This window comes from Diabrotica virgifera, chromosome 6 (assembly GCF_917563875.1).
Source record: "Diabrotica virgifera virgifera chromosome 6, PGI_DIABVI_V3a".
Lineage (NCBI taxonomy): Eukaryota > Metazoa > Arthropoda > Insecta > Coleoptera > Chrysomelidae > Diabrotica > Diabrotica virgifera.
Genome location: NC_065448.1, coordinates 45,520,512 through 45,592,600, shown reverse-complemented (window position 1 = coordinate 45,592,600; position 72,089 = coordinate 45,520,512). Strand labels below are relative to the sequence as shown.

Sequence of the window (72,089 nt, the reverse complement as noted above, 5' to 3'; positions counted from 1 at the left end):
TATCTGTGCTTACTTCTATTCAAACACCTCAACTACTTTGTAGTACTTCTAATCCATACATTTTTTTAATAAAAAAAATCTTATTTGAAATTAATAAACACACCCCAAAAATAAAACTTATGTGGATCAAAGCACATTCAGGACTTACACATAATGAACATGTAGACCAATAAGCTAAAAATTCCCTCATCCATGGAACAGTAACCAAATATCAGCCCTGAATTCTAGATGCTTTTGCTTGTTTAAGAACTGAACAGATGAAGAGCTGGAAAACACACTGGGAAAGGTACTGTAACATATCAACAACACAATACAGTTTGATACAACCGATTATTCCAGAAAAACCTTGGTATAAGAATTTCACCCTCCCTCGCAAATACATATCCACCATCAGTAGAATTAGATTTGGACATGCATGTTATCCTGCACATTTATTTAAAATAAACATATTAGATTCGAATATTTGTCAACAATGTGAGGTTAAAAGACCACATATTTTTTGAATGCAAAAAGCATAAACACCTAACCAATCGCCTAATTAAAAGAATTATAGACCAGAACATCCCACTCCCTGTAAATATTCTCTTTATTCTGTTACTGAATAAAAAGAAAATGTTTGACTGTTTGTTATCTTTCTTGTCGGATAGTAAAATATTATTGTAATTAGTTATAGGTATTTATAAAATATGTTTAAAAAAATATTTAAAAAATAAAAAAACATAAATAAAAACATGAAACAAAAAAATAAGAAAAAAAAATTAATAATAAAAAAAAAATTAAAGAAAAAAATCACTAAGAGGATTTAAACCTCCGCGGGGTTGAACCGGGTTGACATCCCATCGTAGTGACAAAAAAAACAAAAAACAAAAAAAAAACTAAAATAAAATCCAAAAAAGAATGCATTTATTTTAATATTAACATTAATATTTTTATTTGTAAAATGTATACACTATGTGTTCTTGATAAACATTAAGTAGTATAATATATTTATATTTATTAACATAGTACGTACATTAGCTGTAATGAGTAGGTAAATAAGAAGTAAAAAATTGTAATAATATTATAATAACCAAGTTTCACTAATTGGCAATATCTTTATTACATTTACTTTTGATTGAGACTGGCTGAATGACCATAGTCCAAGCCAAAAAAGGAAAAAAAATCCATTTTCAGTCCTATTTTAGAAGATTCGGTGTGTAGTTCTGAAAGCATGGTTTGCAGTTCTTGTAGGTCAGCAGCTATCAGGATTGTGTCATCCGCAAATCGTAGATTACTGAGGTAGCGGCGATTGATATTCATTCCCTTATATTTCCAATTTAGGTTCTTAAAAACGTCCTCTAAAACTAAGGGAACAGTTTAGGTGATAGAGTGTCTTCCTGTTTGACTCCCCTATTTAATGGTACAGGGTTCGTGTATTCATTTTCATTTAGGTAGTATATAGCTGTAGCTTATTTCATAGTTTTTTTATTAAGTTAATATATCTGCTGTCAATTCTACAATTTTGCATTGCGTTTATTACGGCCGTGTGTTCTATGGTGTCGAAACCTTTTTCGTAGTCTACAAATGCTATAAATATTGGAAACTTGTATTGATTATACTTTTCTATTAATATTTTTGTGGTTAACAGGTGATCGGAAGTTGAATAGCCTTTTCTAAAACCTGCCTGTTCATATGGTTGGTATTCATCTAATTTCCTTGTTAGTCGGGTAGTTATGACTTTGGTGAGTATTTTAAACAGGTGTGACAGCAGAGTAGACTGATGGGCCTGTGGTTTTCTAACTTTCGATTATCACCTTTCTTGTGTAATAAGATTACTTTAGAGTTGTTCCAGTTCTTAGGGACTTTGCCCTGGTGTAAACAACTATCTATAAGCTTAGTAGTTACAATTGCAATTAGTTCCTAATTTAAGGGGGCTAAAAATGTACAATTATTGGTATTTTAAAAGTATTTGTATTTATTTCATTTTCTATCTCCCCTTAGCTTAATTTTTGTTATTTAACAAATCCCCTCGTACGTGTTTCACACCAACATAAATCCGCTTCATACAGTCCAGCAAAACGACCTGCCTTACTCCATTCTTGTAAGGCTCTTCACAAAATTGCACCCGCCAGAAATGATTAATTATCACTCCGTGATTCAGCTCAAAACAGGATGAGAATGGATGTGGATATGATTTCTAAATTTAAGTGGAAGAAAGAAAAGTGAAAGGATACTCCTCTTAATGCAGTTAAGCTCGACGTAGATTGATAGTCGACGTGATGAAATGTCCGGAAATTACGACTGCCAGTTTGTTATACTGGCAGACAATTTGTGATGAATGTTTTGTTATGATTTACCTGTATATAATAAAAGAAGAATAGAATCATCAATATTTGCAGAAGTACGGGACGATTTAGCGACTCGAAGTAATAATAATGGTTATTTGCTTAACAATGATGAAAAAGTGCCTATTGTATAGAGTTTGCTGTTTGATCGTGTAGTTCTCAATATCTAACAATAAAGCGAGATTCCAATACGAATATGGATATTTAAAGTGCGACATTCCATTCGATTATATCTAATAGCGGCATCCAACGGAAGGTGGCCTGGCACGCCTTGCGAAATGGAATATAGGTATGTAACAGAAAAAGATAAAAACTGAAGATCGGAATAAACTCACCGTGAAATTGCGTAACTTCGCTCAGAATTTGTGATTTACGATCCTTGGACCAAGAGCGAACCCTCTATTTATGGCGAATTGTGACAAGAGCGGAGTGGTTTGGACTGTCCGATCGTTTGTCTGTAAATGAGCACAGTTCACAGAAAATCAAAAGCTGAAGCAGGTCCCTTCTAACTCGGCTACACCTGGTGCGATTAGTGCCTTGGTAATTTTGTGGTCTAATGACGTTACGTCATTTATGTTGTAATTTTTATCTTTGTGTGAATAAATTAAACTACAAAAAAATAATTAAAAAATTAATAACTATTTTCAATTTCACATTTGCATCACATTCTAGTTCAATCACAGAGTGCAGCAAGGACATCTACCGGTTTCGAAACTTATTAGTCTCTCATCAGGAGGCACATTTGCTGCTCTATCTGGCCCAACTAGGGCAAACCCCCGGCGTGTAGTTACGGATTGCAACGAACAAAATGGCAGGGATGTCCTAGCGGCAACTGCTAGCAAAATACTAAGTTTTCAATCTAATAGCACATAAAATAATACCAAAAATATTACTCTACATCCCACCAGACTGAAAACAACGGGAACCTTCTATGGTTACACCTCCGAGGCTTCTAAAACTTGCGAGCCATAACGGATGCTGACACTAAAGAAGATGAGGGAATTTTACAATTTATAATTCACGTCCCATTTGCTCAGCGCGAATAGTTCCCTTCGTACTCCAATCGGAGTAAACATGTAAATCAAAAATTAATAACTATTTTCAATTTCGTTGCAACGCGAAAATACAGCCGCATCACATTCTAGTTCAATCAGAGAGTGCAGCAAGCACCTCTACCGGTTTCGAAACTTATTAGTCTCTCATCAGGAGACACAATTGGAGGAGGCACAATCAGGAGGAAATTGAAAATGGTTATTAATTTTTGATGTACATGTTTACTCCGATTGGAGTACGAAGAGAAACTATTCTCGTTGGAAATTTACCGCGCTGAGCAGATGGGACGTGAATTATAAATTGTAAAATTCCCTCATCTTCTTTAGTCTCAGCATCCGTTATGGCTTGCAAATTTTAGAAGCCACGGAGGTGTAACCGGAGAAGGTTCTCATTGTTTTCAGTATGGTGGGATGTAGAGTAATATTTTTGGTATAATTTTATGTGCTATTAGATTGAAAACTTAGTCTTTTGCTAGCAGTTGTCGCTAGGGCATCCCTGCCATTTTGTTCGTTGCAATCCGTAACTAAACGCCACGGTTTGTCCTGGTTGGGTCAGAGAGAGCAGCATATGTGCCTCCTGATGAGAGTCTAATAAGTTTCGAAACCGGTAGAGGTGCTTGCTGCACTCTCTGATTGAACTAGAATGTGATGCGGCTGTATTTTCGAGTTGCAGCGAAATTGAAACTGGTTATTAATTTTTGATGTACATGTTTACTCCGATTGGAGTACGAAGAGAAACTATTCTCGTTGGAAATTTACCGCGCTGAGCAGATGGGACGTGAATTATAAATTGTAAAATTCCCTCATCTTCTTTAGTCTCAGCATCCGTTATGGCTTGCAAATTGTAGAAGCCTCGGAGGTGTAACCAGAGAAGGTTCCCATTGTTTTCAGTCTGGTGGGATGTAGAGTAATATTTTTGGTATTATTTTATGTGCTATAAGATTGAAAACTTAGTATTTTACAAAAAAATATCTTACGTTAACACTAGTGGTTACCTCTATACTCGAACGGACAAGATGGTCTGACCGATTTTATCAAAAAGTAAATATTTGTTAATTGCGCAGCGACGTGGGGTACCAACCGTATTCTCTTTTCTTTTTACTATTATATACATATTTCGTATTTCTGTTTGCCGACGTTTAAATTGGTAAAGTCGTGAAGCGTGCCTCACCATACTCCATTGGAGGCCGTCTTAAAACTTATTCAAATAACTAAAGACAGTGAATTTTCATTCTGTTGCCCACCTGTTTCGTAAAACAGGACCAGTTTTATACGGGTGAAATATACTTAAATTGTGGAAATGAAAACTCATCTGTCATTATTTGTAATTCAAGTTATATCACCAAGTTTGTTCATTTATTAAATTTTTTGCATTTTGCTTTTATATACAATTTCTATTTTTGTAATAGATCGTTTTGTAGATTGTAGGATATTTTTGCTTGATTTTTTATAAATATATCAGGTAATTTTATTCTGATCTTTTAAAAAATACTCCCGAGAGGTAATAGTGATAATGGCTGTCATTGTCCATTAAGTGTACATGTGTCTAAAATACATTTTCTGTAATTTCTTTAATTTATTTTTTATAATAGGAAATTAATGGATTGCAGTTTTACTGTATTACAAGCTAAAATGATAATCCCAGGGATTTTAAAAATGTATTTTGCTTATAAGCTTTTCTGAAAATCGTACTTACAAATTTAGTTGAGTGTATTTCTCACCTGAAACAAAAAAAAGAACGTTACTATTACACACTAAATTTTAAATTATTATGGTAGGTGAGCCCAAGCGGGCATTTTTGCAGTTACTCGAGCGAATCAGATTATCATATGGGGAGAAACCTGGTACCTTGCAGATGTACTTCTACCATATATTGGCTCTTAACACAGGGAAGCTCGTTAAGGGGGGCCCGAAAAAAATCTATCCTTAAAAATACTCGAAATTGTCAGATTAAGAAGTTAAGTACATGCAAAAGAGTATATTTAAAAAATCTGACGATTTGAGTGGGGCGTAAGGAAATGGGTGAGTCAAAAAGTTTCACAAAAAAAAGCGAATATTACGCGAAATGAACATCAGATCGAAAAATTAAAAATACATCTTCAGTATTTTTTAAAAATCTATCGAATGGTACTAAACATGACCCATACGGAGAGGGGTGGGGGGTAAATTTAAAATTTTAAATGCAAACCTCGCGAGATTTCGCAAAATGAACATTAGATCGAAAAACTGCAAAATACACTTCCAAAATGTTTTTGAAAAATCTATCGAATGGTACCAAACACGACCCCCCCCCCCACGGAGATGGGACTCCCAAATTTTTATTGCAGATTTGGATTCTTTACGTAAAAATAAGCAACTTTTATTCGAGACATTTTTTCAGATTATGGATAGATGGCACTATAATCGGAAAAAACGTTGGTTGGAAATGGAAAATTAAATTAAAAAATGGAAAGTCCCCGCTAAAGTGGAAAATTTTACTTACCTTTTTTTGGTTTTAGGACCCAATAATCACAACCCAATTGGTCCTCATAACGCTCGAGTGACTGCAAATTTAGCATACTTTGCTCCCCTACCATTATAATTATGTCGAGGAAAGAAAAATAATTTTTATAACTTTTTTTTATAATACTAGGAATTAACCATTTTTCTACTCCACGTATGAAAAGATCCACAAAGCCAGTTTAGCATAGGGATCGTACTGGAAATATGGCAAAAGCTTAAAGTCGTATTCTTGCCAAAGGTAGGTAAAGTACCAGGCGTAACAACAAAGACCTTATATTATACTATAAGCCTATCAAGTTTTTCTTATGTTATGTTTGAGACACCTTGTAGGGAGGGCAAGGTATAAGTGTGGGTATATATTGAAATCGTATTGTAGTCTTATATTTTGTGAACATTTTGATTTTTGAAAGTCTCTGATATCTTTAGAACCAAAGAAAATAACAGTTATCAAAACTTTAAAAACAAAAATTCACATAACGTAAACAGTTCTTATCGACATCTAAGATTTATTTGTCGACCAGGTAACCGGTATGATCAGAGCAACGTAAGAGAGACGAGGTTGTTTAATGGAGGCTCTGTGATGTTTTGGATGGAATTTCCTTGAGAATAAGTACGGATTTGGTGTCTACGTGAAGGCTCTTTAAATAGCGAGAGGTACATTACACAGCTCTTTTTAATCAATCTGTGCCTTTCGCACTATATATAGGAAATAATTTCATCTTAGTGGCATGATAAGACATAGCCTCCACACGTATCGTATGTCGTCAGTTACAATACATATTAAAGGGTAAAGCCGTCTAGTTTTTTTGGAATTAAAGATATCAGAGAAACTAAAAAAAGTTAATGTTCACAAAGAGACTATACTTCGATATGAGACTAAACATAATTTCGATGTATACCCTCCTTTGTAACTTTTCCTCCCTACAGGGTGTCTCAAACATTTGTTTCGGGTAAAACACATGTTAAACGACAAAACCGTCTATTTTCTTTATTTCTAAAGATATCAGGGACATTCAAAAAACAAAATGTTCACAAAACATAAGACTACAATACGATTTTGATATATACTCATTTGTACCTCGTCCTCCCTACAGGTTGTCTCAAACTTAACGTAAAAAAAAACATTTCTTTTCTTCCACCCGATATAAGTACAAAAGAGAAGTTTGTGTAAACCTTTGCACAACTGTATAAATACTAAAGAAAAATATACAACAATAAAAAAATTAGCGGAATCCGTTAACCTGTCCACAAAAAAACCAACTATGAAAACGAGCATAATTTTCTATATCAATTAATAACTTATGTCTTGCAGTTTATATGCCAAACACTTGGTTTGGCAAAACAGTAATAGTACATTTATTATTTGACGGTTTTTGCTGTAAATTTTAAAGAACCGTTTGGATTGACATAAAATTTGGCATACGCATAGCCAACATGTCAAAGAAAAAAAGTGATATTGTGTCACCCCTACTCGGGGGTGAAAAACATACGTTCAAAGTAAGTCCGAAATTCGATAAAATGCCTAATTCTAAGCAACTTTTATTCTCTACAGTTTTTGCACAAAACAAACACGTTTTCAGACAATTTTTCGCAAATAATTCAAAAAGTAAGTATTTTATCGAAAAAATCATTGTTAGAAAAATTATAGCTTGTAAAAAAGTGAAAAAAATGGTGTATACATGAAGTCTCTAGACTTAGTAGAAGCAGAGTTATAATTGCTAAAGAAAAATAGGTTCATATTCGCCAAACTTCAAATAAATATATTTCAAACGTGAAATAACCAAAAAATGAAGCACTTTTTGGAAAAAACTCGTTACAACTTTTTTAAAAAGATTAAAAAGCTTTATGTCCATTATTATAAAAAAATATTCTATTATCAAATGTGAGCAAGTTACGCTCAAAATACCAGTTGGTCTGTTTTAACAACCCTACGTACGTACCCTAATTAACAACTTATATAGAATTAATCGTTACCGCTTCACATGTTGCTTTATTTATGTTTTGTCTATATGGTCTGTAAGTTTCATCGATTCAACGTGCCTATTTTTGAAAAAAAAGGTTTTAAAATAAAAATTTTAAAATTTTTAATTTTGAAAAAAATGTTCTTTTTGCAAATAACTTAAAAATTATTAGTAATACCAAAAATCTCAAGAAGTAATAAAATGTACGTTTTGCTTTTTTGAATATTTTGGACTTGTGTTTTCCTGTTAGACAAAAATCGGTTATGCTATGGCTATTCAAAGTTTGCATACACTCGTGATTAGTGACTCGTTCAGGTCATTTTAACTACAGCCTTTTCAAAAATAAGCACTTTGAAACGCTGAGACTTACAGATCGTATAAAGAACAAATAAGCAAAGTGACTTGTGAAGCGGTAACGATTAATTTTATTTGATATGCTAATTAGGGGGTGTTTTTGGCCATTCTTTTTACCAAAAAATTAAAGGTACCAACAATATTTTGAGCATAACTCACTTACTTTTAAAGTTAGAAGTTTTTTTAAAAAACAAAAATGTACCTTTTTTTAAACACTTTAAAAAAGTTGAAATGAGTGTTCCCCGAAGTGTTCTGTTTTTTGGTTATTTCTCGATGAAATATTCGATTTGGAATTTGACGAATAAGAACCTACTTTTCATTAGCTAGAACTTTGCTTGTACTGGGTCTAGAGACTTAATATATGCACCATTTTTTCATTTGTTCATAAACTATATTTTTTAAGAATATTTTTTTCGAAAAAATACTTACTTTTTAGGTGATTTGCGAAAAACCGTCTAAAGACGGTGGGTATTTTGTTTAAAAATGAACAAATTCACTCGCAAATAACTCGAAAAGTAGTGACTTGGTGAAAAAACTCTATAGAACAAAAGTTGCTTAGAATTAGTCAGTTTATCGAATTCCGAACTTATTTTGGACATATATTTTTTCACCCCCGAGAAGGGGTGAAACTCGCCCCCAGGGCAAAAGCACTCATCGGCACAATATTATTTTTTTTCTTCGACTTATTAGCTATGCGTATGGCAAATTTCATGTCAATCCAAGCGGTTCTTTAAAATTTAGAGGTTTTGCAATATTTTACCGTTAAAGAACGTACTATAACATAGAACTTTAGATGCGTAGAGTGTGTTCAAAAAGTTAACTGACACATGATATTTTACGCTACATCAATAACAACAAAATAATTTGTCACGATAGATGCCATATTGGCTGTGACCTCTATTTATTAATGTACGCTCATGTGTATGTTTATCCTATAATCAAATTATTCCAGTATGTTAAACATGTTTAACTTCTTGTATCCTTTATCTACTTTGGCCAGAATTTAATTACAAACTGTCATGACAAAATGTGCCTCGTATCAACATTTTACAGCCAACTATTGTTTAAATTGCATTCATCAATGCATACGAAAAAGTAGAGTTAATTTTATTATTCATTATGTAATTGCAAAATTTTGTTCGTTCTCGGTATTCTTGTGCATTCTAGGAGCTCTACTCTCTACTACTTTGAGTATATTTGCGATACTTTACCTCTTGATACCGATGACTTGATCATGGTGCAATATCCGTATGTTGTAGTTTCCGTTACTGTTATAGCAATTTTTATTTATTATTTAAATACGTCCATCTACCCTACTTCACTTGTAGTACATTTAGCTAGACCTATTCACGGACTATTTTTAGTTATTAAGTTTATGTTCTACTGTTTATGAGTGGTAGCAACAGATGAGATCAAAATAGATGAACAGTCTAAAAAATGAAAAAGGGATCAAAATAAATTAAAAATGAAATAATTCCATAGGTCAATAGTTTTCTCATAGATCACAACAATATTGCTGATATCGCTTACATTATTTACATCTTCTTTTTATTCCTCCTCTTTATAAGCAATTCTGCTTATTTTTGTGACATTATTGATTGATACCTCTATGGAATACTGTCACTCTATCTTTTGCGTGGTTGTCCCATATTTCTTTTTGACCGTCCGCACCCTGGTCCACGCTCGAAGTAGTCGACTCGAGTATACAGTCGCGTAGGTCTCTCCCCGCAACTCAAGTTCCTTCGTTGTGGAGTTGAGCTCTGTACACGGCGCGTTTAGGATTGTAAATCTCCTCGTCTTGTATGACTCTCGTTCCTTGCGATCGGTAGCGCACGAGAAAGTTCTAATGAGACGTACGTTTCCAGTCATTGAGGTAAGTTTATTTTATTCGTTTCCTTTGTTTTTTTGTTGATTTTTGCGCTAAAGTAAATTTTATTTTTTTAAAGATCGGTAAATGTTATGTTCGTTGATTGTAATGGTAGTAACTTTGAGGAAATATATTGTTTGTAATATAAAATTCTGAAAACATCGAACTTCTGTTTCTAGGTTTTTATTATACAATTCGTTGGGAAAGTAGAAAAATACCCTCAATTGGATAATGCTTATTGTATACAAATTATACTAAAAATGTAACAATACCGTACTATTCACAGATCGAAATAGTAGGTAACTTGCACATAAAAATATTTTTGCATAAGATTTTTAATTTAGGTTTAAAAATGTTTTATTCAAAATATTACGTCTTAACAATGAATAGTGTACGTACAACAACTGATAATAGTTCCGGGCCCAAAAATTTCCGTTTCAAACAACTTCAAAAGCACGAGTTGGGGTCTGACGTCACCAACCACTGCGTTCTCGTTCGCCCGTTCGGTGAGCTATTGCATTAAATGCATTTTGCCATTGCTAGTTGTGCGTGTCGAATAACTGTTTTGTTTGCTTGGTGTTTATATTATTGTATTTAGTGTATAATATACATACTTTATCAAAATGGAAAACAAATCTGCGCAATATAAGTACTATATAGTGCCGGAATGCCAAAGCACAACTACTGTCAGAACATCCAACAAATATTTTTTTACTCTACCAGTAGAACCAAAACGTCGATTGAAATGGCAGGCGAGATAAAAAGGATATTTCACAAAGTAGCAAAGGTCTTTATGTCTGTGAGGATCATTTCGATGTGAGTAGGTATTTATCTAAGTAGGTACGGAATAAATAAGACATTTAAATACAGATATTTCAACAAAAAATATTAGGTAGTTGTCGTTTCATGAAATGTGTCTACTTAAACTTGTTTATTTGTTACAGTTGGAACAAGACATGGATAACTATATAAATTCAAGATTATGGGTGGTCCCAAAATTATTAAGTCAGGTGTTGTCCCGCACATATATGATTGTTAACCAGACAGAAAACGAACTTTATCTCAGCGCATGAGGGAAGCAGCCCTTAAAAGGGTTAAACGACAGCTTCTTGAAGATGCCCCTTCTACATCTAAGTCTGGTCTAGATTACAATGACGATAAGAGACAGTGTGATCCTACTTTCACAAACTTAGTTCAACCAGGACCTGAATTAAACCATAAAGCTTTACCTCAAAAACTGAATAATGCATCAACACAGACTCGCATCAAAATCAGAAGTAAATGTATTCAGTGTAAATTTCAAAGGAGTGTTGTAGTTGGGTTGACGCCATTTAAACTACATAATGAGGATGCAGGAACTTCACGTATAAAAGACTTGCAAACATTATTTGAAGATACAAAAAGTGAATCAGGACGTTCTATATTTGAAGATAATAGTGACTATTGGTACAATGAAAGTGATTTTGTATTTTGTGATGAAGATGCGAATGAAGAGGAAGTAAAACAATTTAAAATGTTGTCTCTGAAGTGTACGTGTACAGCGATGAAGTTACAATACAGACCTAGATTGTATACGTTTCAATTAATGGAAAAATATTGTAAAACACAAATAATGCATCTATTTTTAACTATAAAAAACAACAGGACACACATTTATGTCTCTTGGAGATGATTTGGCTTTTATTGGCATAAGCGAAAGCAATGCTTCGAGAATATTTGCAAAATGGGTTCCATTAATTAGTAAATATTTAAGATATTGTATTTTTAATCCCCAAGATGGTCCAGTTAAATTAAACTTACCTTTAGCATTTCAATTAAAGACGATTAAAATGTACTATACAACCCCCCAGAATAGCCTAATCGCTTTCTTTTGAAAAACGCTCGTGAGTAATAGCAAAATAGTATCTACTTATGGGTTTTAAGCACTTAAAAGTAGCAATTTCTAAAGATTTATAAATTTCACTCTGAAACTAAATAAACTGATTGTAGAACTATGCAGGAATGCAAATAATATCTGGTAATTTCCAATTGAATGCGATTAAAATGTTATAAACAATTCCCGTAATACTCTAATCGCGTTTTTAATCGGGCTCGACTCGTAGCGTATCCCGGTTGTGGTCCGTGACGTCAGACCAATAGAAGGACGTTCAAGCGCCTCCTTAAAAATTTGAATTTTAGAGCATTTTCAAAACCTCGTAATAAGCGTATGGGTTCAGAATATTTGTTTTTTTTTACATGCAAGCGTTTTAAGATCATGTTAACTTATGTTTTTTAATATTATTTTAATATTTAAAAATTTATGCAAGTTCTCTGTTGTTTTGGTTGATATATAAAAAATGCGTTCTTTCTGGTCGGAAGATGTGAGCAAACTGAATCGACTAGTGTGCGGAGAACAATCGCTTGTGCCGCAGGGTTCGTACAAGACGAACAAGACGCGCGAACTTCGAGACGTGTCTTCGATCGACCCATGTGCGGACGGCCTTACCGATTGGTGATTTATCTCTTGCTGATTTGACCACATGGGTATTCCCATTCTGCTTATGTGGTTATTCCATTTTTTGGTTTAGTGTCCAGTGCTTTATACATAGTACGTTACATATTTTCTTTTAATGTCTTCATTTCTCTTTCGATCTCTTTCCTGTAACCTTCTCAGTACCTACATCTTCGCTGTTTTCAGTAGCCTTTGTGTTGTAGCTGTATCGAGTCTTGTTTCTGATGCGATGCAGATGCCATTATTGGTCTTACACGGGCTTTATAAATCCTTGACTTCATCTCAGTGTTAATATGTCGATTTCACCATAAGGTGTTATTAACCCTACGTTAGGCGCGCGGTTATTGCTGACGAGTTTAGTCGCGCGGTCTACGATTGTAGACCAATAGTTTTTTGTCGTATAATACCGGATTTTGACAAAATTAACAAATTAATGGTTAATAACATGTTTATTTATGTCCGTACTTTGATATTAGATTTGTTTTGTTCCTTGGCTTTTCTCATTTTGACAGTGGTAAAATTAAAAACGAGGTCATGATTTTTTGGGTCTTATTCGCAAGTAAATGAAAATGGTCACAAAAATAAGCTCAATTTAGTAAAAAAACACAAATATTTTTTATCTTTCAATTTCTAGAATGATCAATGGGGATGAATAATGAAGAAGAGAACTAAAAATTAAAAAAAGAACAAAACTATTAAATGGTAAAGTGGCACAATTTCAGTCCGTCAAATAATCAGTGCAAATATCCCTGAGATGATCCTTGCATTCAAATTTGTCACATCTTTGGCATGCCGTTCTTGTTGACATATTGCAAATTCATGCACAAATACAACATCGTCCACGTAATTTGTTGGAATATTAGGGGGAGGAGGTACGACTTCTTGAACTCCGAGCAGTACGCGAGCTCGTCGTCTAAGTTCTCTTAGCAGGGAAGGTATAGTTGATCCATATTCAATTTGCGGTTTGATTAGTTCCCATGCTAAATTTTCAATGAAGTCGCTTCTTGAAACGTTTTCATTTATATTAGCTTTATAAACACAGTAGGCTACATATTAGCTTTATAAACAACTAAAAACTGGAACGCGCTTAGTCGCGTGGTCTACGGTTGTAGACCAGTGCTCTTTGAATAATGGTAAAAAAATAATGCAAACATATCGGCGGCGTTTAGCAAGAGTAAGTTGGAAGTACTGCAAGCGCCAGTTAACTTGGCGAGACGCATTGCACAGTGGCTTATGGGATGATCATCAATCTCAGTGTCGTTGTGCGTATTCGCTGTCGCCAAGTTAACTGGCGCTTGCAGTATCAGTGACAGCTACCAAGCGGGATATGGGCGTACAAGAAGTTTTCTGCAATTAGCGACCACTTAAAGGAGAGTGGTCTACGATTGTAGACCTCGCGACTAACGGAGGGTTAAGATATTCTGTCAGTTGTTTTGTTGTTATTGTTTTTTGAACTTGATCTTGCACTTCTCTCTGCAGGTCTCCATAGCTAGACAGTGTAATTCCAAGGTTTTTTAATTCCATTACTTATTCCATACTGATGCCATCGATTTCTAGTTTACATGTGGTTTGGTGAATTAGTCGGAAAAGTTGAAAAAACATATATATTACAAGCACAAAGGACTTTCACGAAAAACTACATTACATATAACAAAATTTGATCATGGTAAGGTCGAGAGACCTTACCATCTGATGTGTGCTGTGTCAGTATGAAGAATGGCGGAATGGCGGCATGTAGTCTGGTTGATTTTAATGACAGCTGACATAGATAGTGTGTGCTGGTAAATGTACTTTCACCTTTTCTCATAACAAGTGACAGTTGACATATTACATTTTAGCAATCGAATTGAACAACTTTTCAACATGGTCTGTAGTTACATAAATCTAGGTTTTTTAATTATAATGAAATACATATTATTGAAAAAAGACGACTTAAGGTCCAAGATAAATCAGTTTACAAGTTATCCTTCAAAAAACTGAACTCGGATCTTTTTTAAAAATTTAATAGGTATAGGATGTAAAGAAGCTTGATGGTGAAGTTTTCCATATTATTGGATAAGTCACAAATTTCATTAGGTGCACTATGGGTGTATCGAAGATGGAAAATAAAATTAATTAAGAATGAATTTTTTGAGAATATGGTTTTCTAAAGAATAAGCTGCCAAATGATCGATTACAATTATTGATTTATAATGATAATATTTAGTAAAGAATTAAAAAGTTTTTAAAAAAATGTTTGATTTTGATTGCATGAGGTCAAATCAATAATCAAATGAGTCATTTTCAATAATATGTATTTCATTATAATTTAAAAAACTAGATTTATGTAACTGCAGACCATGTTGAAAAATTGTTCAATTCGATTGCTAGAATGTATCTTTGGATGGTGAAATGATTGTGAAAAGCAATAGTTTTAAGTACCTAGGATCGGTATTACAGAGTAATGGAGAAATAGATGGAGATGCATGCAGTAGAATTAGGGCTGGATGGATGAAGTGGAAAGAAGCGAGTGGTGTGTTGTGTGACAGAAAAATTCCAATGAAGCTGAAGGGAAAATTCTACAAAACAGCCATAAGACCGGCTATGATGTACGGAACTGAATTTTGGGCAGTGAAAAAGAAAGAGGAACAACGAATGCATGTGGCGGAAATGAGAATGCTTAGATGGATGAGTGGAGTGACAAAGAAGGATAAAATTAGAAATGAGTATATTAGGGGAAGTCTAGGTGTGGCACCAATTGATGCCAAAATGAGAGAGCATAGGTTAAGATGGTTTGGTCATGTTCAACGTCGAGACGTTAATCACCCAATACGAAGAATAGCTGAAGTGCAGATTCCTGGAAGGAGTAGGAGAGGAAGACCAAAGAAGACCTGGCGGGAGGCGATAAGGCAGGACATGTTGGTAAAGGGGATTAACATTGATATGACCCAAGACAGAATTGTGTGGAGAAATGCAATTAGGGAAGCCGACCCCGCATAGGGATAAGGCAAAGAGAATGATGATGATGATTGCTAGAATGTCATATGTCAACTGTCACTTGTTATGAGAAAAGGTGAAAGTACCTTTACCAGCACACACTATCTATGTCAGCTGTCATTAAAATTCACCAGACTACATGCCGCCATTCCGCCATTCTTCATACTGACACAGCACACATCAGATGGTAAGGTCTCTCGACCTTACCATGATCAAATTTTGTTATATGTAATGTAGTTTTTCGTGAAAGTCCTTCGTGCTTGTAATATATATGTTTAACTTTTCCGACTAAGAACAGCAAGAATTGACCACCTTTTTTCAACAGACAGACAAGGTTTTTTTTCTAAATTTTTTTTCCATCATTAAAAAACTGCACAAGTAATAGAAGTATTTTTTGTATATCGTACATGCGATCCATCTCTCTTCATAGTGGTATTTTGAACCTTTTGACGTAAGTTAAACTTTTGAATTCTAAGATCAATTATTCATTAGAGACCTTTCTATTGTAGCATAGCTCCGAAGATGGCTTTATAAGCCGAAAGCGCTCAGCTAGGATTTATTTGTTTTACACACTTCAAAAGTACACTTTCCCTGTTCACCTGTTGCCATAAGTGTGTACAAAACTTTTTCAGTCTTTACATTTCATTTTGTTGTTTTGGTAGATGTTTTTAATAGTTTTAATAATCTTTAAGGGCCATTATTTACATCTTATTTTTGTGGTGTTGTCTCTTTTAGTGGAGGTTAGCGACTACACTAGTAAATCTGTCTATGTCCAAAGCGGCTCTAAAGAAAGATATTGAATCAAGGCCGGTGCAGCCTCTGATATTTTTAAGCCATTAAATATGGTGCCTACTGAGACCCCGTTTTCCTTTAATCTTCCCTTGGATGATAAGTTGCGCGAGGCGGTAGGTACGTTTCGTTTCTGATTATGTGTCCCAGGCGGAATGGGACGTTTCATCGCCGCCGGTTCATCGCTGCCTTTTCGATGTCGCCGATTCATCGCCAGTCCATTTCATCGCTGTCCCTTTCATCGCCGTCCGTTTCATCGCCAGTTAGGCAGTTGATTTATTATTATGGAGATGACACGACACGACGTTAAATTCAGTTCAAAAATTTAAAACTTATGACAATTAACAACATTGTATTCATTTACTGTTCTATTTCTACTTCCCCTAAATTTGATACTAAATAGTACTAAATACAGTAGGAAAAATGAAAGAATTATACCAGTTAATAGGGAAAAAAATCATCGATTTCACGTAAAAATGTTAAACAGGGTTTTGAAGGTTTTAAGCGATAGATGAGGTATAAATGATGATAATTCCGTGAAGACGTACAGCTAATTTTTCTTCTTCTTTTTTTAAAACAGTTATAAAAAATGAAAAACTAAGTTTTTTTACTATAAAACGTTTCTTATCCATTTTAGAGAAAAATATTTCAAATAAATATTGTAGACCTTAAAAAGTTCTTCAATTTGGTGTGACACATATTGCAATATATAAACAATTGACCGAGATAATTGTAAAAAACTCTCATTTTTGCACTAATTTTTAAATATTAATAACTGTATTTTTTGCACAACGATATTTAATTTAACTACTTTAAATTATGCCAATTAATGGGTTATTTTAGTGAGCTAAATTTCAACCAGATCGACCAAATAGTTTATAAGTTATTCAATTTGTTTATCCCAGACAGCAATTGTTTAAAGAACTGTTCTTGCCCTAACAGTGATTCTAGAGATATTTTACAAATCGCAATCGATTATTTGAGACTTTAGTTTTAAGATGTATTGAAAATGTTTTAAGATTTTATCAAAATTGTTGTTAAAAAAACCGCTTGAAAAAGACCCTACTTTTTAGGTTATAAACAATTAGAATAACTTTGACAGTTTTTACGTTACACGCTCGTATGTAGGCTCACTGAAAAGCTGGTGAAAATATACACATTAAAATAATAAAGTGGATTTTAAATGACTAATAGAAATCGAGTTAGAATTTTTTTTTTCAATAAATCATATTTCCATTTTTTATAAACATTAAGAGCTGAAAATTGAATAGGTAAGTTGTTTAAGAAAGTCTATATTTTACGATCCAGTTTATAGATTGCATATGCAGTAAAAAAAATAAAAAGTCATGACTCATTAAACTGATGGTACTCGTGAAACACCGCCAACAAATGTGAAGGTGAGAATAGCTTCGTTTTATTTTATAGAATGGAATCCCAATTTGAAACATGTTGAACAAATTTGCAGTTTAATTGCTATTACTTGCTTTAATTTTACAATAATTTCTCGTAAGAATTACTTGTATTTTACTAATTAAAGAATATTATTTATATAAATATACAATAATAATTAGCTCAGGCCCAGAAAATAAATTGGTTGAAAACACGATCTTATCCATAAAACAAAAAATATTTTTAGCAGTTAGTAAAAATAAAAAGCAATTGATTCAACTTTTATGTGCAGAGCTCAACAAATCTGGGTACCGAACTAAAGTAGCAGATGAAGATGCAGACGTATTAATAGTGCAGACAGCTCTTCACGAACATACATATGAAACTAACAAGACCATTGTAATAATTGGTAATGATACTGATATACTCATAATATTGACGCAACTCTCTGCTCCGGACAATAACATATATTTTGAAAAAAAAGGCGCAAAAGGAAAATCTATCTATTATAGTTGTAATAGTTTTAAACATTCTCATCTAAGAAAATACGTTGGGTTCTTATATATTTTTACTGAGTGTGATACAACTTCCTCTTTTTTAATCAAGGAAAATTCAAATTATTAACTGCATCGTCAGAAATTGTAGATCTGATAAATATTTTTTATGACGAGAATGCTAACAAGGAGGACATCATGAAAAACGGATGTGATATCATTGTTGCTTTGTATTCTGCTGCAGTTGATGTTACATATAAAAAAAATAATAACATATTGGCATTAAATTAGTTACGTTTTTTACAATTTATAAGAAATACAGGGAAAAAATCTTTTAAATTGGAAAATTTGCCCCCAACAGAAGGTGCAAGTTATCAGCATGTACTTCGCGTTTAACACTGGTTAGGTAAAAAACTGGATGCTACCCAGTATGGATGGAAAAAAACTGATACGGGTTTTGAACCTATTTATACCTTAGATTGTTTGATACCTAAAGAGATATTAAAACAAATTACATGTAAATGTTCAACGGGTTGCAAAAGTACAAGATGTGGCTGTAAAAAATATGGTATAAACTGTACGGATCTTTTTACAAACTGTGCAGTGGAAGAAGAGGAGAAAAAATGTTGTAATCGCGCTGCAGTGGTTCTTGACGATGTCGAGTCAGACTTTGTAGAGGATCAACTGTATGTTGCCGAGAAGCGATTTAGAAGTTATAGACGTTCACTAGAATAATCAAATTAAAATTCATAAACAATGTTTTACTTTTTTATTTTTATAATTAATTATATGAATTTATTAAAATATATATATTACTATCAAAACAAATATATGAATTTTAATCTAATTATTGAACTTAACATACATCATTAAATAATAGTGCAAACATATTACATATTTATACTTATTAGATGCCTATCTAAACAAATATTAATAGCTTCATTAAATTAAATAACATTTCATAACAATTCAAAAACAAAATAAAACAAAAATTAGTTTTTTAAAAACTATTAAGGACTTTTAAATACTTTTTAATTATTTCAAATAAAAAAAAAATAAATAATGTATTGTACTAATTTATAATTATTTTATATTTATATAAAAAATATACTTTAATTAATAATTTAAATAATTTTTAAGGAATACTTGTAGAGTTCAATAACTTTTATAATAAAATTCAATTAATTGATTTTCACGGGATTTTCCAATTGTGCAAGGTGAAATTTACACAATTTTTAGTATTTTCTTGAGCTACTCCAGTTAAAAAAGAAGGTTGTGCATGCTATGGAAGGTGATAATATATTGCAGTTTTTTCCCAAAAAAGGAAGCGAAGCTTGAACAATTCCCACCTTCACTTTCGTTGGAGGTGTTTCACGAGTACCATCAGTTTAACAGGTCATAAGTTTTTATTATTTCACTGCATATGCAATCTATAAACTGGATCGTAAAATATAGATGTTTATAAACAATGCAAAATTTGATTTATAAAAAAAAATACTAACTTGATTCCTATTTGTCATATAAAATTATTTTTTCTTTTTTAATATGTATTTTTTCACCAGCTTTTCAGTGAGCCTACATGCAAGCGTGTGATATAAAAACTGTCAAAGTTATTCAAATTGTTTATAACCTAGAAAGTAGGGTCTTTTTCAAACGAGTTTTTTAATAACAATTTTAATAAAATGTTAATTTTTTCTTAATGCATCTTAAAAGTAGACTCTCGGATAATTGATTGCGATTTGCTAAATATCTCTAGATTCACTGTTAGGGCAAGAAGAGTTGTATAAACAATTGCTCTCTGGGATAAACAAATTGAATAACTTATAAACTATTTGGTCAATCTGGTTGAAATTTAGTGCACTTAAAGAAACCATTAAATGGCATAATTTAAAGTAGTTAAATTATATATCATTATGTAAAAAGTAAAGTTATTAATATTTAAAAATTAGTGCAAAAATGAGAGTTGTTTGCAATTATGTAGGTCAATTGTTTATGTATATTAATATGAGTACTATCAAATTCAAGAATTTTTAAGATCTACAACACTTATTTAAAACATTTTTCTCTAAAATTTACAAGAAACGTTTTATAGTCAAAAAACTGAGTTTGTCATTCTTTGTACCTGTTTAAAAAAAAGAAGAAGAAAAATTAGCTGTACGTCTTCACGGAATTATCATCATTTATCTCTTATCTACCGTTTAGCACCTTCAAAACCCTGCTTAACATTTTTTCATGTTTTTTTCCCTATTAACTGGGGTAAATATCCATGAACGAACATATAAAACACGCTGTATTTTCCTGTCACCATGTCACACAAAAAATTGGCCAGCGCAAGTACATGTAATAATTATTGTTACATGTACTTGCACTGAACAATTTTCTTTGTGACACGGTGATAGGAAAACACAGTGTGTTTTATATGTTCGTTCATGGGTATTCTTTCATTTTTCCGACTGTATGTAGTGTTAAATGGCCTTTGTAGAAATATATATGTAAAAATTTATGTAGTGTTAGGTTAAATTGGGTTAGGTTAGACCATTTCCTAAAATGCCTAATTAATATTAAAAATAAATAATACATGTAACTGTCGAAAATGGGTCGGAAATTCGGAAATAAACCAGTTAGCGGTTAACTGACTGGCGATGAATCGACCGGCGATGAATTGGCGGCATCAAAAGGCCGGCGATGATGAAACGTCCTAGACCCGTCCCAGGTAACTAATTATTTACGTATTCTCCATTAATTTTAATGTAAACTTACACTGCAATGCTTCCTCAAAATTTCTTTTCTTCTTATTCTTCCTCGTTATAAGCAATTTTGCTTGTTCATTGGCGGATTGATACCTCTATGAAAGGTTGTCACTCCATCTTTTGCACGGACGTCCGATACTTTTGTGGACGTCCGACCACAGGAGTCTCTCCCATTCTGCTGATGTTGTTATTCCATTATTTTTTCTATTTAGTGTCAACTCGTTTATACTGTACGTTCCATTGTCTTTTAATTACTGTAATTCTTTTCTGTACTCTCATCTCTGTCATTTTCAGTAGTATTTGTGTTGTGGCTGTATCGGGCCTTGTTTCTGATGCATATGTCAGTATTGGTATTACACTGGCTTTATAAATACTTCACTTCATCTCAGTGTTAATATGTGGGTGTCGTCATATAGTGTTATTAGGGCATCCTGCCAGTCATTTGCTTTTTGCACTTGATTTCTCACTTTCTTGTCCAGCTCTACGCAGCTGGACAGTGTAATTCCTTAAAATTTAATACAGTGGAGCGCCGATAATTGGCCCCCGATAACCCGCAAGTCCGGCTAACCCGGACCGATTTTCGTCAGACAAACATTTCAACAATAAAAATGTATGTACCTAATATAATATTTAAGAGATAATGTGTGTTTGTGTAATTTGAACTATACGAAAGTAAAAATGGCTCATGGCACACGGCGCCGGCAGCAGAGCGACGTTATTATCGGAAACAACTAGCACCTGTCATTCCTTATTTATTTCAAACTGTCTCAGCATTGTTTTAAAAAGACTAAAAGACTATTTAAAAAATTCTTTTTAAAACAATGGTCTTATATTTTCACTGTTCTTAAATAACATAACATCGTTCCGATTGTGACTGTATTGTGTGTAGTACAGGCTTGTATTGTTCGCTTCTGTTTGCTTAGGTTTGTGTTTTCGTGTTTTTAGTAATTTAGATGTGTAGGTACTGTGCATATATTTCATGTTATTTCAATTATAACGGAGTTTATCTGTAAGTATACCGTATTTTATTAATTTTTACCATATTCTCCGGCTAACCCGGATTTTCGATAGCCCGGATCGGCCGCGGTCTAGATTAATCCGAGTTATCGAGGTTCCACTGTATAGTTATTAATATTAAACTGTATTGAGCACGGTTTATACTATTATTATTAGAAAATTATTAAATTTACATATTCGTTTAATAAAATTGGTCATCTTCTACCTTACCACGTCTTCCTTAAATTGTGTGACACAAACTTAATCGTCTTAATTATTAAGAACCACAAGTTTTATCGTTCTCTTTTCAGCAGTTAAAAACCTAAAAGGAAACCAAAGCGAATCCGAGTCGGAGAATTGACTTTCATTTCCGTTAAGTCACCGGAAAAATAATTACACGGTATTTGATTTTCTTGAACAATTCCCAATCATTTACACTGTGTTCCCAGCAAACCAACAAGAATTGCCCGGATTTCAATTAAATAAATCTCTACGAAATTTATTTTCGCAAAAAAAAAACAATTCGTAGAAATAATTATTTCATGGGATTGCATTTTCGAGTTGTTGTGACCATAGATGAACTCATGGTGAAAATTAACGCATCAACGATGCATCTTAATTCTAAATCTAATATAACGCATTATTTAGGTATGTAAAAATCACTTCTGTGCATGTAGAATCTTCTTACATTGTTAAAGCTGTTAATTCACACAAATATATTTTACTAATTCAAAGCATGTGTACAGTGCGCTGGAATAAGTGTTACCCCCCCCTTATTAACTTATTTATTTTTAGGACATAAACAAAATGCTCGGACAGGTCGATTTTTAAAATAATTATAGTATATTATAGCATCAATGTTTCGAACTTTACGCGATTCCTCTTCAGATGACAGGCATTACTTTGATTTTTTTTAAATGGGAATGTACATCATGTGTCATGTGACACCTCATTTAAAAGATTTTAAAATACTGATTACAAAATGTATATTAACTTTAATCCTATTTGATAGCGTAGGCGCAAAATTTCGGTCGAATTCTTTTTAAACGCATTCATTTTTTTCGAATTCTGAGAAAACTAATAAATATTTTTGAAAAATTTTATACGCAGAATGAAAGATTACATTATTACGGAGAGCCGACAGTTCCTTAGGTTAAAAAAGGTTTCTTTTAAATGATATTTTTGACATTCAAAATCAGACTAAATTTTCTCTAATTTTCACCCCTGTGACTTACTAAAATAAATATTATAGAAGTTCTCAGGAACTTTGGACCCTAGATAATACTGTAATATTTCACTCTGCGGTTAAATTTTTCAAAAATACTTGATAGTTTTCTCAGGATTCGAAAAAAATTAATGCGTTTAAAAATAATTCGACCGATATTTTGCGCCTACGCTCTCAAATAGGATTAAAGTGTTATTCAGTCTTGTAATCAGTATTTCAAAAGCTTTTAAATGAGGTGTCACATGATGTACTTTCCCATTAAAAAAATCAAAGTTATGCCTGTCACCTGAAGATGGATCTCATAAAGTTCGAAACATTGATGCTATAAAATACTATGATTATGTTAAAAATCGACCTGTTCGAGCGTTTTACTTATGTCCTAAAAATAAGTAAGTTAATAAGGGGCGGTACTTATTCCAGCGCACTGTATAATTATTATTAATAATAATACATAATACATACTTTAATATCCTTTCTTCAATAAACACCAAATATACCATGAATGCCTGGAAAACATCCTTAAATGCTCAAATTTCTAGATGCTTGTAGAACCTATTTGGAATAACTCGCACTGGGAAAATATACACGGCCAAATACATGGCAAGATGTATTTGCTACATAGTCAATAGACTTGTAGAAGCTTGTACAGGGTTCCAGAATCCTGGAATGGGTACCATGAGGGAATGTACCACTACGACCGGTTTATGACAGACGGCTTCCAGGAAAAATAAAGGGAAAAACACATTTAGTCGAGGAAATGAAGCTGGAAAAATGGCAAAACCTCAAAATTTTTTCGTCCAGCATCGATTTGTACAAAAATTTGGGATTAGGCTCATTTCATCCTCTAGTTCATTTTCTATATTGAGCCGTTGTACGCTTTTGGTTTTTTAAGGGTGAAAACCACCCCTAATTGTAAAAAATTATAAAATAACATTTCAAACTTTAATATTGTCAACATTTGCTTTTTATTAGTTACATAATGATTGTTTTGTGCTTTAAGATATAATATCACAATATTTCAACCCTTAAAACCACCCTTGTTGGAGCTATATATGAAAAGTTTACTTATCCTAAAAGAATAATTGCGGCTTGAATCAATTTACATAAAAATTTGGGGTTAGGATCATCTTACCCTGTACTTCATATTCTATATCATGCTCAAGGGCGTTGATTATTTTTAGAGGTGTAAACTACCCTTATTGTCAAAAATTATATAAAAACATTGTAAACTTGAATGTAGGTAAAATTTGGTTTTGACTGGTTAAATAATGATTGTTTTATGCTTTAGGATATAATATCATAATATTTCAACCCTTAAAAACCACCCTTAATAACATTGCAATTTTTATGAGTAGACAATTTAATAGATCTATACAGAAAAAAAAGTAGAATTAAAGAATTACAAAAACATTTATTTACACAAAAATACGAATTTACAAATATATAAAAATACACATACAACTAGTTTTTTAGTCATCCAGTATACGAACCGGTTCTGTGGTATTATATAGGTAATTGAAAATGCTCTATAAGTGGACTACTCGAATTTTTCGAAAAAAAAATTAGTTTTATAAACATAGTTCCTTCATTTTTGGCGATAAAAAATTTTTTCAATAAGGAGTTTTGTAGGATTTTTGAAGAGTAATAAGACTGCGTAAATTAAATTTCGTAAGATCCCTTAATTTTTAATTGAGGTGGGTTTAAAGGGCTCGAGTAAGGGGATGTTTGCTCGTAAATAGATGTTTTAAATAGCTATATCTCGGTAACTGTTTACTATAATGAAAATCTATGCACAAGGAAATTTTAGCTATTAAAAAAGCTACAATTTAGTAGTGTATCATTTTTTCGTATCTCCAGTATTTTCGGAGATATTTTGAAGAAAATGATAAACAATGCAAAATTGCAAAAAATCAATTTTTTTTTAAACTCCAATTTTTCTAAAATTAGACATTTTAAATAGGTCAAACTTTTTAGGTGTATTCAAAATATAAATATAAAAGGAATTACAGAAAGGTGAAGACCAATTTTTAGTTACAAGGGTAGTTAGGGGGTTGTTTTCACTGTTTTTTTCGTAGAGAAAAACAGGTACCGACTATTTTTTTGATAATAAGTTGCTCAATTTTTATGATAGAAACTTTTTATTATTTTTTTTGAAAGATTTTATTGTATGCTTGAAAAAATACCATGTAAGTTTTTCTGGAAAAATGCAAAGTTTTCCCGTTATTTGGCTTTGGTTTTTTCAAATTATGCATTTGACGAAAAAAGCTAACCTTTAACATGCCGTATCTCGGTTTGTGTTGGTCGTAAAAATATTATAGAAAAACAGTTTCGTTTGTGTTACTAAAAGATACAATTTTGATATCTACGGTTTTTTTTGATTAAATGCATATTTTTCGAGTTATTCTCAAAAAACCCTCTAAAAACGTCGATTTTTCCGTCGAAAAACTGTTACTTTCGACCACGAATAACTAGAAAAATATTAGTTTTACGAAGAAAATGTAAAAAACAGTTTTTTCTTAAAATTACCTTTTACATCGATTTACATGGTTAAAATGTAATAAAAAATTCTCACCCCCGAGATGGTGGCAAGTACCCCCAAGGTTTTAGCGTACAGCAGCATGATATAGAAAATGATCCTTGGACTATTCCCTACCTTCTGTGAATATTTCAAGTAAATCCATGCTGGACGAAAAAATTGCGAGCCAAAATGCTTCATTTCCTCGACTAATTGTATACTCATCTGTAAGCAAGAAACGTACTTTGGGATCAATCCAGGTCACTATCACTGAAAGTCTAAGCAGTCTCAAAGCAAATTTTCTTCTAGAAGACATCGCCTCGTCAGATATCTTAACTCTCTTCCCATTTATTTTCGTCGACTCCCTAGGCATCAGATTTCATGTTACATCGGAAGTTAGTACCTATTTCTATTAAACTAATAATCCGATTTTCTTATACGAAGCCTTCCAACACAGCCTCCCGGAACTAACACAAAAGAAAATGGCCATTTCCGAAAGCTATGCGAAAAGAAAGCTTTCTTTTTTACAAAAGAAAGCTATGCTGAGCTCACCTCAGCTTTTTCAAATAATTTTCCCATCTATATAAGGATGTTCTCCTACCCACCTCTAGGCTATTGATTATGTTCAAAATAAGAGAGATAAATGGAACTAAAACGTTAATGAGATTTTATTGCCTCATATGGTCAATGGACCTCTATATTTAAAAAACCGCGGAGTACTACCATTTAAATAGGTGCGTTTTTGAGAAAGGAGCGAATTAGTCCCTAGGCTCAGGGTAAATTAGGGTGAGTTCTATGCACTTTTGGTACAAACACGTCTACAGGAAAATTGTTTCAGGGTAAATTTACTATCGAAATATCACATTTTAGATTTAAAAATATTTTTTTTTACAAAAATATATTCAAAAGAAAAGCAAGAAAAAAACACCAAAGAAAGCAATTTTCTTTTTTGCCCCATAACTTTTTTCCTCAGGGATATAGGTATAGGTATTGCTTTAGCGAAAAATAACTTCAGTCCTTTCTCTTTAAAATGACGTTTAGTAGAAGTCACTAAGATTTATATTTTCCGAACTAGGGTTTTTCAAAGTTCGCCGCCCACAGCATTTTTAGGGCCATTTTCCCCATTATTTCGTAAACATTGTTCTGTAACTTTTTTCTACGCATTTCTAGGTATATATAATGGTACATTTAGTAGAAATAGAAGTCAATTACCTTTAAAATGGTCTATTCACTATTGTATAAGGTTGTGCGACTAGTTTTAAGCAAGTTATGTTTTTTCAAGGTTTTATACTTTTGATGATTTTTGACGTTTTTTATGATTATTGCTTAAATTTCTTATTATGACTTTTTTCTTGTACATTTAGGTATATACATTGTGCAACAAAAAAAGCTTATTTTCTTTACTTTAAAATGGTGTATTGCAAAAAATTCTAGGACTATGTTTAAACAAGATATCCGTAGAACATCCAAGAATATAGTTGCATATTGTAACATAATTTTTAATTCCAAATAACTTTTCTTTATAACACTTTTCGATATTGTGAAATATAAAGGTACTTCACTCTTGAGCGAAATTCATATTTTTTAACATACCTCGTACACTATTGATAAAATTTTATATCTGATAATGGCATCTCAAGTTTTAGATTATGCAGAGCATTTTATAAAGAATAATTTTTTTTTCATAAAGTTAATAATAAAAAGTTTTCATATGGTTCCAGCTTAGTGGGACCTGTGGCATGTGCATATGTCACATTTTAAGAACGCATATCTTGTTTAAAAAATAGTCCTAGAATTTTTTACAATACACCATTTTAAAGTAAAGAAAATAGTCTTTCTATTTTATTGCATTATGTATATAGGTACCTAAATATACAATAAAAAAGTTATAATGAGAAATTAAAAAAAATCGACAAATATATCAAAAATCATTAAAAGTATACAATTTTCAAGAACCATATCTTGCTTAAAAATAGTCACACAGCCTTCTACAATAGACCATTTTACAGGTAATTGACTTTTTTTCCTACAAAATGTACCATTGCATTTACCTAAAGCTGCGTAGAAAAAAAGGAACAGAACTGCGAAGTAACAAGGAAAATGGGTCAAAATCGCTGTGAGCAGCGAAGTTTGAAAAATCATATTTGGAAACTATAAACTATTAAGACTTCTACCAAACACCATTTTAAAGAGGAAGAATGTAAGTTCTTTTTCTGTGAAGCAATGTCTATACCTATATACCCATGGGAAAAAGTTATGGGGCAAAAAGAAAATTGCTATCTTTCGTGTTGTTTTCTTGCTTTTCTTTTGAATATATTTTTGCAAAAAAAATATTTTTCACTTTAAAATGTGATATTTCAATAGTAAATTTAACCTGGAACAATTTTCATGTAGACGTGTTTGTACCAAAAGTGCATATAACTCACCCTAATTCGCCCTGTGCCTAGAGACTAATTCACCCCTTTCTCAAAAACGCACCCCTTTAAATGGTAGCACTCTGCGGTTTTTTCATATCTATAGGTCCATTGACTATATTAAATAATAAAACTCCGTTAACGTGTTAATTCCTTTCTATAATAGGGCTTTTCATTCACAGTCATTTGTTTCGAGCTTCTGTCAAATGTCGTATAATCCGTGTGTATTAATAGGTTTGTTCTAGCAAACAGTCAAACTAGTCAGAAACCGTCAGCAAACAGTTGGTCAGTGAGAGAACATAATACAGTCACCAGTGCTATCCCCTCTACTCGCGCTGGTCGACTATTCTCTGATGGTTTCAAACCGTTTGATACTGATGCTAGAACAAACCTAATATTATACACAGACTATACAACATATGACAGAAGCTCGAAACAAATGAAAGTCGATGAAAAGCCCTATACATAATCAATAGGGCTTTTCATCGATTGTTATTTGTTTCGAGCTTCTGTCATATGTTGTATAATCTGTGTATAATATTAATATACACGGATTATACGACATATGACAGAAGCTCGAAACAAATGACTGTGAATGAAAAGCCCTATAGCCTACTCATTATTATTTAGGAATTAATTAACCCAATATAAATATAAATCAACATAAAACAATGTTAAAATATGTTTTTGTTCATCCAGAAAATGCTATAAAATTGCAAATGGGAACTATTTTAATTATTTCAAGAAAGCTGGTTTTCCATTACAGCCAGAGGCCTCTTAATTTACATAGTTATTGAACCACACTTACATACATTATGAACATCATAATGATAATAGCTATCTGATAATGATAGCAAATGAAGCTATTGCTGGTCAGTTAATATTCCATTCACGGAGATTATTTCCTAGTATGATATCAGTTTACATTATGTATATAATTAATTATATCTTCAATTACTTGTTACAACAAAATTAGCGTAAGAGGATGTTTCCTGTTCACCTGGCAATAATTACATGTTTAATAAAAAGTACCACAAAGTAAAACCACCGATTCCTAAAGTAGGCGACATAAATAGGAAATAAGGATTCTATCAAGACACTGAAATATCCAGGTTGCTGACAACTTTTTTAGTTATTGTAGACCTATAGGAAGAAAACCTACATGTTTCCTGCCTAGAGTTGGCGTCCGTTTTTTAATTATTAACAATTTAGTGCAAAAAAACGCGATTTTTTCGATTTTTAGCACTCTATTAAGAACCTAAATAAGTAGTTGATCTAAATTTACACTATTAAATTTTTTAGAAATTTAATTAATAACAATATACCGCCATAACATACCTTTAAAATGCCGATCTTTAAAAGGTAAAAAGTCAATTTGTTGCTTCGCAAATTGCAAAATAAGTGAAAATCGCTACTTGTTAATACGCCAGTCAATGGGAGCAATTACCTCCGAATTCTATCCTACTGCATGGATTTTAATGAAATTCTGAGCCTAGCCTCTACTTATCTGCTAATTCAAAGTCTACCCTATTCCGATGTGTGCTTTTATCTTGGAGGTGGTTCCCACCCCTTTTTGGACAAATTTTTGGTTAAAATTACCACGGAATTCGCTAGAGAACCTAATTCTAAGCAAAAACTGTTCTATAATTTTTTTTAAAACTCAATACTTTTTGAGATATTCGTGGTTGAAAATTGGCCATTTTCATTGAAACATAATACCTTTTCGAACGGCTTTTTGCGAATACCTTAAAAACTATGTACCTAACTAAAAAAACTATATTAAACATATCTTCTAGTTAAAATACAAAAAGATATATGGTAGGTGAAAATAGTTTGTTTTTTGTTACATTCTCAAATTGGTGTATTAAACTTGAAAAAACAGAGAACCGGTCAACTTTAGGTGTATAATGCTGCTAATACATTTTGTAATGCTTGAAAAGACCTTTAAAATGAGCTATATTAGAGGTATATTGTCCATTACATTAAAACTAAGCGAGATATGCTGCAAACAAAATTGATAACTAATGTATTTTAAGAAAAAATGAGAAGTAATTTTAACCCCCATCCACCAAAATGTAAATGCATCGTTTTCCTTCTACAATACCTTTTATTATAGTGTTATTTTTATGTTCAAAAAGTTGGACGGGTTTAAAATGAATGGTTTTTGAAAAAAATAAAAATCAAATTATAGAGCGCATTTTTAAATTTTCTCAAAAATATTCCTTTTTCTCCATGCAACTTGAAAATGATAAGAGATACAGTAATGAAAAATAAAAAGGAAATTTATATCTGAAAAAGCCCTACATTTTTGTGTGGTATCTTTTTCCGTATCTCTTATCTTTTTCGAGTTACATGGAGGAAAAGGAAGATTTTTAAGATTATTTCATTCATAGGAGATTCTGACCAATAGAAAGCTACAGAAATAAAAATTAAACTGATAAACCTTCATAGGAGATTCTGACCAATAGAAAGCTACAGAAATCTGAATTAAATCGATAATTTTTGATAATCTCCCGTCGTTAAGTATATTACGTCAGATGCCCTTCGTTGCTACGAAAAAATACATTCAGTGACATTAATGACAATTAATGTTTTAAAAATTGTAAAAGTGATGACTTACAATCGTCAAATATTTATAAAAACTGTGTGTTTAATGGTACTTACATAAATAAATTACAATAAAATTTTGGTTTTGAACAGTTTTATTCATGAAATAATCGCAACAAATTGCACTCGACCTCTGACATTAATATAGAATTTGTGCTATCGTGACACTTTGACATAATTTCACTCGCCTTCGGCTCGTGAAATTAAAACTGTCAAAGTGTCACTCGGGAAAAATTCAATAATTTCAGAGCTCTTGTGCAATTACTACTGATTATTTTTTGATGATTTTAACTTCCAATCGTATAGTAAGATATTTGATCACGTGTTTAATTCTGTCCAATCAGATTAAAATTATACTGAGAATCATCTGCTGTAAAAATTTACCGATATAATTTTTTTAAGTAGATTGTTTCTGTGTAATGGCAACCAGTTTCCTATTTTTGACAACTGTCACATTTAAGAAAATATCCATAATATACGTATTAAAAAAATAATCTTACGAATATCACACGACAGTAATAATAAATAAGAAAATAATGCTTCATTTTTACTCAAATTTGTTCTCATTGGGCAATAGCCACTCGAGCCCTGCGTGCTCTCGTGTATATTGCCAGACAACCAATTTTCGAAAAACTGTTGCATTATTTTCAATTTATTCTCACTCTCTTGTGATATTATACCCGATTATTTCATTCATAGGAGATTCTGACCAATAGAAAGCTACAGAAATCTGAATTCAATCGATAATTTTTGATAATCTCCCGTCGTTAAGTATATTACGTCAAATGCCCTTCGTTGCTACGAAAAAATACATTCAGTGACATTAATGACAATTAATGTTTTAAAAATTATAAAAGTGATGACTTTCAATCGTCAAATATTTATAAAAACTGTGTGTTTAATGGTACTTACATAAATAAATTACAATAAAATTGTCAAAATCGCAACAAATTGCACTCGACCTCTGAAATTAATATAGAATTTCAGAGCTCTTGTGCAATTACTACTGATAATTTTTGATAATATCCCGTCGTCAAGTGTATTACGTCAGATGCCCTTCGTTGCTACGAAAAAATACATTCAGTGACATTAATGATAATTAATGTTTTAAAAAGTATAAAAATGATGACTTTCAACCGTCAAATATTTATAACAACTGTGTGTTTAATTGTACTAATTTGTACTTACATAAATAAATTTACAATAAAATTTTGGTTTGGAACAGTTTTATTTATGAAATAATCGCAACAAATTGCACTCGATCTCTAAAATTATTATCGAATTTTTGCCCTCGTGACACTTTGACATAATTTAACTCCCTTTCGGGCCGTGAAATTAAAACTGGCAAAGTGTCACTCGGGAAAATTTCGATAATTTTAGAGCTCTTGTGCAATTATTACTGAAAATTTTTAAAATGCGCTCTATAATTTAATCCTATTTTTTTTTCAAAAACCGTTCATTTTAATCCAGTCAAACTTTTTGAACATAGAAATAACACTATAATAAAAAGTATTGTAGAAGAAAAACGATGTATTTTAGTTCTGATGGATGAGGGGTTAAATATACTTCTCACTTCTTCTAAAAATACATTAGTCATCAACTTTTTTGCAGAATATCTCGCTTAGTTTGAATGTGATGGACATTTAGTATTGCTCATTTTAAAGGTCTTTTTAAGCCCTACAAAAGTTATTAGTGTCATTATACACCTAAAGTCGACAGTTTCTTTGTTATTTCAAGTTGAATAAACCGATTTGGACATGCAGCAAAAAAAAACAAACTCTTCTTACCTACCATACCCATGTTTGTATTTTAACTAGAAGATTTATGAAGGAACAAATCTCTTTGTTTAATATTTTATATATATTTTTTTGTTAGATCATAGTTTTTAAGGTATTCGCAAAAATCCGTCCGAAAAGGTGTAATTTTTCAATGAAAATGGCCAATTTTCAACCACAAATAACTCAAAAAGTATTGAGTTTTCAAAAAATAATTATAGAACAGTTTTTGCTAGATTCTCTAGCCTCTACCGTGGCTATTTTAACCAAAACATTTTTCACCCCCGAGAAGGGGGTTATTTTCCACCCCCCAAGATAAAAGCGCACATTGGCATAGGGTAGACTTTGTTTCTTGAGCTATTCCCTACTGACTGTAAAAATATCAAGTAAATCGATGTAGTAGGATGGAATTCTGAGGCAAATACCCTCATTGACTGCCCTATAATAATTTTTACTAAAACTAACTTAGAACTTTAGTGTTACACCAAAAGTTAAGTATTGGGGTACTTAACAAACCCTCAAAATTTGAGACCGATCCATTAATTATTAGTTTAAAATAATCTGGCACTGGAAATCCAACCATCGTATTCTTCATAAAATTCTGCGCATATTTGATTTTACAAGTTTAAGTCTACCTTTGCAAAAAAGAGGTGGGGGTGAGTGGGAACCTTCTTATGAAAAAATGGCTGTAAGTCTGGTTCTGCTAAATCGAATTTTGCATAGGTACTTGGTCTTTTTGAAAACAGCTCTTTTTCGTCAATGTAAGTGTCTTATTTTCGAAATAGCCTAATAAGTAATATGAAAGCTAGGAGGCGTTATTTAATTATTTTAAGAAATCTAGTTTTCTTTGGAAAATATTAAATACAAGTATGCATTTTTAATCCTGTATTACAAAATTATACCAAATTAGAAACATAATACCGAAAAAATTATTTTTCAATTCTAAATCATTTCAATTCAAAATCAAATAATTTAATTTAATTCAAAAATGTCAAAAGCTTAATCCGTTTAGTTAGTCGATCTTCGCACATAATGACACATTGCCTCCGTGGCGAAGCGTTTATGGCGAATGAACCCCAATATACCAACCGCGCTGATAGCTGGTTCGAATCCCAATAAAAACTTTTATTTTTTTATTTTTTTTATACATTTTATGATTGTAAGTATATTTATTATATAATTTTATTTTCAGAAAATACGTATTTAGTTAAAAAAATTTCCGAAAATTAATGTTCAGAAATCATTTGTGACATTTTTAATGTGTTTGTGTGTGTTTTATTCTTTTATTATTTTAATTTTTGGCACTGTTTTAATAAAAATGTTTGAGAAGTAGTAAGTATAAATTAGTTTAATATTTAAATAAAATATAAATAAAAAGTATATTGTGGTATAGTGGTATCCCGCATAAAGTACGTGCCTCCTAGTGGCGGGATACGGGCAACAATACATTGGCTTATAGGGCAGTCCTTACAGTAGGGATCCTGGCCTATACAGAAAAATGCAGGCGGGTGTGGGGTAATACTGCACTTTGGTTGCATTGGTGGTGTATTGGCTAAACGTGCAGGGCAGGGTATGGTGCTGATAGAAAAGGCATTCAGGCATCAAATATCCAAAAAATCTTTTCAGGCCATAATAATGAAAAGACTTTCTCCAAACGCAATAAAAACTTATACTGAAATGATGGCATCTCCTGAGGTAAAATGTTCCGGAAGGAAAATGAGCCTCCGTTCGGATCTCCGGGTGAGGACTATCTCAGGGGGAACACCATTACAGGTTAGAAAAATCAGGATAGAGTCTTGGAATCTTGGTAGTCTTACAGGTAAGAGTCTGGAGTTAGTGGATGCGCTCAAACGAAGAATAGTTCAAATTGCTTGTATTCAAGAAACGAGGTGGAAAGAACAAAGGGCGAAAGAACTAGGTGATGGATATAAATTGTGGTATGTAGGGAGTAGTAACACTAGAAATGGAGTTGGTATAATTGCTGATGGTGAAATGAAAGATAACGTAGTAGAAGTTGTAAGAACGAGTGATAGAATGATGTCAGTGAAATTTGTAATTGATAAAGAGGTATTGAATGTTGTGTGTGTGTATGCTCCTCAAACAGGCCTGGGTGAGAATGAAAGAAGAGCTTTCTATGACCAATTAGGAGACGTACTGAGTGATATTCCAGCAGAGAAGAAAGTTATAATAGGAGGTGATTTCAATGCACATGTGGGCCAAGCCAAGACAGGATATGAAACAATACATGGGGGATTAGGCTTTGGAACTAGAAATGAAGCTGGAGATGACATGCTAGAATTAGCAACAGCATTGGATATGGCGATTGTTAACACATTCTTTAAAAAGAGAGAAACTCAACTTATTACCTACAAAAGTGGACAACATCAATCCCAAATAGACTACTTTATGATAAGGAAAGAAGACATACGTGAATGCAAGGACTGCAAGGTAATAGTTAGTGAGACAGTAAGCCAACAACATAAGCTGCTTGTTCTGGACATCGAAGTAAAAAGCGAAACTAAACAAAAATATCGGAGAGGACCACAAAAAATCAAGTGGTGGATGCTAAAAGATGAGAAGGAAGGTCTATTCAGGAAAAGAATAGTAGAAAAAATATGTTGGAACACGAAAGGAAGCCCTAACACAATTTGGAGAAAAATGGCCAATATTATTATAGAGACGGCTATTGAAATACTTGGGAAAACGTCAGGAAAGAAGTTTAAGGATAAAGAGACTTGGTGGTGGTCAAATGAAGTACAAGGAAAATAAAAGAGAAGGGAAAATTATATAAAAAGTGGCAAGAAACCAGATCGGATATAGATCTTCAAAACTATATGGTCGCCAAAAAGGAAGCGAAAGTAGCAGTAGCAAAAGCTAAAGCAGAAGCGTATTCAAACATATACGATCAACTTGATACCAGGGAAGGCGAAGCAAAGATATATAAAATAGCCAAACAGAGAGCAAAGAAAGCAAGAGATTTTAATCAGATTAGATGTATCCGAGATGAAAATAATAAAATACTAATTCACGAAAAGGATGTCAAAAAGCGATGGAGGAAGTATTTTGACAGTTTATTAAATGAAGAATTTCACAGACAGCCTGTCGAGTTAACGGAGACAGTAACAGCAATGGTTACCAGAATAACAAACGAGGAAGTGGCTCAAGCGCTTCAAAAAATAAAGAAAGGAAAAGCAGTAGGACCAGATGATATTCCTGGGGAAGTATGGAGAGCATTGGGAGAGACAGGAATAAGTTGGCTAGCAGGTCTATTTAATAGAATTATGGAAGTTGGACAAATGCCAGACGAATGGAGAAGCAGTATATTAGTACATGTCTACAAAAACAAGGGAGACATACCACAATGCACAAACTACAGGGCTATAAAACTACTTTGCCACACCATGAAAATATGGGAGAGAGTAATTGATAGACGGATACGTGAAGAAACCGAAATATCCGATAATCAATTTCGCTTTATGCAGGGCAGATCAACAACAGATGCAATTTTCATTGTAAGGCAGCTGATGGAAAAATACAGGAATAAAGAGACCAACGCTCATATGGTATTCATTGATCTTGAGAAAGCATATGATAGAGTTCCTCGAGAGATTCTGTGGTGGGCTCTCAATAAGAAAGGAGTCCCTGGCGAATATGTAAAGATTGTGAGAGATATGTATGAGGGAGTAACGACTAGTGTTAGGACAGGTGTGGGAGAGACTGATAAATTTCAGGTGAAAGTAGGATTGCACCAAGGCTCGGTGCTTAGTCCTTATTTATTCTCATTAGTTTTGGACCAGATAACATCGAAACTACAGGGTAGTATTCCATGGTGCCTAATGTATGCTGATGATGTAGTGTTAATAGGAAATAGTGAAAGAGACTTAGGAACAAAAACTGGAACTGTGGAGACAAGCTCTGGAGGAAAAAGGTTTAAAACTTAGTAGGACAAAAACAGAGTATTTGGAATGTTCATTTAAAGATGGAGTTACTACAAATAAAATGGTATCTTTGGATGGTGAAATGATTGTGAAAAGCAATAGTTTTAAGTACCTAGGATCGGTATTACAGAGTAATGGAGAAATAGATGGAGATGCATGCAGTAGAATTAGGGCTGGATGGATGAAGTGGAAAGAAGCGAGTGGTGTGTTGTGTGACAGAAAAAATCCAATGAAGTTGAAGGAAAAATTCTATAAAACAGCCATAAGACCGGCTATGATGCACGGAACTGAATGTTGGGCAGTGAAAAAGAAAGAGGAACAACGAATGCATGTGGCGGAAATGAGAATGCTTAGATGGATGAGTTGAGTGACAAAGAAGGATAAAATTAGAAATGAGTATATTAGGGGAAGTCTAGGTGTGGCACCAATTGATGCCAAAATGAGAGAGCATAGGTTAAGATGGTTTGGTCATGTTCAACGTCGAGATGTTAATCACCCAATACGAAGAATAGCTGAAGTGCAGATTCCTGGAAGGAGTAGGAGAGGAAGACCAAAGAAGACCTGGGGGGAGACGATAAGGCAGGACATGTTGGTAAAGGGGATTAACATTGATATGACCCAAGATAGAATTGTGTGGAGAAATGCAATTAGGGAAGCCGACCCCGCATAGGGATAAGGCAAAGAGAATGATGATGATGATAAATAAAAAGTAATTTCGTTTAAATCATATAATAGAAGTATAACTTCTTACATGCGTACAAAGTACACACACATTCTTTTTTTTAGTAGAATAATGAACATAAATAAAATAATTTTTTAGCTAAATGAAATTTCTTAAATTATATCACATCTTGGTAATTTAAGACAAAAGTTCCCTTGACAGAAATTATTCACTTTAGACCGAGAAAAACAACGATTTTCCGGGATGGTCAGCAGGAAAATTTGGTCATCATCCGATATGGTCTAGTGGCTAGGATACCTGGCTTTCACCCAGGAGGCTCGGGTTCGATTCCCGGTATCGGAAAACTTTTTTATTTTTTTTTTTTGTAGAATAATGAACATTATTAAAATAATTTTCCAGCTAAATAAAATTTCTTAAATTATATCACATCTTGGTAATTTAAGACAAAAGTTCCCTTGACAGAAATTATCCACTTTAGACCGAGAAAAACAACGATTTTCCGGGATGGTCAGCGGGAAAATTTGGTCATCATCCGATATGGTCTAGTGGCTAGGATACCTGGCTTTCACCCAGGAGGCTCGGGTTCGCTTCCCGGTATCGGAAAACTTTTTTATTTTTTTTTTAGTAGAATAATGAACATTATTAAAATAATTTTCTAGCTAAATAAAATTTCTTAAATAATATCACATCTTGGTAATTTAAGACAAAAGTTCCCTTGACAGAAATTATCCACTTTAGACCGAGAAAAACAACGATTTTCCGGGATGGTCAGCAGGAAAATTTGGTCATCATCCGATATGGTCTAGTGGCTAGGATACCTGGCTTTCACCCAGGAGGCTCGGGTTCGATTCCCGGTATCGGAAAACTTTTTTATTTTTTTTTAGTAGAATAATGAACATTATTAAAATAATTTTCTAGCTAAATAAAATTTCTTAAATTATATCACATCTTGGTAATTTAAGACAAAAGTTCCCTTGACAGAAATTATCCACTTTAGACCGAGAAAAACAACGATTTTCCGGGATGGTCAGCAGGAAAATTTGGTCATCATCCGATATGGTCTAGTGGCTAGGATACCTGGCTTTCACCCAGGAGGCTCGGGTTCGATTCCCGGTATCGGAAAACTTTTTTATTTTTTTTAGTAGAATAATGAACATTATTAAAATAATTTTCTAGCTAAATAAAATTTCTTAAATTATATCACATCTTGGTAATTTAAGACAAAAGTTCCCTTGACAGAAATTATCCACTTTAGACCGAGAAAAACAACGATTTTCCGGGATGGTCAGCAGGAAAATTTGGCCATCATCCGATATGGTCTAGTGGCTAGGATACCTGGCTTTCACCCAGGAGGCTCGGGTTCGATTCCCGGTATCGGAAAACTTTTTTAGTAGAATAATGAACATTATTAAAATAATTTTCTAGCTAAATAAAATTTCTTAAATTATATCACATCTTGGTAATTTAAGACAAATGTTCCCTTGACAGAAATTATCCACTTTAGACCGAGAAAAACAACGATTTTCCGGGATGGTCAGCAGGAAAATTTGGTCATCATCCGATATGGTCTAGTGGCTAGGATACCTGGCTTTCACCCAGGAGGCTCGGGTTCGATTCCCGGTATCGGAAAACTTTTTTATTTTTTTTTTTAGTAGAATAATGAACATTATTAAAATAATTTTCTAGCTAAATAAAATTTCTTAAATTATATCACATCTTGGTAATTTAAGACAAAAGTTCCCTTGACAGAAATTATCCACTTTAGACCGAGAAACACAACGATTTTCCGGGATGGTCAGCAGGAAAATTTGGTCATCATCCGATATGGTCTAGTGGCTAGGATACCTGGCTTTCACCCAGGAGGCTCGGGTTCGATTCCCGGTATCGGAAAACTTTTTTATTTTTTTTAGTAGAATAATGAACATTATTAAAATAATTTTCTAGCTAAATAAAATTTCTTAAATTATATCACATCTTGGTAATTTAAGACAAAAGTTCCCTTGACAGAAATTATCCACTTTAGACCGAGAAAAACAACGATTTTCCGGGATGGTCAGCAGGAAAATTTGGTCATCATCCGACATGGTCTAGTGCTAGTGGCTAGGATACCTGGCTTTCACCCAGGAGGCTCGGGTTCGATTCCCGGTATCGGAAAACTTTTTTATTTTTTTTAGTAGAATAATGAACATTATTAAAATAATTTTCTAGCTAAATAAAATTTCTTAAATTATATCACATCTTGGTAATTTAAGACAAAAGTTCCCTTGACAGAAATTATCCACTTTAGACCGAGAAAAACAACGATTTTCCCGGATGGTTAGCTGGAAAATTTGGTCATCATCCGATATGGTTTAGTGCTAGTGGCTACTAGTGGCTAGGATACCTGGCTTTCACCCAGGAGGCTCGGGTTCGATTCCCGGTATCGGAAAATTTTTATTTTTTATATCATAAAAATGAAAATAAATAAAATAATTTTCTAGCTGGATAAATGATGTGCCTATGCGTGACGAATATTGGCGATATTCATAGCAATATTAATCTTATCTGCAGCAGCGTGAAAAATCTACACATATGTTGTCTTGAACCAGGTTCTGAGGTTCTTTAACCAGGATGTTCTGTTTCTTCCTGGACCTTGCTTTCCAAATATTTTTCCTCGCCGGATGGCTTGTAGTGAGGTATATCTGGATTCATTTCACATAGTGTGTCCGAAGTATTTTAACTTTCGAGATTTAATGATGGTGCATCTTCATTTTTCTGAAGATCTCATTTGTGACCCGGTCATTCCATGGGATTTTAAGTATTCTACCATACAGCCATATCTCAGATGCTTCCAATTTTCTGCATATATCTTCGTTTAAGGTCCACGATTCAACACCATAAAAAATGACAGAGAATAGAAGACGTAGCCTCGCAGCATTATTACTTTTATGCCAAGAGAGAGGTTGTGGATCTTGAAAAAGACCCCCATCCGATTGAAGGTAGATGTAGTTTTCCTACATTATAGTATCTATTTAATACTTAAACAAAGTGTTCCTTTACCATGAATATCTACTTTAAACAGAGAGTAACAAACATTTTCCGGGATGATTAACGGGAAAACTTGGTCATCACTCCGATATGGTCTAGTGGCTAGGATACCTGGCTCTCACCCAGGAGGCTCGGGTTCGATTCCCGGTATCGGAAATTTTTTTTATTTTTTTAGTAAAATAATGAAAGTAAAACATTTTCTGGCTTGATAAAATGTCTTTAATAATATAAATATTAGTACTTAAAGAAAAGTATCTCCTGAAGGGGGTACGCGCAAAATCTTTGTCCAATCATATTTAAATGCATTCATTTTTTTCGAATCCTGAGAAAACTAGTATGTAAGTATTTTTGAAAAATTTAAACGCACAATGAAAGATTACATTATTACCATGGGCCGAAAGGTCCTTAAAACTTCTATATTGTTTTTTTTTTAAATAAGTTACAAGGTTAAAAAAAAAGAGAAAATTTAGTGTGATTTTTAATTTCAAATATTTCATTTAAAAGAAACGTTTGGATTATTTAAGGGACTTTCGGCCCTCGGTTATAATGTAATCTCTTATTTTGCGTTAGAATTTTTCAAAAATATTTATTAGTTTTCTTAGTATTCAAAAAAAAATGAATGCATGAATATCTACTTTAAACACAGAGTAACAAAGATTTTGCGGAACGGTAAGTATACGTCAAAATTTGGTCAAAATCCGATATGGTCTAGTGGCTAGGATACCTGGCTTTCACCCAGGAGGCTCGGGTTCGATTCCCGGTATCGGAAAACTTTTTTATTTTTTTTAGTAGAATAATGAAAATATGTAAATAATAATATTTGTCCATATACAAATAGAATTTCTACATTATATCAAATATGAGTAATTTAAAACAAAAGTATCCTTAATATCCTTAAATATCTACTTTACCGAAAGGAACAAAGATTTTCCGGGATGGTCAGCAGGACCGCAGCTAGGATACCTGGCTCTCACCCAGGAGGCTCGGTATCGGAAAATTTAAAAATAAATAAAATAATTTTCTAGCTACATTTTATATCAAATCTTAGTGAAAAGTGTCCCCTTAACATGAATATCTACTTTACACAGAGAGTAACAGAGATTTTCCGGGATGGTAAACCATAAAATTTGGTCATCATTCGATATGGTCTAGTGGCTAGGATACGTGGCTTTCACCCAGGATGCTCGGGTTCGATTCCCGGTATCGGAAAATTTTTATTTTTTGTACCATAACAATAAAAATAAATAAAATAATTTTCCAGCGACATAAAGTTTATATCAAACCTTAGTGAACAGTGTCCCCTTAACATGAATATCTACTTTACACAGAGATTTTCCGGGATGGTAAACCGGAAAATTTGGTCATCATCCGATATGGTCTAGTGGCTAGGATACCTGGCTCTCACCCAGGAGGCTCGGGTTCGATTCCCGGTATCGGAAAACTTTTTTATTTTTTTTTAGTTAAATAATGAAAATAAATAATATAATTGTCCATATACAAATACAATTTCTACGTTATATCAAATATGGGTAATTTAAAACAAAAGTATCCTTATGAAAATCTACTTTAAACTGAAAATACCAAAGATTTTCCGGGATGGTCAGCTGGAAAATTTGGTCATTATCCGATATGGTCTAGTGGCTAGGATACCTGGCTTTCACCCAGGAGGCTCGGGTTCGACTCCCGGTATCGGAAAACTTTTTTATTTTTTTAGTTAAATAATGAAAATAAATAATTTGTCCATATACAAATACAATTTCTACATTATATCAAATATGGGTAATTTAAAACAAAAGTACCCGTAAATGAAAATCTACTTTAAACTGAAAATACCAAAGATTTTCCGGGATGGTCAGCTGGAAAATTTGGTCATCATCCGATATGGTCTAGTGGCTAGGATACCTGGCTTTCACAAAGGAGGCTCGGGTTCGATTCCCGGTATCGGAAAACTTTTTTATTTTTTTAGTTAAATAATGAAAATAAATAATTTGTCCATATACAAATACAATTTCTACATTATATCAAATATGGGTAATTTAAAACAAAAGTACCCGTAAATGAAAATCTACTTTAAACTGAAAATACCAAAGATTTTCCGGGATGGTCAGCTGGAAAATTTGGTCATCATCCGATATGGTCTAGTGGCTAGGATACCTGGCTTTCACCCAGGAGGCTCGGGTTCGATTCCCGGTATCGGAAAACTTTTTTATTTTTTTAGTTAAATAATGAAAATAAATAATTTGTCCATATACAAATACAATTTCTACATTATATCAAATATGGGTAATTTAAAACAAAAGTACCCGTAAATGAAAATCTACTTTAAACTGAAAATACCAAAGATTTTCCGGGATGGTCAGCTGGAAAATTTGGTCATCATCCGATATGGTCTAGTGGCTAGGATACCTGGCTTTCACCCAGGAGGCTCGGGTTCGATTCCCGGTATCGGAAAACTTTTTTATTTTTTTAGTTAAATAATGAAAATAAATAATTTGTCCATATACAAATACAATTTCTACATTATATCAAATATGGGTAATTTAAAACAAAAGTACCCGTAAATGAAAATCTACTTTAAACTGAAAATACCAAAGATTTTCCGGGATGGTCAGCTGGAAAATTTGGTCATCATCCGATATGGTCTAGTGGCTAGGATACCTGGCTTTCACCCAGGAGGCTCGGGTTCGATTCCCGGTATCGGAAAACTTTTTTATTTTTTTAGTTAAATAATGAAAATAAATAATTTGTCCATATACAAATACAATTTCTACATTATATCAAATATGGGTAATTTAAAACAAAAGTACCCGTAAATGAAAATCTACTTTAAACTGAAAATACCAAAGATTTTCCGGGATGGTCAGCTGGAAAATTTGGTCATCATCCGATATGGTCTAGTGGCTAGGATACCTGGCTCTCACCCAGGAGGCTCGGGTTCGATTCCCGGTATCGGAAAACTTTTTTATTTTTTTAGTTAAATAATGAAAATAAATAATATAATTGTCCATATACAAATACAATTTCTACATTATATCAAATATGGGTAATTTAAAACAAAAGTATCCTTAAATGAAAATCTACTTTAAACTGAAAATACCAAAAATTTTCCGGGGTGGTCAGCTGGAAAATTTGGTCATCATCCGATATGGTCTAGTCGTCTAGTGGCTAGGATACCTGGCTTTCACCCAGGAGGCTCGGGTTCGATTCCCGGTATCGGAAAACTTTTTAATTTTTTTTTGTTAAAATAATGAAAATAAATAATATAATTGTCCCATAGATTTAGGGGTTTTCATTAATCTAAGAATTGTCCATATACAAATAGAATTTCTACATTATATCAAAAATGGGTAATTTAAAACAAAAGTATCCTTAAATGAAAATCTACTTTAAACAGAAAATAACAAAGAATTTCCGGGATGGTTAGCTGGAACATTTGGTCATCATCCGATATGGTCTAGTGGCTGGGATACCTGGCTTTCACCCAGGAGGCTCGGGTTCGATTCCCGGTATCGGAAAACTTTTTTTATTTTTTTTAGTAAAATAATGAAAATGAATATTAATATAATTGTCCATATACAAATAGAATTTCTAAACTTACGTGCATAGAAATCGGCCCACTTAAAAATTTGTTCATTTTTGATGTCTCATATTTCCTAAAAACCTGTTGGCCGATTTGCCGAAGTGATTTTTTGAAAATGTTTTTTTTTTATTGGCTTTAGGATTAGACCATGCGGCCAGAAACAAAGTAAATAGTACATACATAAACATAATATATCTTATCTAAAATATCTAATTAAGGTTATTTAAGTCTGACCGACCTTTTTGTTAAGAATATATATATAATAAACATTTTATTTTCAAAGTGAATTTTTGCTAAATTAATCTTAATAAAAATTTTGGGATAAGGACAAGGGTCACACTTTTCTCATTCAAGGGTTTTTCTTTTTTCTTAATAATTATTGATTACCTATATACGCACCCCACACGGTAAGGCAGGCATGTAGGCAATCAAAAGGAAAGACATTTAAAGTTACAAGCCTAATCTAGTCATTCTATAACTTAATTTTACAGTCATATAGGAAAAACAAAATCAAATCAAAAATACGTTTATCACTTAGTGCCAAAAGATACATAACATTATAGGGCCCGTAAACTTCTTAAATTTTTTGTAAGAATGTCCGCCTGATGTGTACTTCTTACAATTAAAAAATATATGATTTAAGTCCGCCGTTTCATTGCAAATATCACAAAGATTGTTATCAATTGTTTTTATTTTGTATAAATGTGCCGGATAGCAAGCATGTCCAAATTTCATCCGAGATATGGTTGTTATGGAACTTCTCGGATAATCGTAATTTTTAAACCAGTAATTTTTTCGAATATCGGGTTCTAGCAATGTATATTGTGCCTTTTGTCAAAATAAAATGTTTGTATTGTTTAGACCATTTTTTATATAAATTATCCGTAGCAATATTTATTCTCTCATCTAATGTTAATAAGGGTGTAACATCTTTGAAAATGTTATAGCCTTATTCTTTAAAAATACCACGGGAATAATACTGTTGCTAAACAGGTAAATTTTCATTGTATATCGGGTGTACCAATCAAACTGTGTTTTCTTCTCAAAATTCGCATCACCATGTGGAACATTCTAGCGTTTATAAAATACTGAAATTAAAACCAACTATAGCCTCAGGTTTTCTTAACATTATGTTTTTTGATTCATTCGTTTATGTTGCGTAATAAAAAAGTTATGTACTTCAACAACTAGACATGCTCTTCATCAATACACGGTGTTTATAAATAAGTGCGACAAATTTTAAGGGGTAATTCTGCATAAAAAAATAATGACCGTTTGCTTTATAAACGTATGTCCCCAAATGTTTCGTTGCCGATATACGGGATGTTGAATTGTTTCTTACAAACTGACGATTTATTTATTGCGGATTTTTTGATAAAATATTAAGAATTTTATATTTACCATTTCAACTACGTCTTAAAACCCACCAAATTTTATTGGCATAACTCAACCGGCTTAAAGCAATAAAATAAATCGTCAGTTTGTAAGAGAAAATTCAACATCCCGTATCTCGGAAACGAAACATTTGCGGACATACGTTTATAAAGCCAACTGCCATTATTTTTTCATCCCTTAAAATTTGTCGCACTTATTTAAAAACACCGTGTATTGATGAAGAACATGTGTAGTTGTTAAAATACCTAACTTTTTTATTATCCAACATAAACGAATGAATCAATAAACAGAATGTTAAGCAAACCTGAGGCTATAGTTGGGTTTTAATTTCAGTATTTTATAAATGCTAGAATATTCCATAGGGTGATGCGAACTTTGAGAAAAAAACACGGTTTGATTGGTACACCCGGTATACAATGAAAATTTACCTGTTTAGCAACAATATTATTCCAGTGGTATTTTTAAAGAATCAGGCTATAACACGTTAAAAAAATCACTTAAATCGGCCAACAGGTTTAGGAAATATGAGACATCAAAAATGAATAAATTTTTCAGAGGGCTGATTTCTATGCACGTAAGTTTGCATTATATCAAAAATGGGTAATTTAAAACAAAAGTATCCTTAAATGAAAATATACTTTAAACTGAAAATAACAAAGAATTTCCGGGATGGTCAGCAGGAAAATTTGGTCATCATCCGATATGGTCTAGTGGCTAGGATACCTGGCTTTCACCCAGGAGGCTCGGGTTCGATTCCCGGTATCGGAAAACTTTTTTATTTTTTTTTAGTAGAATAATGAACATTATTAAAATAATTTTCTAGCTAAATAAAATTTCTTAAATTATATCACATCTTGGTAATTTAAGACAAAAGTTCCCTTGACAGAAATTATCCACTTTAGACCGAGAAAAACAACGATTTTCCGGGATGGTCAGCAGGAAAATTTGGTCATCATCCGATATGGTCTAGTGGCTAGGATACCTGGCTTTCACCCAGGAGGCTCGGGTTCGATTCCCGGTATCGGAAAACTTTTTAATTTTTTTTAATAGAATAATGAAAATAATAGTATATTACTTTATGAGGCGGAGAAGCATGACTTTTCTTGACGCGCCCGATATAGAGGGCAAGTCAAGAAAAGTCGCTTCTTTGCCGAATAAAGTATACTATTTTTTCTTCAAACGTAGCAATTTTCAACCATAAATAGTACAATTCATACGCTATTTTTACTCGAAATTAACTGTGACAACTATCAAAGTCGTCTAGATGTTAGAAATTAAAATAATTAAGTCGTCATTAACTAATTGTACTTTTAATATTACTATAAATAAAAATGATGTTTAATTGTTGTTAATGACATTTGTATTGTTGCTTTGTGACATGTTTCATATTGTTGCCATGACAACATTTTTCCCTCCGCCGTAAAGGAATGGGAAAAAAAACTGCTGCCAGCGGAGACATCAAACTTTGACGGGATCAAGTTAGATAAGTAATGTCATCATTATTTGACGTTTGAAGAAAAATAATATTACTGTCCATATTCAAATAGAATTTCTAGATTAGGTATATCAAATATGGGTAATTTAAAACAAAAGTATCCTTAACTGAATATCTACTTTAAACCGAAAGTAACAAATATTTTCCGGGATGGTCAGCAGGACCGCGGCTAGGATACCTGGCTCTCACCCAGGAGGCTCTGGTTCGATTCCCGATATCGCAAAAGTTTTATTTTTCACACGATATAATGAGAATATGAGAATAACAAATAAAATAATTTTGTAGGTAAATAAAATTTATTACAAGGCTCGGGTTCCATTCTCTGTATCGGGAAATATAATATGATAAGATGCTTGAATATAATGACGTTTAATGGTATTTTGGTGTCAAACAAATCTATTAGGTTTGGATATGTAAATAGGGGTTTTTGCTGAATTGCTGTTATTAAAATTTTGAAAAACAAGTTGTTCTGTATTCTGTAGTTCTTATTATTTTTCTTTTTGTTATTTAGCTTTTTGTAGATTTTATTTTTTTTTTTTCGTCAAGTTCAATTTTAAGTATTTCCCATTTGTTTCTCCAAAAATTTTTAGTACAATTTATTTTGTAACGGGTAGGAATGCTTTGTATTTTATAGATATAGTGTACTGTTTTGAAGCTAGAGCTCCATTGAGGTTTTGTAAAATTGTTTACTGTATGCCTGTATGACTACCGGTAGCAAACGAAGCTTTGACACAGTAGGAAGAAAAGAGAAGAACAAATTCCTATTGTTTTTGATGAGATCACACAATAAAAAAGATATTGGAGAAAAGAAAAAACACCAACAATTCCTAAGCTCTCAGAAAAACCAAGATAACATATGAAGAAGATATAGGTACCAGAGTACATAGACCATAGGATAGACAAACATATATAAAAATGACACAATTACAAGTTTCTTTAATACATTTAAGTTCAAATACAGTAAGTAAAAAAATGTGGTCATCTCTCTTGACTTGGTTACGATTTCGTTACCATGAAAAAATAAACCTTATAGAATTATGTAAATATTAGGTATATTAAGAAATTTAGTCGATTAACATCTTTAACAACATAAACGCGGAGAGAATCTCTAAAAATCGTGACCGAACTTGAATGTATTCCTAAAGACATGACAGATGCTCCTTGTTTTTCGATAATATTCCTTAAGAAGTTTGACACACCACGATTTAAGGCTACATTTCGTTTCATTATTTCACCATGTTATGTACTAAAAGATTTCGTTTGGTATTACAAATCACGAGAAGCTTGTCTCTGATTATCTGAAATTATCGACTTGCTTCGATATCCTCGATATATCAAAATCATTGCAACTGAGTTCCCAAGGTAGTAAATTTTTATGTCTGCCCAATTACAAGATTCATGTTTAAAGTTCTTATCAAAACGTGTGGATTAAATTCGAAAACAACTGAAGCTCTAACGTTTGTGCTAGAAAATAATTTTGAGATCATAGTGTTATCTGAAACATTGTTATATGCAAAGCTAGGATTATAGGTAAAATGCCTTTTTTGCCTATTTTGCCTATTATAATTGTTTTTTGTACTTTTTGCCTTTTTTCGTAAATTCCACCTATTTGTGCCTTTTTTAAAATTTCATGGTTCTACCCATGATATTATTCTATTACTAAACCATTCTATAATAAAATTTTGGGTCAATAATAAAATATCAATGGTTTGTTTATATAACAGATTTCTAGGAAAATGTACCTGATCGAGACTTGAGGGTTAACTATTTGGAAATCCCTAAGCTTTATTAGTTTATTATCAGTTGTACAGTCGGTTACTGTATCAGAGTTTAGTCACAATTTGCTATATCCTAGTTTAGTTTTTTTGCTTATACCGAAAAGCAAAGAACACGTTTTAAAACGTTTTAGAAATTTGTGTGAAAAGATGTCATCTAAATTAAGGCTATGGATCGCACCTTATTCGGAACTTTCTCTAGAAGGAGATGGAGCATTTTGTAAACCATGCGGCAAATCGGTAAGTATTATGTTTTCTCTTTTTTTCTCGTCCCACAACATAACTAAATTCTAAAGCGGTTTTAGAATTCTAATTATTTTTTTTTTAATTCTCAGATTTCAAGTAGAAAAAAGTACTTTATTGACCAGCATTGTGGAACCCCACTTCATAAACGTAATTTGGAAAAATTAAATTCCTCTAAGTTAGCCCAAACATCTCTGCGGGATAGTTTAAGCAGTTCAGAAAAAAAGGAGGAAGACGCATTTAAATTTGATTTATGCCAGATGATGATTGCATCCAACATTCCTCTATATAAAGTTAATAACCCTAGTTTTAAATGCTTTTTCGAAAAATATCTTAATAAATCCTTACCGGACGAGAGTACATTGAGAAAACATACTGTAGAAAAATGTTATGTGGAATGTATTTCAAAAATTAAGCGGGAGTTAGAGGGCAATTTTTTGTATATTATCGTGGATGAAACGACAGATGTATGCGGCAGGTATATAGCTAATTTAATGATTGGAATTTTGAACGAAAACTTTGCGAGAAAACCTTATTTAGTTGCCGTTAAAGAATTGGAAAAAAACAAACAATTTAACAATAAGTCGATTTATACAAGATAGTTTAACAAACCTCTTTTTACCCAACCCTATACCAGTGAATAAAATAGTTTTAATGCTTTCGGATGCTGCGGCATATATGTTAAAAGCTGCTGTTAATTTAAAGATTTTTTTATCCTAATTTAATTCATTGCACTTGCACTTGTGTAGCCCACGGGGTAAATAGAATTGCTGAAGAAATAAGAAATCTGTTTCCGTTGGTAAATAATTTTATAAATTTATATATATAAATTTTATAAATTATAAAAGTTTTTGTAAAGGCTCCGTTGAGGGTGCAAATATATAAAGAAAGACTTCCCGGTGTCCCTTTGCCACCTAAACCAGTAATTAGAAGGTGGGGAACCTGGCTCGAAGCAGTTTTTTTACTTTGAACCAGGGCCGGACTGGCTCATGAAAAAGGCGCCAACCCAAATCCTAAAAAAGGCGCCAACCCAAATCCTAAAAAAGGCGCCAACCCAAATCCTAAAAAAGGCGCCAACCTAATCTCTAAACAAAGGCGCCAGACCCCCCCCCTAAGCTTTTACATTAAACTTTTTATGTCAAGTAAATCAATATTACTTGTGAATTTTTTAAAATGTAATTTAAATTTAAATCCATAAAGTAATTTACTATTTTTATTGGGAATAGTAAATTATATTAAGATGCCACAAACATATAGCTTCAGTTTTCAAGTATTCCTTTTACTCCGTCACGCTCTTTGGTTTTGAAAAGTGCTAATAATTTTTCAACTGCTTTTACAGAATAATCTACTGGTTCAAAAACATTTGACAAAAATCATGATGATTGGTGTTAGTGATGAATGGTCTAGCGGTATAGCGTCAGACGGCCGCAAACGGAGCCCTCGGAGAACTGACGAAACCCTTTGTAATTCAAGCCTTAGTGTGGACAAGGGCGCACTGCCTTGCCGGATAGTATAATTCGCTCCTACTTGTGGGAACTATATTATGGATAAGTATTTAATCACGCAGGAAATAAAACAAAACGAAGAGACAATGGAGCGAGTCACCAGTGCTGGTGCAGCTGGAACAAACTATGAATGTACAAAAGGAAAGTACTCAGCGAAGAGGAAAAGAGGAAGGAGGAGACTATAATCTTCGGAGAAGGGGGTCTTCGGTTAGAAGATAGTCGGTCAGGGGTAGGGACCTGACCAAGACGAATCTTCCAAGTAGGCAAACTTGAAAGGAGCTCCTCATTTGGGGAAAAAAGATCTAGAGAGAAGTAGGAGGGCTCCGACATAAGGCTATGATAAGAGCAATGGAGAAACTTACCAGAGTTACAAATAATTTCGTGAAACTAATGTCCGAAAATACAGACACGAAGGTCGAGATCAAGAATGCGGTAAAAACCTTAAGAGAGTCACCGAAGACATGGAGGGCACTTTCAGACAAGTCGCCCTCGGCAGCATTGAGAAACGAGATAGAATAGTGGAAAAATCCGGCGAGGAATGAACGACTAAGGCTACGGCTCCACGGGCGGGAAATTGACGCTAGCAGTAGCAGCAAAATGAAGAGTGATAAATGAAACCAACAACGATAATACTGGGCGGCTCCACGATGCTGTAAACTATCGCTCAAGATCGGTAAAAGACGCATCGTCAAGGTCATGTCGCAGATGGATAAGTCCAGACCCATTTTTACAGTAATTTACAGGGGCGGAGGTAAATATCTAAATTAAGAAGGGTTAAAATATTTAGATGGTCGAATTGAATCCCGGGAATCGTAATCCTTCCAATTACCTTTTAATAGCTTTTAATTTGTAATTATTTTATTGCTTATGCATTTATGATAATCAAATATAAAATGTAATACATACAGTGCGCTCGAATAAGTGTTACCCCCTTATTAACTTATTTATTTTTAGCACATAAGCAAAACACTGGGACAGGTCGATTTTTAAAATAATCATAGTATAATATAGCATCAATGTTTCGAACTTTGCGCGATGCCTCTTCAGGTGACAGACATAACTTTGATTTTTTTAAATGGGAAAGTACATCATGTGACACCTCATTTAAAAGCTTTTGAAATACTGATTACAAAAATGGATAATACTTTAACCCTATTTGAGACCGTAGGCGCAAAATTTTGATCGAAATATTTTTAAACGCATTCATTTTTTTTAAATCCTGAGAAAACCAATAAGTATTTTTGAAAAATTTAAACACAGAATGAAATATTACATTAATACGGGGGGCTAAAAGTCCTTAGAATAAACAGGAAGTTTCATTTTTTTACCCCTGTGACTTATTAAAATAAACATTATAGAACGTCTCAGGGGCTTTTGACCCTCGATAATACTGTAATATTTAATTCTGCGTTTATTTTTTTCAAAAATATTTATTAGTCTTCTCAGGAATGGCTTCAAATAGCGTTTTCACAAATCTTTAAAAAATGACGGCATGATGACAAGCGTTGATTTTTTTGTGCGTAGACAAAAGAAAAATGTAAAGCATTTTTAAAAACCCAAGGGGACAACGTAGTGACGGAAATTATGGATGACCACAATCATTGTGAATTAAACGAAGATGTGCTCAATCGTCAAATGTTAAGTAACTCCTTGAAGCGAAAGACCGTAGAAGATGTCAGTGGACCTATGAAAATGGGTGATATGAAAATTTTGCATGAGGAATTACGAAATGGCGATATTAGTACCTTGACTACCAAAGATGTGGAATTGATCCGAAAATATGTATAACGCCCGACGATCTCTTCTGCCTAAATTACCAAAAAGTATGGAAGAAACTCATAAACATTAAAACATTTCTAGGTGAAAACCGACAAAAACGAGGATTTTCTAATGGTAAACGACATAGAAAACCAAACTATTATGTTTTCCTGTAACAGCATTTTACAATTTTTAACAGGTTTGGACACCATTTATGAATATAGATGAAACTTTTGAATATTGCCCAAAGTTCTTTTAAGTAAATGTTCTCCGTCCATGGTCTATATATATTCTCCATTGCAAGATAATTCGAATGGAATTCCCCAGATTAAGAGACTGGGCCGATATCAAGCACAAAAAAATCTGGGGAATTCCATCCGAATTATCTTGCAAGGGATAGTACCTTTGGTTTTCTTCTTATTGCCAAATATGACAAAAACGTACATAATACCCCTAGACTGGCATTTAAATACCTTAGCATAGATTTAGCATGTCAATGTAGGATATATTTTTTATTATAAATATATAGGTATACATTTTTGTAACAAAACTATATGTTATAAAATAATTTATTGTTTTCTCATTCCTAGAAAACATTAAGTACACCGACCAAGCCCCAGATGGCAACGGGAATCAATTTACCCATCTTCTGAAATCAACTCGGCTATTGTAAAGACGGATTATAAAATTCTGGGGTTCAACTAGCCGATTTCTGAATCCACAATCCACTGTTCAACTGCAGTATTGTGTCTTGTCGCTCGTCAAATAAGAGCGCCCGCCTGCAGTGCATCCATCGCAGGCCCTTTATCGCCGACTCTGCATGAAACCACTACAAACCAAGATGCCGCCAGATGCGGCGCTATGCATGTTGTAAATTGTCGTTCTCGTGGAGCCAAGATTTTACAGCTGTGCTGCTGCCGTAATTTTCCCGCTACTGCTAGCGTCAATTTCCCGCCCGTGGAGCCGTAGCCTAAGGAGACGGCAAGCGTGTCCACACAGATGGACATCGAAAGTTGATTTACAACAAATGCTGCACCAATTTTTAACAAAGCCATCAGAAAATTTAACATGTTAATTTCCCCAAAAAGACAAAACGCATGGTTACAACAGCAAATCCAATGAGATGTAAATTGAAGCTGGATGGTCAGATAATGGAACAAGTGATGGAGTTTAAATATCTAGGCATCACACTATCTAGCTACGGAAGGCTCGAAACAGAAATGAAAGTTCAAGTGAATAGAGCAAACAGAGCCGCAGGTTGCCTGAATGACACAATATGGAGAAATAAAAATATCGGAAAAGAAATGAAAGGCAGAATTTACAAAACAGTCATCAGACCAATTATGACATACGCGGCAGAAACACGACTCGACACAGAGAGGACAAAAAGTTTGCTCGAAACAGCGGAGATGAAAACCCTTCAAAAAATCGATGGTAAGACTCTATGGGACAGAGCTAGAAGTACAGATATACGACGGAGATGTAAGGTGGATAACATTGATAACTGGGTAAGAAACAAGAATAGAATAGAGTTACCACATAAGCCGAATGACAACAAATAGAGTAGTAAGGACAGCGAGACACGGTTCCCAAATAGGAAGACGATCAGTTGGAAGACCACGAAAACGATGGAACGACAACTTACTAGAGGCACATTGAAAAAACAGACAGGGTCATGTCTATACAAAAAGAAGAAGAAAAATCCTATGGTGGCTAAATTAAACCCATGTGTTAAACTTTAAAATTCACAGCTATTATTTTTTTATACAGGTATATCGTATTGAGAACAAAAAGCAGCGTACTAGAAAAACATTGTTAGGATTTGGGTCCACGGTTTTGGTTACACTATACTAATTGGCGCTAACTATTTTAACACAAAACCTAAAGTGTAAGGGCGCTGCTTGTACTCACCGACTTCGTTATGTAAGATTCTGGGGCGCGAAAATCTTATGTGTATAATGTAGTTAACCAGCTCAGGAAACTGCACATGTAGATTTAATGCCAATTGTAGGATGTAACATTCTTATAATATTATAACAGAAACAGGGGAGATTGATACCTAAAGCCGCCCTAATCGTAAAAATGGTCTTCGAGGGCGCCGCGCGTTGCATCTAGACTATTAACATAAAACCCTGGGTACCATTTTCGAGCTATGTTTTCTAGACTTTGATTATGTGATACCTGATACGAGTTGAATTTACTCATAATATATTTTAGGCCAATTGTGAGATGTAACACTCTTATATTATAATAGAAACAGCGGATATTGATACCTACGAAAGGCGCCTGAATCGCAAAAATGATCTTCGAGGGCGGCGCGCATCGCATCTAAACTATTTGATTATCTGATACCTGATACAAGTTGACAAGTTGTATTTTGTTCATTGTCTGGCTTCAATATTTAGGATTCTAGGGCGCAAAAATCCTGTGTATATAATGTATCTATGTAGTTATGGAGCGCCGAAAACTACACCTCTATATTTTAGGCCAATTGTGGAATGTAACACTATTTACAATAATATCAGATGTAAGATAATCAAATAGCTTAGATGTGACGCGCAGTGCCCTTGAAGACCATTTTTACGATTTGGGCGCTTTTCGTAGGTATAAATATTCGATATTTCTATTATAATAGAAACAGCAGAAATTGATACCTACGAAAGGCGCCCGAATCTTAAAAATTGTCTTCGAGGTCGCCGCGCGTTGCATCTAAACTATTTATTATAATATAATGATCGGAAATTGATACCTACGAAAAACGCCTAAATCGTAAAAAATGTCTTCGAGGGCGCCTGCGTCATAAGCTATGTACAGTGGAACCTCGATTATCCGTCACCTCTGTTAACCGTCAGGGTCCGTACATAATTGACTACAGAAGTAAAAAATGAGTCATAAATTCATTTTGTTTGAGCATTGCGATAAGTCGATAGACCAAATGAAATTCGCTGAAATGTACAGTTTTTCTATCAGCATATTTTAAGAATGAATTAACTGTTTTGTTTTCGTGGCCTAAAGATGACATAAAAGAATGGTTAATTTGTGATGAGGACGCAAAAAGCTATCCATTGTTGACAGATGATGAAATCGTTGAAATGGCAACAGAGGCGGAGGAAGCAGATTCAGAAGCTGACAAATTGATTAGATTGTACGAACACAAATCTCTCTTATATTGTCAAACAAAACATACAAATAAAATTTGAGAGCTGTACTATGAATTTTGAATTTTTTAAATGTTCTGTTAACCGTCTTTTCGATTATCCGTCATACCCTTGGTCCGGTGCCCTGACGGATAATCGAGGTTCCACTGTATTAGAATAGAAACAGCTGAAACTGATACTTACGAAAGGCGGCCGAATCGTAAAAATTTTCCTCTGGGGCGCCGCTCCTTGCATCAAAGCTACATATTTATTATAAAAGAAACAGCGGATATTGATTGCTATGAAAGGCGCCCAAATCGTAAAAATGGTCTTCGAGGGCGCCGTATCTAAGCTATTTGATTATCTGATACCTGATACCTGGTATTTTGTTCTACCGACTGGCTTCATTGTGTAGGTTTCTGGTGCGCCCTCGGGGTAAACGGCGAAATCAGAGGCAAGTAAAAACATTTTTAGGGGAATAATAGCTGCATCATCTTTGTGTAATGGTTAAAAAAAAATTTTTTTCAGCATTTAATTTTTTTATGGATAGATACTAACTAAGGCAAAAGGCCCAAGGGCCGGTGGGCCGGCGGGCCAGTCCGGGCCTGCTTTGAACACTGCAATGAAATAGAATTAGTTATGTCATAATTTAATGATGATATTTCCGAAGCCATTCGAGAAGCAAAAAAATATTAAAAAATCCCAAATTGAAACAGGAACTCGCTTATATCAATGACAATTATAAATTAATAGTTACCACAATTACCTTATTAGAAAAACAAGAGATAAATTTATGTAAGTCAGTAAAATTAATAGATAATTTAAAGACGAAAATTAAATCGGCACCTGGAAGTAACGGTCAATTAATTTAAAAAAAAAATGAAATATGTTTTCGACAAGAATGAAGGTTTTTCGTTTTTATCTAATGTTGCTAAAGTTTTAAATGGGACATTTTCGGAGGAATTACAAATTATGCCAGATTTATTATCCGCTCTGAAATATGCTCCAATTACATCTGTCGATGTCGAACGTTCGTTTTCAATGTACAAATTAATTTTAAGTGATCGAAGACATAGTTTTAAGACCGAAAATATTGAAAAACATTTAGTTGTTTCTATTAATGATAAAATTTTAAGTGGTTATAAATAATAAGTTATATTCCTTTATTGCCTATATTTTGCCTAAATGTTAATATTCCTGCCTTTTTTAATAAAAATATTTGCCTATATAGGCGCCTTTTTCTTCAATTTTTGTTGCCTATAAATCCGAGCTTTAGTTATATGCTATAGGTATTCACATCGATGAACTGCTTACCAACAATTATCAAATTTTCCAGTGTGATAAAAACTCAGCAATAAAATAACAAAAAAGAAAACTGAATGTGGTTCCCTCTTGTTACGTGTCACAAAAGCACCTTCTTCTTCTTCAGATGCAAATCCATTAATGGATGTTAGCGATCACATTTTACATTCCCTCTCTGTTTCTTGCAATATGTAACAGATATTGTATGTCGTTAATCCCTGTCCATTGCCTTATGTTTCGAAGCCAGGATATTTTCTTGCGTCTCATTTCTCTCTTGCCTTCAATTATTTTACCCTCGATTATAAGTTGGAGGAACTGGTATTTTTCATTTCGCATGACGTGACCTAGATATGCCGTTTTCCTTTTCTTGCTGGTTTCGAAAAGTTGGCGTTCTGGGTTGATTCTCTTAAGGAAATCTACATTTGTGACTTTCGCCGTCCATGGTATCTTTAGGATATGGCGATAAAGCCATATTTCGAAAGCTTCTAATCTGTTTATATCCCTCGTTTTGAGTGTCCACAATACGTAGCGTACTTGGTATACCTTAGTCTCAGATGAAGATCGAACTCTGAACAGGTACGTACCTACCTGAATTTTAAGAAAGCTTGTCGATCTTGCTCAATGCGACATTTTATTTCCCTATTCGATGCCCAGTCTTCAAAAAGCTACGTTCCCAGGTATTTAAATTTGCTCACTCTTTCAATGGACTTAATATTCAATGTTATGGTGGAGTTTTCAAGTGCATCCAAGTTTCTGGAGATGATCATGAATTTGGTTTTTTTGGTATTAATCTCTATTCCCATTCGCTTACTGTATTCTCCTATTATAGCGACAAGTTGTTGAAGATCAACTATGTTGTCTTCCATCTTCCAAAGAATCTTGAAATATGGCTTCCGAATAAATGTTGAATAAAATAGGGGAAAACAACATCCCTGTCCAACTTGTGGTGTTGGACACGATTAAACGCTTTTTCGTAATCTAAAAAACATAGGAACACGCCCTTCCTCTGGTCGCAACAATTTTTTGCCAGCACCTGTGTTGCTACTATTGCTTCTCTTGTTGTCTTGCTCCAAGAAAACTACCACGTTTCGATTATTTGTTTATTTTCTCTTTATTTTGCTAATTTCGTCAGACATTTCTCGTAATATCTTTATATTGTTACCATCTTATCATATTCTCTGTGAATAAGCACATGGTCTATTTGATTGGTATATTTACCATTTGGATCCAGCCAGGAACCCTTATGGATATCTTTATGGCAAAAAACTTCGTGTTTATAATAGATACTCCTTCAGTTGCTGCTAGTTACTAATCTGTGTCCGTAATGATTGGTAATTTTGGATTTGCTCAAACTTTCTATTACTGGCTTATTCATTTCTTCATTTCCAATATTTGTATTAATACATTATGAGCGGCTTAGCTCAGGATATCGGACAGAGCTGCGTATCGGAGCCAATTTGCCACCTAAGCAACTAGTCGGAGACATAGAAGCGGATTTTGTTCGTGATAAGTAATATGAACAAACTATAAGGGGATGGAGATATGTTTTGATAAGGGGATGGGGATGTTTCAGCAAGATGTTTTGCTGAAGATGGGGAAGGAATGCGAAGTCATAAAAACCATACAAACGAAAAAACTGGAGTATCTAGGCCACATAATGAGAGGAGAAAAGTACTCTCTGCTTAGACTTATAATCCAAGGAAAAATCTCGGGAAAGAGAAATGTGGGACGTAGGAGGATTTCCTGGTTGTGAAATTTAAGGGAGTGGTATGGGTGCGGTTCAATACAGTTGTTCAGAGCTGCAGCCAACAAAGTTAAGATTGCTGTGATGGTAGCCAACCTCCGATAGGAGACGGTACTGCAAGAAGAAGAAGGGGATATGTTGAATTAGCTGTGTAAATGACTTTCCCATACATGCGAGCACCAAAGCCGGGGACGAGGGTAGTTATAAAGGGTTAAAAGTCGCGGTTTTTATTATTTTTTTTGTGACATTCATGATCGAGATAGTGCACCAAAATTTGAGAATAAGTAGATTATCCCGTAATTAAGTAAAATCTCCAGGGGCGGAACGCTGCATGGGGGACAAAGGGGTGGCGGGTAGGGTGAATATAAAAATTAAAATGGGTTTTTTGTGACGTTCGTGATCGTCAACCAAAATTTGGGAATAAGTAGATAATGACGTAACTAAGCAAAATGTCAAGAGCGGACAGCTGTGTGGGGGACAAAAGAGTGGCGGCAGGGGTGAATATAAAAATTATAATATAAGGGTTTTTTTGTGACGTTTGTGATCGAGGTAGTACACCAAAATTTGGGAATAAGTAGATAATGACGTAACTAAGCAAAACATCCAGAGGCGGAACGCTGCGTGGGGGGCCAAAGGGTGGCGGGCAGGGGTGAATATAAAAATTACAAGGTTTTTTATGATGTTCGCCTTATAATTTTTATATTCACCCCTTCTCGCCACCCCATTGTGCCCCACGCAGCATCCGCCTCTGGATGTTTTGCTTAGTTACGTCATTACCTACTATTCCCAAATTTTGGTGTACTACTTCGATCACGAACGTCACAAAAAAACCCTTATATTATAATTTTTATATTCACCCCTGCCGCCACAGCTTTGTCCTCCACGCAGCGTTCCGCTCTTGACATTTTGCTTAGTTACATCATTATCTACTTATTCCCAAATTTTGGTGATCTGTCTATATCACGAACGTCACAAAAAACACCTTATAATTTTTATATTCACCTCTGCCCATTTGGTCCCCACACAGCGTTCCGCCCCTGGAGATTTTATTAATTTTTATTAATTACGATTTTAAACGAGTACTAATACCTGTCCCGTTTTTAAGCGTTAATGTGCGCAACGAGTTCCCCGCTCATAATGTGTTAAAATTTCATTATCTTTACATCCCATTTAGTCTAGGCGCCAAATAGAGGTCACCGTGTCGTTTTCAATTCTGATGGACAAACTCAACGGTTTCTTATGGATTTTTGGCTGCTGATTACGAATTTCGAGGGTAGATTTCGATCCGAGTGGTCAGAAAATTGTTATAAACAATTTAATTGTTTATAAGACTCTGGCTCATAAACTAAAAGAGATAAAAAAATGATTCAAATAACATTCGTTCCTTAATAAAAAACAGAGAAAAAAAGTTTACTAAACTTAAATCCAACAATTAGAACTCAACCTATTGTAAAATTAGTGCACAATACAAATTGCAAAATAAGTATTTTTAGAAGCTTTATCGATCGTAACTCGGCTTCTCAGAAATCAAATGAGCCTTAGAGGATCTCACTTTAAAGCTTGATTAATAGGCTTCCAAAAAAAGTTTGTTAAATTACTTTATCTTCTGACAAAGATACAAGATTACTGAAATGTGTCCTCTACAATAGACGCTTCTACGTAACGCTCCAGTCCAAGAACAGTCGGAGAAGGGACCAAAAAAATGAGCTCACACAAGGAAGTGTCCTCGCACAAATAAGACAGGTTATTTACACTTGTGATACAACTATAGCAGCTCACAGAAGAAGCTTCAATGAATTCGTCAAGTTGTCAAGTAAAACTGACAAATGCCCTAGGAAACTTAGCACAATACTACAATGAAAATCATCTGAAACCGAATTCCACAAAAACCAAGGTTTGTGTTTTCCACCTTAGAAACAAGCATAACCGAAGAACGCTGGGGGTGGAATGGCGTAGATGCTAGAACACAACGAGACGCCAACATACCTCGGCGTACGTCTGGTAGAACTGTCTTATCAATGCTACTGTCAAAACTTCAAGAAAAAAAGTAACTGTTACAAATAATATCATTAAACATTTTGACAAGGAAAAAATTAAATAATCGGTACCGATTTAAGTAAAATACAGACAGTAGATTGTTTTCAACGCGACAATGGGGAATAAAAATGCTTTTTGTTACCATCTTTTTCAGAAAATTAAAATGTCAAATATTTATTTTTTGTTCAATTGTGTTATGTCGTTTATAACAAAGAATGAATTACATGCTTTTAAAACATCGAAAATCTCCAAGAGTTTTTGGAAATAATTGCTTGGGCGTCTATTAAACTTACGTTCGTAGTAGCTTTCTACCTAAAACGAACTAATTCAGAAAGTCCTGTTTTTCCTCTATTCAAAGAGAAACATCCAACTTCTATTTCCACTTCAAAGAAATCGACAACCCGTGAAGATCTTACAGATCTAACTGTGAAAATAAAAGGAAAAAGTCAATAAATCAACGAAAGATGGTAGCACTTAACATCTTTTATTCTTTCCAATTCTTTGAAAACGTCGTTCAGTGTAGCGGCAGGATTGACTTTATGGGGACAAGTTGAGAATGGCTCATCCTTATAGTCCTGCTTTTGAGAAGGACCTTAAACGATTTCTAAAAATAGTTATTTGAACAATAGTGTTGAAATATTTCGTTGGAAACAAACATTTTTATTAACAGAACAAAAGTTATTAAATCACTTTGTATCGTTTGTAAAGCATAATTTAAATGATTGTCAAGATTAATGTGATTAGTGTCAAGTAAATTATGTAATGGGCACTTTCTTCATAAACAGTAGGGGCTATTTATTTAGAATTTTTAGTAGACCATTTATCTATTTTACTTAAAAACTACAACTCAATTACCAGAGAAAGGCAGTTTTCGCCAGTGGCGCACAACACACCCCCCTACATGCGACACTATATTATATACACGAAATTTTCGATTTTCTAAACCTGACGGAATTGAAAATTGTGCCAACTCCCATCTTAAAGTTAAGGAAAAGACTCACCCATTCATATGTAAACCGTCCATTTGGGTCCAAGGGTGTGGATTTTACGGCCCTTCCTATTTAGGGCCTGTTTTTCGTTCTGGTCCCCAAAACTCCCAAAAACTTCGAAAATTTAAGTCCCACCTTTGCGGCTAATAATAGTACTGATCATTATCTTTCCTATCTTTCCAACGCATGTCTAATTTTGAAAATCGGTTATACCATTCAAAAGTTACTGAGCTGAGAAATATGAATATGACTCAATTTCTATTTAAAAAAGGGAAAATGTTTGTGGATATGTATGTATGTGACTGGAAAAGTTAAACGGAACTGAATATTTTTTTCTGTGTTTGAAGAGGGGGTCAAGGCCGATTCAGAACCGGTGTAGATTGTGACTTTTGACCACCCATAAGCCAGCTATAGGACTTGGTAGGTACAAAACGGCATATTTTTTGGGGGTATATATCTTCGGTACAAGAAGAGACAGTAGAACCGCAAATACACCAAATCAATAGTGTTGAGTTAAGCTTTCAAATGGTGTCTAAGCCGTCAGGATCAGACATACACACGGCTCAGTATCGCCGAAAACCCTGAAAAACTAAACTTTGAAAATTTTGGTTTTTTGACAATTACTCAAAATTTCAACCTACGAATTGCGCCAATAACTGAGCGTTTGTAGAAGGACTCTAGACAAATCTGAGGGTGTATACCTCATATCCGGGAAAATTCAAATTTTTAAGTTATAGGCTTCATAAGTATGATCAAATCTATTTCCTATGGGAAAAACGGGTTTTCAAGCTCAGTAATTCCTGTAATAGCTTCAGTTATCATACTTCACCTTAGATGCATCAGATACTACTTGTAAATACTGTGTTTGTTTCAAACTCATGTTTAGTGATCAAAATCGGTTAAGCTGTTTAGAAGTTATTAAGCTACAAAAGTATAATAAAATTAACGATTATTCCCGAAATGGTTTATGTAGTTGTATCGGTTACGACGCTAAATTTGATCTGGCAATGGGCAATCCGAGTTAATTAACCGGCCATCCCAATATTTTTTTTAATCTATTTCGAATAGAAAAAAAATCTAGTGTACATTCGATGGACACTAGATCATTTGAGAGATAATGCGACAAAGGCGACCACTTATAAAGCTTAACGTGTAATTGAGAAAAATTGCATTCAACTTCATACATTTAATTTATAAAAAACTTTGAAAAACCCCTGATACAAGAATAAAAAACCGCTAAACGCCGTAAAAATGAGTGGCGCATACAATATTCCAGCTACAAAAGATCTGATCTGAATGAATATTACGTGGCGCGAAAATGTATTTTCATTTTGATGTAAAATAAAATTTAGTTTTATTTTAAACGATTTTTCCATAATATTTGCTAAATTTGAAGTAAACGCGCCACAAAAGAGTTTCAAAATTCAAACTGTATCAAAGTTACTCTTTTTTGGCGCGTTTTACTTCAAATTTAGCAAATATTATGGAAAAATCGTTTAAAATAAAACTTAAATTTTATTTTGCATCAAAATAAAAATACATTTTCGCGCCACGTAATATTCATATCAGATCTTTTGTAGCTGGAATATTGTATGCGCCACTCATTTTTACGGCGTTTACCGGTTTTTTATTCTTGTTATAATATAACAACATGAGGAAGATCCTTTTCATCATAATGCACTTGTCTAAGATGATTTTAAATAAGCAATTTCCTAACAAATAGACAGAAAGAGAATGACCAATTCATTGGCCACCTAGAGGACCAGATTTAAGTAAAGTCAATTTCTTCTTCTGGGACAACTCATTTTATAGTGTTACGACTCAAATGCTTATAAACTTAAGTAGGTACATAATTTGAAAACCTTTAAGCCTATGTTGACATTATGGGTCCTCGAACACCTACAGTAAAAATAACATGTTTCTTTATTTATTTTTATTTTTTGTTCCTTCAATTGTTGAGCAGTGTATTTAACAAATATCTCTTGGGAAATGAACGTATAAGCGAATAAAATAGTTTGAACTATAGGCCGAAGATAGGAGTAATGGTAAATATCGTTTCTTCATTGGGTGTTTTAAAAGTGAAACAAAGTTTTATCACGTGATTTCTGTAACATGTCATTCATCAGATCCGGTCCTGAAATTTCAGGTAGAAAAGTCGAAATACTTTGACCTCCACAACTTTTATAGTTTTCAGAAAAAACATTGTAAATTTAAATAATAAACCGAAATATGTAGAAGCAGTGTACAGTGATCTGTTAATAGCTGTAAGTACAGTTTCCAAATTTGCAGTAGTTTGATTAGAAGCATTGTTTTTATATACATACGAAGAACATTATTTATATTTCGTATTTATTAATTATTTAAAAACTAGTTTCAGCTATTGTCATTATCTTGCTAATCGCTAGATCGACTCTTTACTTTTAAATAAACAGAGTCGGACCTACCCAAATTAAAATTATTGAAATGACAGTTCAATTTAAATTTAAAAAAAGATTAAATTTGACAAAATGGCAGGTGGTACTTCTGACTACAGGGGTCCATCAATTAATCCCGATCAGCAAAACATTACTTATTCTACCATCACTAAGCAACAACCATTAACAAAATTCCCAACAAAAAACCAGGCCATAATTTTACCGGCAGTAGACGGAATAAGAACAGAAGGGTACACCATTGCAGTAGGAACTATAGTCCATCCAAAAAATGTACTGTTCTCATCCAAAATGTCAAACGGAAGAATATGCATCTACCTTTCTAGCATACAAGTTGTAGATGATTTTCTAAGTCAACATGGTGAAATTAGAATTAGAGAACATATATAATAAAAGCATGAAAACTAATTACACCTGCTAATAGATTAGTTCTATCCCAAGTATGTCCATCTATACCCCATAACATAATCGAACAGTCTTTAATCAATCTTGGTTTTAAATTAATGTCTCCGATTTCGTTCCTTAGAGCTGGAATACAAGACGCGCAATACAGCCATGTACTTAGTTTTCGAAGACAAGTTTACTTTGCACCTACAGGCAATTTTACTGTACCCGACTCCGTCCTAATTGATTTTGAAAATATTTCGTACCGAATTTTTCTTTCCGATAAACTAACTTGTTACAAATGCCACCAAACTGGTCACGTTTCCTCGTACTGTACCTCAAATCCCTCTTACACACAAAATACTCAAAAGCCCCAAACGGAGGAAAATTTTCTTCCACAAATACCATCTACTAGCCCCGAACAAAATCAAATTACACATGTAAATGACGAATCTCGAGAAGAAATTGGTGCTCAAGTCAGCACTGATACCGATAACAAAAATAAACGATCTCACTCGGAAGTTTCATCCCCTACTTGCTCCACTCCTACAGAAACTATACCAACAGAATTCACGAAACCAAAACCAGTGCAAATTAAAAAGAAGAAAAAAATTATCAAATTAGACAAACCCACTTCAGAAACTACTAATATTGAGTCATATTACAACCAGTCAAACAATTTATCCAGGATGCATCACCACCATATGTACTAAATTACACCCAATTACTAGCATTCTTAGAAGACGTTCACGGTTCTTCCACCCCAGTAGAACTGGCCCTAGAATACACACAAAATATACACGGGTTGGGACATATGCTAACTGAAATATATCCCATGTTGAACGAAAGAGCAATTAAATCTAGAATTACAAGAATCAAGAAAAAACTACTTAGTAAAATAAACCAAGATTTTAGTATTCAGGATGACACCTCTGAAGATACTGACGCATCACAGGAAAATACTCCTTCCAACGATAAATAAAAAAAAAGATGGAAAGAACTTGACGACAACAAACTACAACGCATCAACCCAAATTTGTCACCAAAAGGGATAATGCCACAAAAACGAAGAGATCAAGTCATACAACACCGCTTGAGAATAGGACATACTAGGTTAACCCACCAGTACCTAATGAAGAAAGAACAACAAAAACTGTGCTATGTTTGTGATATTCCTCTGACAATCGAACACATTATTGTTAGTTACCCACTCTATCACCTGGAACGACTTCAAAGTGATTTACCAAGTGATCTGAAAAGTGCTCTGAACTGTAGTAAATCTGATAAAGTGACTAAGTTCCTAAAATAGGCCAATCAAGTTAGGTTTTTTCTAGACATAACGGAAAAGACGAGGTTTGGCAGTTGAAATGTGTAGTATAAGATATTACAAAAAGACTACCATCTTGGGATTCATCAATTTTTTAGTGGAACATTTTTTAAATAAACAATCAAAACGTCAAACTTAGTTTTTTGCTCATAACTTAAAAACTTGTTTATTTAGAAATTTGACGTCCACAGATAACCTTTTCAGAAAAAAAAGATACATCGAATGAGATACGCTAAATGAAAATCGGTTAATAAACAAAAAAGTTATTGCAAAACGGAAGACAAAATCACTGTTTTTGAATATTGTTAATAACAATTTTATTGTTTATTAGAATATGTTTTAATATAACTAAAATTGAGGGCATTATGGTGTTTGAATGGTGTGCAAAAAATGGTCCAGATCTGTTAAATAGTCTTCGCAAAATTGAATTTGTTTATAAAATTTTTTGAAAAACGAGCTAATTTCTGAGGCTGGTCCAGTTAATATGTCTGAATGTATCTCAATAATCCGGGGCTCATTTCCTTCGTTAAGATGTATACTAACAGCGTATGAAAAAAAAAAGTAAAAAAAATTACATATACGTACACAAAATTATTTGTTAATAAATAGCAGTTTTTAAGCTTATAAACAATTACAATAATTTCGTAGAAATTAGATCAAATTAAATGGCAATAAAAAATACGGAAAGCTGGTTAAAATACACAACTTCTAAAAAAAAATTTTAGGTCGTACGACCCTTGGGGTCTGAGATAGCCCCTTTTTTTGAAAAAATCACTGTTACGTTAATTAACAACACTAAGATCTGAAATTAACCAATATTTTATAAGAAAAGTCAAAGTTTTTAACAAAGTTTTTAGCAAGAAAAAATGTTAAAAATTGTTTAAACAGTAGTGTTATAAACAAAAAGTATTTTGCGTTCCTACTAAAGTAAAAAATAGCGGGCGTAGTCGACCGACTGAATAGTGCACGCGGTTGACGACCGGCAGCAACTCCTAAAATTACGATATACCGACCACAAAAATCAACTTTAAAGTGAATAACAAATTTTCGTCATTCCTTATGTTTTCGAGGTCTCCGAATCCGAATATGGAGTTTATTTTTTTCTAGAATTAGTGGAACATGTTCAAAAATCAAATTTTATGCCAAAATGCGATAAATCAATTTTGATGATTTTTCAATTTTAACTCACTGTATTATTGGTCGCTGTAAATATTTCCTTTTGAAAATTTTACTGTGTTATCTTTAAAGCAGTTAGATAACAATGAGATTTGTCCAAAGTGATTAAACACATTAAAAGAGAATTTGTTAATTTTTAAACATTTTGTCGTCAGATTTCGTTAGTTTCATTCTTACTTAAAAGAGTTGAGTGACAAACTTTTTAGTTTATAATTTTAACTAACACAGAAATAAAATATAATTCATGAAGAAGTTTTCCAAAAAAATTTAATTTAAAATATGCAATAGGAAAAATGTTATGTGACTTTAGAGACGAGCGGCACACTGGCACACCCCAAAAAAGCTTATTTCTCGAGATACTGATATTAATTTTGGTAATAGGTACTTTATATTTTTGATGGTGCTGAAAACGAAAATTAGGGTTGTTTTGAATTTTACGTGGGGGAACATTATCAAAATCGCAACTTTACCCTAAAAATAAAAATCACGTTTTTTACGTTTAACTTGCTACAACTCAGTTCCATTGTAATATTTTTTCTGAAATTTTTATAGTATATATTTCTCACCATTCTGAAGACAATGGGACCTGCTTCAATATTTCTGTCTTGCTATAAAGATAGTTATAAATTGTTTGAAGTAAAAGGTGCAGATTCTTGAACTGCAAAGTTTAATCGCAAAAGTTGAGTGACAAAATTTGAAATTTAGCTGTACAATTAATTTTATGTTAAAATCTAGAGTACAGAGAACAAAATGTTTTATAGAAAAAAGGTGGTGTAACTTTTAATTTTAAGAAAAACGTGATTTCATTTTTTTTATTTTTAGGGTAAAATTTCGATTTTGACAATGTTTCCCCATCTAAAATTCAAAATAAAACTCATTTTCGTTTTCAGCACCATCAAAAACATAAAGTAAGACCAAAATTAGCCATTCACCACAGTGTGGTTGATATCTCGAGAAATGAGCGTTTTTTTTTGGGGAGTACCACTCGTCTATAAGGTCGCGTAACTTTTTTTCTGTTGCATATTTTGACTTGAAACTTTCCAGAAAACTTCTTCAGGACCTATGTTTAATTGCTGCGTTGATTAAAATTATAAACTAAACAGTTTGTCACCCAACTTTTATAAGTTAACAGAAAACTAATGAAAAAATTGTTTAAACAATTTTCCGGCCGCGGTAGCTCTTGGTACCCTTTGGATTTGTTATAAGGAACTTTTTTTTGAGTAAGTTTGTGCAAAAAATAAGAATCGGAATAATTTACCTAACGGGGTCGACGATACAACCTGGACTACACACGGATTCAAAATAGAGAATAAAAAATGGCCTATACCTACCAATCGGGTTCTACTGTACCAAGTTTACTATTTTTTTATCTATGGTACCACATTCAAATAATAATATTTATCTTATTTTCATTGCAAAATTATCCAAAACAAAGCAGCTAATGGGATGTATAAACCTTTTTTAAGTGGCCTTTTTATTGTCATTTGTTAAATTTATTTATTTAAAATATAATTTTACTAAATAAATGTGCAAGATAATACTATTCATAAAATGCAAGTTTCTACCAAAATATATAAATATAATATTAAGCTTCAAATCCGGCATACTGTCAATGTTAAAAATGGGCTGCACCGGTCTAGCGCTAGCGAATGGTAGTCCGCGAATTTATTCTCATTCGGCTACGCCCATTATTTTTTTTTACTTTAGTCGCAACGCAAAATACTTTTTGTTTATAACACTACCGTTTTAACAATTTTTAACATTTTTTCTTGCTAAAAACTTTGTTAAAAACTTTGACTTTTCTTATAAAATATTGGTTAATTTCAGATCTTAGTGTTGTTAATTAACGTAACAGTGATTTTTTCAAAAAAAGGGGCATTTTTTCAAAACAACCCTAATTTTCGTTTTCAGCACCCTCAAAAATATAAAGTATTACCAAAATTAGTATCAGTATCTCGAGAAATAAGCTTTTTTTGGGGTGTGCCAGTGTGCCTCTCGTCTATAAAGTCACATAACATTTTTCCTATTGCATATTTTAAATTAAATTTTTTTGGAAAACTTCTTCATGAATTATATTTTATTTCTGTGTTAGTTAAAATTATAAACTTAAAAGTTTGTCACTTAACTTTTTTAAGTAAGCATGAAACTAACGAAATCTGACGACAAAATGTTTAAAAATTAACAACTTCTCTTTTAATGTGTTTGATCATTTTGGACAAATCTCATTTTTATCTAAATGCTTCAAAGATAGCACAGTAAAATTTTCAAAAGGAAATATTTACAGCGACCAAAAATACAGTGAGTTAAAATTGAAAAATCATCAAAATTGATTTATCGCATTTTGGCATAAAATTTGACTTTTGAACATGTTCCACTAATTCTAGAAAAAAATAAACTCCATATTTGGATTCGGAGACCTCGAAAACATAAGGAATGACGAAAATTTGTTATTCACTTTAAAGTTGATTTTTGTGGTCGGTATAACGTAATTTTAGGAGTTGCTGCCGGTCGTCAACCGCGTGCACTATTCAGTCAGTCGACTACGCCCGCTATTTTTTACTTTAGTCGGAACGCAAAATACTTTTTGTTTATAACACTACTGTTTAAACAATTTTTAACATTTTTTCTTGCTAAAAACTTTGACTTTTCTTATAAAATATTGGTTAATTTCAGATCTTAGTGTTGTTAATTAACGTAACAGTGATTTTTTCAAAAAAAGGGGCTATCTCAGACCCCAAGGGTCGTACGACCTAAAATTTTTTTTTAGAAGTTGTGTATTTTAACCAACTTTCCGTATTTTTTATTGCCATTTAATTTGATCTAATCTCTACGAAATTATTGTAATTGTTTATAAGCTTAAAAACTGCTATTTATTAACAAATAATTTTGTGTACGTATATGTATTTTTTTTTTACTTTTTTTTTCATAGGCTGTTAGTATACATCTTTACGAAGGAAATGAGCTCCGGATTATTGAGATACATTCAGCTATATTTACTGGACCAGCCTCAGAAATTAGCTCGTTTTTCAAAAAAATTTATAAACAAATTCAATTTTGCGAAAACTATTAAACATATCTGGACTATTTTTTGCACACCATTCAAACACCATAATGCCCTCAAGTTTAGGTATATTTAAACATATTCTAATAAACAATAAAATTGTTATTAACAATTTTAAAAAACAATGATTTTGTCGTCTGTTTTGCAATAACTTTTTTGTTTATTAACTGATTTTCATTTAGCGTATCTCATTCGATGTATCTTTTTATTCTAAAAAAGTTACCTGTGAACGTCAAATCTCTAAATAAACAAGTTTTTAAGTTATGAGCACAAAACTAAGTTTGACGTTTTGATTGTTTATTTAAAAATTGTTCCACTAAAAAATTGATGAATCCCAAGATGGTAGCCCTTTTGTAATATCTCATACTACACATTTCAACTGTCAAACCTCGTCTTTTCAATTATGTCGAAAAACGGCTTATTTTTTACCAACTTGATTGGTCTAAAACTAAATAAATTGTACAATCTAATATAAAAATAAGCTTAAGTTCTCAATTGTAATTAGTTGTTATAAGCAAACATCCGATATTATGTACAACTCTTCCCCGCCAATAACCTTTCATGGTTGACGCGGTTTACTTAATAAAAAAAATATCATTCATCATTCAGCCTATACCTGTCTACTGCTGAACGTAGGACTCCCGTAGTTCACCCAACAAATTCCGGTCCCGCTTGCTATGGTTAGCGTTTCCGCACCATAGGTAAGACCTTTTACCCTTTAAGTGGACGGGAAGAATTGATTTGAAAACGTCTCTTAGCTTTCCATAAGCCGCCCATGTCAACTCTATTCTACATATTAGTTCATTGGTCTGGTTGTCTCTACTTAAACGAATTTCGTGTCCCATATATTTGTATGCTGAAGTTTGTTCTATACTTGTTCCATCTATGTTGATGTTCTCACTCAGAACGAGGTTTTTCATCACTTGTGTTTGTGAGTGGTTGATATTTAAACTCACTCGTGTAGAGGTATGATACCTAGAGCTTTTTGCACATTTCGATGGCATGATCAATGTGATCTGTTATCAGAACTATGTCATCCATCCGCGAACCTGAGGTGACTAAGTTGCTCTCCATTTATGTGTATGCTCTTTACGTCTAGGTTTGCACGCCTACACATGTATTCCACCAATATTGTGAACAGTTTTGGCGAAATCGTGTCACACTGGCGAACTCCACGATAAATGTTGAACTTGTGTGTATCTTGCCGTAGCATTATCAGTACTAATTGCACAAGAGCTCTAAAATTATTGAATTTTTTCCGAGTGACACTTTGACAGTTTTAATTTCACGAGCCAAAGGCGAGTGAAATTATGTCAAAGTGTCACGAGGGCAAAAATTATATATTAATTTTAGAGTTCGAGTTCAATTTGTTGCGATTATTTTATGAATAAAACTGTTCAAAACCAAAATTTTGTTGTAATTTATTTATGTAAGTACAAATTAGTACAATTAAACACAAAGTTTTTATAAATATTTGACGATTGAAAGTCATCACTTTTATAATTTTTAAAACATTAGAGAGATATCGAAACCCTATTTAACATCGTCCTTTAATAAAAGATCCTTTATTTTGACATAAATAACCATGCTTATATGTCAAAAGTGTCAAAATAAAGGATCTTTTATTACCAAACGACGGTTTCGATATCTCTCTATTAATTGTCATTAATGTCACTGAATGTATTTTTTCGTAGCAACGAATGGTATCTGACGTAATATACTTAACGACGGGCAATTATCAAAAATTATCAATTTAATTCAGATTTCTGTAGCTTTCTATTGGCCAGGCCAGAATCTCCTATGAATGAAATAATCGTATATATTTTTGATGACAGTGGTGTAGCAATGATCTATTCGGCATTCTTTTAAAGCTTCTAGCATTTTCTGATGGTTTACTTACTGTGTCAAATGCTTTCTCATATTCCACAAATATTAAGACGAGTGATTTGTTGTACTCGATACATTTTTCAATAAGGTTTTTAATAACTTGTAGGTGATCATTTGTGCCGAAGCCTGGGCTGAATCTGCCTGCTCACATGGTTGGAAAAAGTCCATTTTGTTCTAAAGTCTGTTGAGACTTTCGGCTTTGTCTGTTGTGCCTTTTGTAGAATATATGTTTTAACTGGATTTTTAACATTATACAGGGTGTCCCGAAAAGATTGGTCATAAATTATACCACATATTCTGGTGTAAAAAATAGGTTGATTGAACCTCACTTACCTATATACAATAGTGCATACAAAAAAAGTTACAGCCCTTTGAAGTTACAAAATGAAAATCGATTTTTTTTCATATATGGAAATCTCTTAGAGATTTTTTATTAAAAATGGACATGTGGAATTTTTATGGCAGCAACCCCCCCAAACTTTTGTGTACGTTCCAATTAAATTATTATTGTGGCACCATTAGTTAAACACAAAGTTTTTAAAACTTTTTTGCCTCTCAGTACTCTTTTGATAAGCCAGTGTTTATCGAGATATTTTGAATATTTGTCGAATCCACCACATATTTGTACATGGTTAAGTATGATCATATAGACACCTGTTAATAATCTGAAAATTTATTTATAACTTACATATTTAGGTATATTTTGAAAAAGAAGCCACATCTCGATAAAAGGT

General features: G+C 33.2%; 20 non-coding genes across 20 annotated transcripts; all 20 read left to right on the top strand.

Moving 5' to 3' along the window:
• The first annotated feature begins 37,371 nt into the window (after positions 1–37,371).
• On the top strand, positions 37,372–37,443 carry Trnae-uuc (transfer RNA glutamic acid (anticodon UUC)). The gene has a single exon. It is a non-coding gene; the product is annotated as a tRNA-Glu (tRNA).
• Positions 37,444–37,632: 189 nt separating this feature from the next.
• Trnae-uuc (transfer RNA glutamic acid (anticodon UUC)) lies at positions 37,633–37,704 on the top strand. The gene has a single exon. It is a non-coding gene; the product is annotated as a tRNA-Glu (tRNA).
• Positions 37,705–37,892: 188 nt separating this feature from the next.
• Trnae-uuc (transfer RNA glutamic acid (anticodon UUC)) lies at positions 37,893–37,964 on the top strand. Its single transcript has one exon. It is a non-coding gene; the product is annotated as a tRNA-Glu (tRNA).
• Positions 37,965–38,151: 187 nt separating this feature from the next.
• Trnae-uuc (transfer RNA glutamic acid (anticodon UUC)) lies at positions 38,152–38,223 on the top strand. Its single transcript has one exon. It is a non-coding gene; the product is annotated as a tRNA-Glu (tRNA).
• Positions 38,224–38,409: 186 nt separating this feature from the next.
• Trnae-uuc (transfer RNA glutamic acid (anticodon UUC)) lies at positions 38,410–38,481 on the top strand. Its single transcript has one exon. It is a non-coding gene; the product is annotated as a tRNA-Glu (tRNA).
• Positions 38,482–38,658: 177 nt separating this feature from the next.
• Positions 38,659–38,730, top strand: Trnae-uuc (transfer RNA glutamic acid (anticodon UUC)). Its single transcript has one exon. It is a non-coding gene; the product is annotated as a tRNA-Glu (tRNA).
• Positions 38,731–38,919: 189 nt separating this feature from the next.
• Positions 38,920–38,991, top strand: Trnae-uuc (transfer RNA glutamic acid (anticodon UUC)). Its single transcript has one exon. It is a non-coding gene; the product is annotated as a tRNA-Glu (tRNA).
• A 186-nt stretch (positions 38,992–39,177) lies between these two features.
• On the top strand, positions 39,178–39,255 carry Trnae-uuc (transfer RNA glutamic acid (anticodon UUC)). The gene has a single exon. It is a non-coding gene; the product is annotated as a tRNA-Glu (tRNA).
• Positions 39,256–40,212: 957 nt separating this feature from the next.
• On the top strand, positions 40,213–40,284 carry Trnae-cuc (transfer RNA glutamic acid (anticodon CUC)). The gene has a single exon. It is a non-coding gene; the product is annotated as a tRNA-Glu (tRNA).
• Positions 40,285–40,825: 541 nt separating this feature from the next.
• On the top strand, positions 40,826–40,897 carry Trnae-uuc (transfer RNA glutamic acid (anticodon UUC)). Its single transcript has one exon. It is a non-coding gene; the product is annotated as a tRNA-Glu (tRNA).
• Positions 40,898–41,495: 598 nt separating this feature from the next.
• On the top strand, positions 41,496–41,567 carry Trnae-cuc (transfer RNA glutamic acid (anticodon CUC)). The gene has a single exon. It is a non-coding gene; the product is annotated as a tRNA-Glu (tRNA).
• Positions 41,568–41,751: 184 nt separating this feature from the next.
• On the top strand, positions 41,752–41,823 carry Trnae-uuc (transfer RNA glutamic acid (anticodon UUC)). Its single transcript has one exon. It is a non-coding gene; the product is annotated as a tRNA-Glu (tRNA).
• A 432-nt stretch (positions 41,824–42,255) lies between these two features.
• Trnae-uuc (transfer RNA glutamic acid (anticodon UUC)) lies at positions 42,256–42,327 on the top strand. Its single transcript has one exon. It is a non-coding gene; the product is annotated as a tRNA-Glu (tRNA).
• Positions 42,328–42,507: 180 nt separating this feature from the next.
• On the top strand, positions 42,508–42,579 carry Trnae-uuc (transfer RNA glutamic acid (anticodon UUC)). Its single transcript has one exon. It is a non-coding gene; the product is annotated as a tRNA-Glu (tRNA).
• A 180-nt stretch (positions 42,580–42,759) lies between these two features.
• Trnae-uuc (transfer RNA glutamic acid (anticodon UUC)) lies at positions 42,760–42,831 on the top strand. The gene has a single exon. It is a non-coding gene; the product is annotated as a tRNA-Glu (tRNA).
• Positions 42,832–43,011: 180 nt separating this feature from the next.
• On the top strand, positions 43,012–43,083 carry Trnae-cuc (transfer RNA glutamic acid (anticodon CUC)). The gene has a single exon. It is a non-coding gene; the product is annotated as a tRNA-Glu (tRNA).
• Positions 43,084–43,267: 184 nt separating this feature from the next.
• On the top strand, positions 43,268–43,347 carry Trnae-uuc (transfer RNA glutamic acid (anticodon UUC)). The gene has a single exon. It is a non-coding gene; the product is annotated as a tRNA-Glu (tRNA).
• Positions 43,348–43,571: 224 nt separating this feature from the next.
• On the top strand, positions 43,572–43,643 carry Trnae-uuc (transfer RNA glutamic acid (anticodon UUC)). Its single transcript has one exon. It is a non-coding gene; the product is annotated as a tRNA-Glu (tRNA).
• Positions 43,644–45,799: 2,156 nt separating this feature from the next.
• On the top strand, positions 45,800–45,871 carry Trnae-uuc (transfer RNA glutamic acid (anticodon UUC)). Its single transcript has one exon. It is a non-coding gene; the product is annotated as a tRNA-Glu (tRNA).
• Positions 45,872–46,058: 187 nt separating this feature from the next.
• Trnae-uuc (transfer RNA glutamic acid (anticodon UUC)) lies at positions 46,059–46,130 on the top strand. The gene has a single exon. It is a non-coding gene; the product is annotated as a tRNA-Glu (tRNA).
• Positions 46,131–72,089: the final 25,959 nt, after the last annotated feature.